The sequence below is a fragment of the Vigna unguiculata genome, chromosome 4, assembly GCF_004118075.2.
Source record: "Vigna unguiculata cultivar IT97K-499-35 chromosome 4, ASM411807v1, whole genome shotgun sequence".
In the NCBI taxonomy this organism is placed as follows: Eukaryota; Viridiplantae; Streptophyta; class Magnoliopsida; order Fabales; family Fabaceae; genus Vigna; species Vigna unguiculata.
Window position 1 is genome coordinate 38,595,265 of NC_040282.1, and position 72,089 is coordinate 38,667,353.

The window sequence follows — 72,089 nt, forward strand, 5'->3', positions numbered from 1 at the left end:
AATTGGGAAAACAATATTTAAACCTTAATAATATATTAACAATATCTAACAAGCTCAAATTTTTTGTTGCCAACATTTGTTTTTAATTATAATTACAATATTATTTTAAATATTTATAATCCTGCACATGATTCCAACTTACTGATAATATGCTAAATCCTAGAAAAACTTGTTGTTTTTCTCTCATTTTCTTTTATCATACCAATTCCTAAACGACACATTCTAAAAAAAATATCGTAATCCGAAGTTTTAACATTAATAAAAACCTTAATCATTACATATAAACATAATAATGAATGCGGCTAAGTTCAAATACAGAAAGTATGTGACTAGCTAATAGTGTAAGATACAGACGGACGTTTGAAGGAGCTATAGAAGGTCATGACTCCAATTTTTTTTTTTTTTTAAATTTTTGAAATTAATATTTGTATAATTTTTTAATTTTTATTTTTTAAATTATATAATATATATTTATTGAAAGTTTATGAAAATTAAATTTGACATATTTTTATTTCTTTTATAACATAACATTTAATGTTAATAAATAATAAATAACAAAATAAAGTATAATAAAGAATAAAATTATCTATGAAGATACTTTTTTATTTTCTTTTGTATTGTCTTTTTATTTATTACATGTTGTACTTATCTTTAAATCTCACATATTTTTCTTTCTATTTGTAAAGAAAAATATAAGTTAGACACAAACTTATTATTTTTATTTTTATTTTTTATTTGTTTTTTATTATCTTTGAAAAAAAAAGTAAATTTCATTTGTCTCACTTGATAGTGAATATTGATTCAATAGTTAGAATTATCTTTTTGATTTTATGAGTCTTTGTATATTCATTTTTGTGAATATAAAAAAATGTACTATATTTTTTTATAACCGATTTTTAATTGTGACTTAATTATTATAATTTTTATTTTACTAATTGGGTCTTTGAATTTTTATTTGATAATGATAAATTAGTTTTTAATATTAAACTTAAAAAATAGATAAATTGATGAAATATAAAAGGATAGATATTAGGAAGTATGATACTAATAATCTAATTGTTCATTTAGAAAAGTCTTTTCCTAACATTCAAAAATTAATTACAAGTAAGGAGTTTCGTATTTATTCTTCAAAACATGAATCTAGAGAACGTTTTCAAATATAAGAATATCAATGTATAATTTCTTTTATTTTGTTTGTAGTTACGATTGCTAATAATTAAATATATAAATTTTCCTATTATTTTTTCTTTTACTCTACCAACGACACATTTTATAATAAAAGTCCTAATTATTACACATAACACATAATAGTGAATGGGCTAAATCCGAATATACAAAACATTGTAACCAACTCAAAATATTGTAACTAAAATTGTAAATAAAAGTATTTAATGATATTTTAACAATATTATGAAGGTCAAATTCATTTTCTGTTGCTAAGATTTGTTTTTAATCACAATGATATTATTTAAATATTTATACGCGATTCCAAAATATTAAGACAAAAACTTTCCTCGTGGGAGTTGAACCCAATACTAATTGATTATTTTACTTACTCTTAAAATTATAATTTAAACTAAACTCATTTTCATTATTCTACCAAATTAATTTTGATGAATTGTGACGCATCTATTAGATTCTATTTACCGGTCATGTTTGTCCAAAAGCAGTGTCAACACATTTTCTATTGGTGCGGATAACAAAATAAAAAAAATTATCGTTCAAAGACATAATAAAATTTATGTATGAAATTTATAAAATAATTTTTTGACTACTGAATAATTTTTTATATTTTTATTTTTAATATTTTAAAATTATTTAGAAAATAATATATTAATTATAAAAAAAAATTATCAAAATTTAGTAAATCCATAAATTACAGGTCTAATATACGTGTAACAAAATACTAATAATTAAATTTGTCGATAATATATATATATATATATATATATATATATATATATATATATATATATATATAACAGATTTCAGAAGAGCTGATCTTCTGGAGAAGTGTAGTTTCCACATTGTGGCGGGTCATACTGAGGTCAATTCCGTAATTCTACATGTCTTCAGAACTCACTGCTTACGTGTAGTTCACAAAATCTCTTCCCGATTCACTACACCGCACCAAATTCACGTCTCTCTAACGAACCCTAATCTCATCAATTAGGGTTTCTCTTTCCCACGAGCTTCACTTCACTTCACTCCCGCTTGATGATCACGCTATACATTCCCCTACATCTCCCCCCCAATATTTCTGAATTTATCTCGCACATGCTCCAATCTTTTCCCCAATCACAACCCTGCATCCGTTTTTCTTCAAATTGCGCTGGAAGATAATCAAAAGCTCTTCTCCCTTTCAATCCTAATTAACTCGATCAGATAAACGCACTCTCAATCACAGACTCTAGCTCGCTCGATCATGGACGTGGATGGGGGCAGCAAGCGTGTGTACAACCGTCTCGGTGGGGACGCGAAGCACCAGAAAGTGTGTTTCCACTGGCAAGCGGGCAAGTGCAATCGCTACCCGTGCCCCTTCCTGCACAGCGAATTGCCCGCATCTTCCCACGCCAACGGGGCCTCCTCGAAGCGTGCGTACGACAATACGGGCTTATCGGGATTCTCGGGCCAGCGCGGACGCCCCAATTTCAACAACACGTGGGGCCGTGGCGGGGGGCGCGGCGGCGGCGGCGGTAGAGGGGCGGTGGTGAAGGCGGAAAAAGTTTGCAATTATTGGATTCAGGGGAATTGTAATTATGGAGAGAGGTGTAAGTTCCTTCACTCTTGGAAAGTGGGAGATGGGTTTTCTTTGCTGACACAGCTCGAAGGGCATCAGAAGGTACAAGATAGATTCTATTAGATATGGGATTGGCACCGCTAAAGGTAGCGGTAAAGAAAGTAATCTCAATTAATTTTAAACTAGAAAATGAATTTTGATGTTGATTTGTTGTGTATGTGCGCGTAATCTTCTGATTACTTTACTGATATCGATTTCTTATCCATGTTGACCGTTGATTTAGTTTTACTCTATAAAGTGAGTTGATCAGTTTGGAGGAACTGCGTCCAATACCATATATTATAAAGTATAGACTCTTCTTGATAGTGAAAAGTTTTAAATCACGGTTGTGATTGCAGTTTTGTTTGATCCTTGATGTTGTGAGAAATTGCATAGAAATGTGGCTTAGCTGTGGTGACTTTAGACCTCGATGCTGCGGCTGAAATTGTGGTCACTGGCCGTTTGTTAAAACCTTTCAAGCATGTGCTTGACATCATATTTATCGTTGGATTCTACGATGCCATGTGATTATAATTCTAATTGTGTTTTAAATGCTGGTTGTGTGGCTTCATATATAGGGTTAAGTGTGAACTGAGCCTGTGTTAATGTAGGCTTTGTGAAATGTTGATATTTGATAACATGTTTACTAGTGTGTGTTTCGGTTATTAGAGTTGATGGTATGGGTCTTGTTGGTTTTGTTGAATGAACAGGCTGTGAGTGCAATCGCTTTTCCCTCTGGTTCAGATAAGCTGTATACTGGAAGCACTGACGAGACGGCTAGGATTTGGGACTGCCAGTCTGGAAAGGTGATAACTATCAGTGTTTTGCTTTGTTTTGTAATGCCAATTGACTCAATTTTAAATGTACATACAACTTCTCTTTTCCCGCAGTTGTGAATAATAGATATAGAACATGGTGCCTGAGAGATGATATCTCAGAAGATCTATGTATTTATATAAATTAAGGGTCTGAACCCGATCCAGAAGTAGAAAAGTAGACTAAAACCCTACACATCGGACTCTATATGACTGACAGTTATAACAACATACAACTTTTATGAAGTTATGCAAAATACAATAATAAACTTTTCTAACTCTTCCTCTCAAGCTGGAGCATATAGGTTGTATGCACCAAGCTTGGAACACAAAGACCTCTCAAAGTCTTAGAGCATTCGCAAGTTGATCATTATTGGGAGTTGATAAATTCAATACTAATTTACTTGCACAACAATTTCTCTTGAACAAATGACAAGCAATTTCTGTGTCTGGTTCTTTATTCAAACGTGATTAGAGACAATATGAAGTTCTGCTTGATTATCACTTTTGAATCTCACAAGGCTTCAACTTGTGGATAATTTGTTTGATCTACCCAAGTTCACAAGTGATCGATGTCGTTGTTCTGTGTATTTCCTTTATCTTCATACAACGGTCCTTGCCCTTCTCCTCTTTTATGGTATATGTTATTGTGAATCACAACATTATAGTGGGCATCACGAGGAATTTGCATGAATAGACTAACAACTTCAACAACAAAAGATTTGTTAGGTCTAGTAGTGATTGTGAAAAAAAGGAGCTTCACAACAAGGCTTCTATATCTCTTGGATTTGAAAAAGGTTTTCCTTATTTTATCATTAACATGGATATTGATCCATATGATTATAAAAAGGAGCTTCATATCAAGGCTTCTATATCCTTGGAGTAGGAGAATTTCTTTATTACTTCCAAGTTTGATTTTGCTTGTTCGTACCATGTGAAGCATGCATTATTCTGTCTCTTTAAAATGATTACAATTGACTTAATGCTCCTCTTTTCTCTATTTTGTTTCCAAATTTCAAGGTCTGCAGTAAATATTGTATTTTTCTTTATTTTTTATTTCCTTGTTGAAAAGGTGAGATTGATCTTGGTTTTGTTTGTCCTTGCTCCTTTGCAGTGTGTAGGTGTGATCAATCTTGGTGGTGAAGTAGGTTGCATGATCAGTGAAGGCCCCTGGGTTTTTGTTGGGATACCCAATTTTGTCAAGGTAGGAAAGAGAAATAGGCATCACTTTTGTTTTTCTCTTATTTTGTACCCTGCAAATTTTCAAATAAAATACATCTCTATAATTTAGTGAAATGCTTTTGCTATGGTATGTTCTTTTCACTGCTCCTTACATCATAAGTGATGTTCTTTTGGTTGATGACATTGATGCTGCAGGCCTGGAACACTCAAAATTTAATGGAGCTAAGTCTAAATGGCCCCGTTGGACAAGTTTATGCTCTTGTTGTAAGCAATGATATGCTCTTTGCCGGTACACAGGTAAATATTTTCTTTCCCTTTGACAATGATTTGTTTTTTTCAACTCATGATTTATTTTTTTCACCCAGTAAGTGGTCCTGATTTTAATTCTGATTATCTTCATGGTGCTTGGGATCTGTTGGATGAGATGAAAAAGTGCATTCCCATCTGTTATGCTTGTATGGATTAAACATTTTAGAGTTGCATCTTACAATAATGTTAGGGGACTAAAGTTGTGGCATTACAGATGACAATGTTTAGGTTAATTTTAGGGCTGATGGGTGAGGCTGACATCGGGCAATGAAGGCATTAAAGGAGAAACATTTAATAAGACTATTTGCCTTTTACCTTGCTATTGATACAATTTTGTAAGTGCAATATATTTGGAGAAAAATAACTAGGAGAATCGGTGGGGTATGTCTGGTTTGGGGCCTTGTAGGGAAAGGGAAGGGAGAAGAAAATTTTATTTTTAGTTTAAGAGTTATATGTTACTTATTATTATTAAAAGAATCAGAAGATTTATCATTTAGTTTATGATAATCTATCATTTTATTTTTCTTTTTTTTTATTAAAATGAGAAAATATTAATTAAAAATGGAAAAATTCTCCTTTTTCTTTTCCCCAAAATCGTACTCCCATACATACCTTAACGGTCAGTTTGTTTGCCATGAAAAGAGAAGAAATGCGTTGAAGAGCACTGCCTTTGAAATTTGCAATTGGTTTGACAAAAAAGAAGAAATGAACCGAAAGTGTTTTACTGTTCATTTCTTCTTAAATAACAGAAGAATTGCGCTGAACTGGCAACGAGAGAGTTTTTTAGTTGCTTTCTTATTTTTCTATAAACAGTTTTATTTTATTTTATGAATAAATGTGTATATAATACTAACAATAATATGCATATTTTATTTATTTTTCTCTCTTTCTTTTCTTTTATACTCTATTTATTTTCAACCAAACAACTTCAATTTTTAGTCATTTCTTACCTCTTTCTCTTCCTTTCTTTTCTCTTTCACTCTCAATTTCTTTTCTCTCTAACCAACATAGCATAGACGAAATGAAAGGAAAATGACGGATGATAGGATTGTAAATAGTAAATAATTATGTCATAGCACAGGTCTTATGATGTAAAGGATTGGATTGGATGATGCTTTATAGCACTGACTACTCGCTAATAAAACAACCCATATTATTCTTTTAGGCCATCTAATTGGCCAAGAAGTTCTGTCTAATGCCTAGTTGCGCTTGCACATGAGGTGTGACAATTGTTTTTAAGCAATTGTCAGCTGGGAATGTGGGATATTTCTGATTGCTGGTGGATATCTTGGCTTGGACTATAGGCCATTGATTATGCCTAAGGAGGACTAATTCGTGATGCGGAGACTGTGATACCTTGAATCTCATATTATTTATGTGAAGGGTTGTGTGATGATCTCCAAGCATTAACTATTAAGGTAGTTGGGTACCTTTTAACTCCCAAACAATGAATCAATTTATGCTTCTGTGATCTTGGGAAATATTTTCAATAAAACTCAATCAAAACATCTTTCAAAGCCCATTGTATTTTGTTATTATTGAAAATGAGAACGGAATACCGAAGAAAAAGTTCTGACTTGTCTACACATTTGGAATACCATCTTAATTTTTAATATGTAATGAAATGACTTCTATTGCAGGATGGATCTATATTGGCATGGAAGTTTAATGTAGGTAATAACTGCTTCGAGCCAGCTGCATCACTTAAAGGTCATTCTCGTGGTGTTGTTTCATTAGTTGTTGGTGCTAATAGACTTTACTCTGGGTCAATGGACAATACAATAAGAGTAAGTTTTACGTGTGCTCCTTGTCATGTGTATTGTTCGTTTTCTTTGGTCTCTTTTTAAGCAATGTGATAATAGGGTTTGGTTTGTTAATTTGACACATTGCTTCCAATTGGTTGTTGTCCTTCAGGTATGGAACCTTGAAACCTTGCAATGTATACAGACACTAACAGAGCACACATCTGTTGTGATGTCTGTTCTCTGCTGGGAACAATTCCTTTTATCTTGTTCCTTGGACAAAACTGTGAAGGTTGGTTTTGCAAATTTTACTGGCTGTATATGTATTATTGACTATATGTAAGTTCTGCAATTAGTATTTGATTTCTGCAGGTATGGTATGCTACAGAAAGCGGAAACTTGGAAGTCACATATACTCACAATGAGGAACATGTATGTATTCTATTATTTACTTTTCCCTTGGATAATTGATTTATTATACTATGATGTTTGAAATGTTGATATCTCATAATTGTGTGGAATCAATCCTTAGTTCTGCTATCAATGATCCAGCTCTACTCCTCTTGAGCTGAACTCAAATTCTCCCAAGATGTATGTGGTTTAGAAAATATAAAAAATGTTGCCCAAGTTTCCGATCATGAAAAATACTCTGGGTAGTTTTGCTTTTGCATGCAACTGGATAGGGACTTGATCAGAAAGGAGCATATATATGTTGTAAGCTTTCCTTGGTGATAATACTATTCGAAATATTTCAATCCTCAAAAATAACGAGGTCACAAGACAAAAAAGTGACTTGAATATGGATATAGTAACACTTTCAAAGCATGCTTGTGTGGAGCATATCTAATAAGTGTTAAGCCATAGGGAAAGAAGTTTTGGAGCTGTATTGAAAAACCCCTCGATGACTAGAGATAGTGTAAAATACAATATACAAGTAGCTTAGGAACAATCCTCAGATTACAGATTGGCTTTGGAGGACTGAGTTAAGCATTAAATCATTTTGTACGACGATGTTAAAGCCCCTTTTAGATTTCATTAAAAGGGACACTTATCATACACGTACCAAGCCCAATAGTGCTAGACAGGGATGTGTATTGGAAAGAACTGTCCCACATTGACTAAAGATAATATTAAAATATAGCATATAAATAGGGGCAATTCTTACATTACTAATCAGTTTTGTAAAGTTAAGCTTAAACCAATTTCAAAGATGATATCGCAGTCTATCTTACATCCGTTGAAAGAAGCACGATTTATAAATATTACGCTCACCATATTTATACACGTACCAAGACTAAGTGTCGGAAAGAAGCACCATCTCTAATCCTCTAACCCAATATATTACTTATCAGAAAAAGGGTACCAAAGTAAATAGAGGGGGAGGGCAGTCCAATAGCTGTAAATATTTTATATATTGTAATTACAAAAATCTAGGAGGGTGAGAACATAGGCCATGCCTGCCTCCCCTGCATCTGTCACTGCTGCTATACTTCAGTCCACCTACTTTCTATTTTTTCGTGCACTCATTTGCTGCATTATTATTTTCAAGGTTTATTACTTTTTTGTTATAATATAACTGTTTCTTTCACTGAATAAAAATGAAAACGAAATGGAGTTATTGTTTTTACAAGGATGTATATTTATATATCCTTAACAGTAATTACTTGCACTTGAAATTTGGCTGGTGGGGTTTGTTGAGTGTGTGATGTGGTGGCTTTCATTATTCTGACGATTTTTTATTTGTGTGCAGGGTATACTTACCCTATGTGGGATGCATGACTCACAAGGCAAGCCCATTTTGTTGGGTGCTTGCAATGACAACACTGTGCGCCTCTATGATCTGCCATCGTAAGTAGTTGATCTCCTGTTCATGCTCTTATTTGGTTCTCTTATTTCCACTACAGAGTACAAACCACTAAATAATTGCCCCATATGGTTCTCTACAAAACTGAATTGTATGGTTTTTACTTCTATATGTTGCAAGTGGAATTAATGACTTGCATAATAAATTAAGCTTGTTTTTTTAATACAACCAAATGAAACCCAAGCCAGTTATCATTTCATATTAAAACTAGTAAGAGAGAAATACGCACAATGCTGAATAAATTTCAATTCTAGAGAAATAAGAACTTATATGGCTGTTTGTACTTGTGGTGGAAATAAAGTTTACATCGTATTCATTCATGCTCTCATTATTCAATGTTTGCCCCATTTCTTTTCAGATTTGCAGAGAGGGGTAAGATATTAACTAAACAAGAGGTACGAGCAATCCAGATAGGACCTAACGGCATATTCTTCACCGGAGATGGTACTGGTGAAGTAAGAGTGTGGAATTGGTCAGCGGAGGCAACCGCTACCGTCCAATAAAGTGACATTTACAATATGTTCCATTTAAATGTTTTACTAGTTTCTTCTGGTCTTCCTTTTTGTAATCGTTTTAGCTGCAAGAAGGGAATTAAGGCTGAGATTGGGAAGAGGCAGAAAAAGAGAGGTAAAGGGATTGTATGTAATTTAAGTTTGCGGAAGTAGTCTTGCGTTTAGAATGTGAGCTTTGGTTTTAGTGTTGAGTGGATATGCTTGGCGCAAAGCTGTGCTCAAGTAGGGCGTTCCTATTGATGCTTGTAACATTTTGTGAATTCACAACATTATTTAGCATTATTACTTAACACCTCCTACGCGTTTACACACACCAAATAAATGTTTGTTGCTTGTCATTTACAAGTAACTGGTCTTGTTTCATCTGTTGTATTATTTTTCTAGTGATCATGAGCTTGACGAAATATGAATACGATAACTCTTGTTTTCTTTTTTATTTGTATAATTAGGAGGTATAGTTCCTTCTTACTCGGTCGATGTATTTTTGGAGTAAAGTTGTCTTAGTTGTGATTTGATGTTCAGTTGCAGATTGGATTGTGAGAGAAATTGTGTCAAAGCTGATTGTGTTAATTTGTGTATCTTTAATTGTAGTTATTTTTATTTTGTTTCCTCTTAATAATAATCTTTCTTCCTGGTTTTGAAGCCATAATTGTTTCTGTAGGTGGAATACATCCTAATTAGTTACTGATATGTCCCTTATATATAGAGTTTAAATGTTTGTACATCACTTTTTCAATTTTTTAGATAAAATTATTGTCATCCAAATTTAAAAACGATTTATTGTACCGAACCTGATTATGTTTTCTGAGGGTGGGCAAAAAATTCAATTTTTATAATTCAATCCATTTTTTTTATGATTCAATCCATTTAATATCCATTCTATTAAAAGTTCAATCTATTTAAAATCTATTTTCTTAGATTTGGATATCAATTTAATCTACATTTTATATAATTTATGGATTGGATAATCATTCTCGAAATCTAGATTTTCAAAATAAATAATCCAAAATCCAAATTTTCACTTTATATATTTTGTTAGGTTAGGCTAAAGATTGAGACAGATTAGTTCAAATTTAGTCGTATTTGATTGAGTTGGCGTGATTCTATACAAAATTGGCCGAATTAGGTCAAATTTTGTCAAGTCAGTTCCGATCAAGATTTGACTTTGGACAAAATTTGGAAATATTTGGCCAAATCTGTCAAATTCTTTGGTGTCAGCCTTATGAACACAAATTTGGATCCACATCCATTATTTGGATCCAAAATGGATGTGGATTAGATTTTTGATAGGGTTGATACTATAGAATTTGGTAGATTTTTTGTCGAGGCCAACGAGGTCAAATTTTAGTATGGGATAAACTTGGATGACTTTCGAACGAATTTCGGTCGGGGACGATGTGACAAAATTTGGACCAAAGTTGACTTGACAAAATTTCAGTCGAGATTGACTTGACTGGATTCAACTGAATTTCGACCAGGGTCGATTTTGCCTCATACGACTACATTTTGGCCATAACCGACTTAGCCAAATATGGCCACATTTAGGTTAGGGCCTGATCAGTCAAATTTCGGTCATGGTTCATTCCACTAAATTCGTCGGCCGGGACCGACTTGACTGAATATGGTCAATTTTCGATCACGGCCGACTAAGTTAAATATAGTCAAATTTCGTTCTGGACTTAATCGACCGAATACGGTGCCGACTTGACCAAATTTTGGTCATGACTAACACGACTGAATTTGGCCAAATTTAGGTTAGGACCAACTCGCCTAAATATGACCAAATTCTGGTCACGATCGACTCTGCCAAATACGACCAAATTCAGGCTAGGACCAACTCGGTCAAATTTTGGTCGAGGCCAACACAATCGAATTTTGACCGGAGCCGACTCGACTGAATTTGGTCAAATTTCGATCGTGACAGACTTAGTTGAATACGGCCAAATTTCGATCGTGACCGACTCATTTGAATACGGCCAAATTTCACCCTAAGCCATCTCAGCCAAATACGAACAAATTTAGGTCAGGGCCGACTTGGCCAAATCTCAATCGGGGCCCTCGATTGACTTCGACCAAATTTTGAGTGGAGCCAACTAGGTTGAATACAGCCAAATTTTGGTCGCGGTTGTCTCGGTCGAATACGGTCAAATTTTATCTAGGTCGACTCAGCCCAATGTAGTCAAATTTGGGTCGGGGTGAACTCAACCAAATACTTCCAAATTTTGTCCAAGACCAGCTGGGCCAAATTTTGATCGAGACCGACTTGACAGAATTCAGCCAAATTTTGTACAGGGTCACGTCAACTCAATCAAATACGACTAAATTTGGACTAGTCGGTCTCAACTTTTAGCCTAACCTAACCAAAAATATAAACTAAAAATTTGGATTGAATATTTTGGATTATCCATTTTGAAAATCTAGATTTAGAGAATGAATATCCAATTCATAAAATATATAAAATATATATCAGATTGATATCCATATCTAATAAAATGAATTTTAAATGATTGAATTTTTAATAAAATAGATATATTAAATGGATTAGATCATAGAAAAAATAGATTGGATTATAAAAAATGGATTTTTTGCCCACCTTTGATTAGAATTTTGTGACACATCTCTTCGCATATTGAATGTAGAACAGAAAACTAATAAAAAAATATTACTTGCCAACATCTAAACACTTTTCTAAAATCATCCATGTAATGATAGCAAAAGCTTCAAATTATTGTTGTTGCATAAGGTTAGCTTTCATATTTCCGTTAAAATAATGTCCTTTCTCTTCCTTCTTTTGATCAATAAGAAACTATTATCTAAAGAAGGATAAACAACAAAGAAGAACCTTAGCTATACTGCAACCAGTAAACCAAAACACCATTATTTTATGAAAGAATCAAGTATTTCAGTACAATAATGTGAGACGTGCGACGTGGGACGTGGAAGGTGAGACGTGGACGTGATAAGTGGGACGTGGAACGTGCGACGTGAGACGTGGGATGTAGGATGTGAGACATGAGACATAGGACGTGGATCGTGGGACATAGGACGTGAGACGTGAGACGTAGGATGTGGGACGTGAGACGTGAAACGACGTGAGACGTGGGAGACGTGGAACGTAGGACATGAGACGTCGATGTGAGACGTGCGACGAGAGACGTTAGAGGAGAGACGTGAGACGTGAGATGTGGGACGTGAGACATGGACGTGGGACGTGGGGCGTGAGACGTGGAACGTGGGACGTGAGACGTGAGACGTGAGATGTGAGACGTAGGACGTGGAACGTGAGACGTGGAATGTGAGACGTAGAACATGAGACGTGAGATGTGAGACGTGGGAGGTGAGACGTGGGATGCGAGATGACGTGGAACGTAAGACGTGAGACAATGTGGGACGTAAGACATGAGATGTGAGACGTAAGACGTGAGACGTGGGACATGGGACGTGAGACGTTGAACGTGGGACGTGCAACATAAGACGTGCGACGAGAGACGTGATATGAGAGACGTGAGACATGAGACGTGAGACGTGGGACGTGGGACGTGGGACGTGAGACATGGGACGTGGGAAGTGGGACGTGAGACGTGGGACATAGGAAGTGGGACGTGAGACGTGGGATGCGGGACGTGGGACTTGGGACGTGAGACGTGAGAGACATGGAACGTGAGACGTCAGACGTGAGACATGGGACGTGGAACGTGAGACGTGAGACATGAGATGTGACACGTGAGACGTGGGACGTGGGACCTGGGACGTGAGACGTGAGACGTGAGACGTGAGAGACGTGAGACGTGAGACGTGAGAGACGTGAGACGTGAGAGACGTGCGACGTGAGACATACGACGTGCAACGTGCGACGTGAGACGTCCGTAAACACTAAACTTTAAAATTTATATTCATAAACTTTAAACCTTACAATTTAATTGAAAATTTTAGAAGTTTAATAAAGAAATTGTTAATGTATCCATAAGTTTTTACTAACAAATTTAAATTATACTCTTGTAAAAAAAATTATTAATAAAAAAAGATTAAATACACATAAAAGTGAAAGAATAAAAATATGAGGGTAAAAGTAATAATTAATGTTTATTTAACACATAAAAATTAAAATTATGAAGATAACAACAATAATTTATAATATTGAACTCTTAAATGAGCGAAAGGAAGTAGAGGATGATCTGAAAAGTTAAACTAAGGATAGGCAAAAAATCTAATTTTCATGATCTAATCCATTTTTGCTATGATTCAATCCATTTAATATTTATTTTATTAAAAATTCAATCCATTTTATTGGATTTGGATATCAATCTGATATACATTTTATATATTTTATGGATTGTATATTCATACTCTAAATCTAGATTTTCAAAATAGATAATCCTAAATATTCAATCCAAATTTTTAGTTTCTATTTTTGGTTAGGTTAGGCTAAAGGTTTAGACGAACTAGCCCAAATTTAGTCGTATTTGATTGAGTTGGCATGACCCTATACAAAATTTGGCTGAATTAGGCCAAATTCTGTCAAGTCGGTCTCGATCGAGATTTGGCCCAGCTGATCCTGCACAAAATTTGGAAGTATTCGGTTGAGTTCACCCCGACCCAAATTTGACTGCATTGGGCTGAGTCGACCTAGACAAAATTTGACCGTATTCGGCCGAGACAACCGCGACCAAAATTTGGCTGTATTTCGCCTAGTTGGCTCCAGTCAAAATTTGGTCGAATTCAATCGAGTTGGCCCCGATTGAGATTTGACCGAGTCGGCCCTGGCCCAAATTTAGTCGTATTCGACTGAGACGACCTAGGATGATATTTGGCCGTATTCAAATGAGTCGGTCACGATCAAAATTTGGCCGTATTCAACTGAGTCGGCCACGATCGAAATTCGGCCGAATTCAGTCGAGTCGGCTCTGGTCAAAATTCGGTGGTCGTGTTGGCCTCAACCAAAATTTGACTGAGTTGGTCTTGGCCTGAATTTGGTCGTATTTGGCAGAGTCGATCACGACCGAAATTTGGTCATATTTAGGCGAGTTGGTCCTGACATAAATTTGGCCAAATTTAATCGAGTTGGTCATGACCAAAATTTGGTCGACTCGGTACTAGCCCAAATTTAGTCGTATTTGGTCGAGTAAGTCCCGAATGAAATTTGACTATATTCAACTTAGTCGGCTGTGATCGAAATCTGGCCATGTTCAGTCAAGTCGGTCCCGACTGACAAATTTAGTGGAGTCAACCCTGACCGAAATTTTGACTAATTAGGCCCTGGCCCAAATGTGGTCATATTTGGCCAAGTTGACTATAGCCAAAATTTGGTCATATTATCCAAAATAGCCTTGGCCGAAATTCAGTAGAATCTAATCAAGTCGATCTCGACTGAAATTTTGTCAAGTCGACCTTGGCCCAAATTTGGTCACGTTGTCCTCGACCGAAATTCGTTCGAAAGTCATCCAAGTTTATCTCATGCTGAAATTTGGCCTCGTTGGCCCCAACAAAAAATCTGTCAAATTCTATGGTATCAGCTTATGTACACAAGTTTTAAAAAATTGAATTTAAATTTATTTTATGAAAAATGAATTTTGGATTATGAACTTGATCCAAATATTTGGATCTAGATTTAAACTTGATCTAAATATTTGGATCTGGATTTTAAAAAAATTCAATCTACTTTTTTTGAAAAAATGGATTTGGATCGAAAATCTAATCCAATTATTTGGATCCAAAATGGATGTGGATTGAATCATTAAAAATTCAATCCATGATGATGTTTTCCTTGAGTCTCTTGAATGGAAATGTTCAAATTAACATCTCTAATTCATAATTAGCATTGATTTTGTTTATTTTTTTTCTCTACAGAAAAAAAATATGGGATTGAAAAAAAGTCACCTACACTGTATGATTAACTATTTTTAGTCAGAGGAAAGTTTAAGTAATTTAATGGCATGTTTTCTTATAACTACAGAGATATCATTTTCACAATTTTAAACTTCCAAAATTCAAATGATGGATAATGTTGGAAGATAAATATATTCATAATTTCAAGCTTTCAAAATCTCGTGAATTAAAGAAATGTTACATTTAGTTATGCGTTAATTTTAACAATATTAAAAAAAATAAGGAAAAAAAAATATGAAGGAATGCCATTGCCGTTGTAGTACTTTTGCTATTATGGTGAGAGCGAGAATAGGAGAAAAATATTTCAAACACTCTTATAATCGTTTTTCTCAAATTAGTATGTGCTAATTAAGTCAACAAATGATTACTGTTAACTTTAAAAATTAAAATAAATTACTTTTTTAATTAGAAATCTTCAAAATTACTTTTAAATTAGATTAAATATGTTTTTTTTTATCTCAAAACTATGAGAAACTTGGAATTAGTTATTTTTTGAAATTTTTATCTAGTTTAGTCCTTCAATGCTAGAAATATGTAGATTTAATTTTTTTAATCAAATTTTATTAAGTTGATTTGATGTTTCAAACGTGTTTGATGATAGCATCTGAACTATTTACATTATTCAATACATTTTCATTTTAATATTAGTTATTATGAAAAACATTTAAATATAGAAAAACTTAATAAATTTGATTAAAACGACTAAATTAATGCAAGTTGAAGGACTCAATTGAATAAAAATTTTAAAGATAAACTAATCAAATTTTAATTTTTACTAAAAGTGAAATGATAAAATTATATTTAACTTTTTAAATAATTCTCAATTTGAAAAACCAGTCAAATTTATGAGACTTTAAATATCCTTTTTACATTTAGGGTTAAAAATATTAATTTCAAATTTGAAGGATTACCACAAAAATTTTATTTAAATTTTAGAAACTACAAAAATATCTTAATAAACGAAGTTAAATAAATAAGTTTTCCCATTATAACTTTAGTGACGCATGCGATTCTTAACATGAATGTTGGTAATGATGCCAACTTGTGGAGACAATTAATAATGTGATAAGAAATGAAAATATTCTCAAATAAATAATTTAAAAAATAAATTTAAAAGACTAAGACTGAGTTTGATTTTGGGAGAACTTTTTGGAAATAAAGCTTTTGTTTTGCATTTAGTGATTTGCAGATAAAGGAGAAGACGGATTTATAAGATTGTAATCTTTCGATTTAATCACATGAAATAAAATTGAATTTGTTTTTAATCTTTTAACAGTAAAATTTAAAATTAATTTTTCTTTAAAATTTTATATTAATTTAGTATTCCATTTTTAAAAATACGTAAATTTAATATTTTTAATTAAAATTTGTTAAATTTATTTAATATTTTTTAGCTAACATTAAAACGAAAATGTGTCAAAAATTCATTAAACATGTTTGAAACGTCAACTAAATTTAACAAAATTTGATTAAAATTATTAAATTTACATATTTCTAAAATCGAGAGACGGATGGAACTAATTACAATTTTTACTAAAAGTTAAGACATAAAAAAACATATTTAATCCATTAAAATATTATTTTATATATCATATTTATCATAACATTCACAATATTATTTTCTTTAATTTTCTCCATTTTCACTCTCTTTTCTACATTTTTCTCTCCTTTTTTTACTCCTTAATTAAATTTTTGGTATCTGATTTCTTTTGGTTATTTCCTCATTTCTCTTTGGGTTATTACTACTAAGTGGGTCAACAACCACTACCATTGACCATATTCGGAAACTTCGAAAGTACATTTATTCCAGTAGAGCTATACTTCTAAATCATAATATTATAATTAATATATTATTATAATATTATAATTCAGTATTGATGGCCCACAGGGTTTGGTGGTTCCATGCCATTGAGAATGATATTTAATAAAATAAATAAATACATAAATAAATAAGTAAATAAAAGAAATGTAAATGACCTAACTCTAACTTTTGATCATGGCAGCTTCATATGGACCACTCAAAAATGTTTGATTTCGTTTCGTGTATTATTGTATTTCACTTCTTCGATTCAATTCTTTTGGTCTTTTTGATTCGGGGTCTAACAGTTCTATAATTGCAACTGAGTCCTGTTTTCAGTAATTCTAAGCCACACGAAACTCCTAGCAATCCTAGATATTCCAAAAATGAAAAAAAAGTGTTGATGTCGACCCAAATTAACATATTATAATTAATTAATTTTAACTAATACAAGTTTTATTTAAATTATTTTCATAATTTTCAGATTTTAGGTTTAAAAAAAATCATCTCTAATTATTATTATTTTGTTTTCACGTAAGAAAATAGTTTCTACAACTGTTATTTTAACTATTTAACATCACTTTAAGACTTAAGGTATATTTAACCGGAATAAAAAATGTTATTTTTTTGTTACAGTTCTTAATCGAGACATATTTCATTGTTACTGTTTCGGTTCTAATGGTAACTGAAATGAAATGCGTAATAAACGTTAAAAGTTAAAAAAAAAAAATTCAGTTTGATTTATGTTGATTTATTTTTAATTTAATTTGTGTTGTTTATAGTTTTAAGTTAAATTATTCTTTTGGTTTTTGTATTTGTCAGTTAATGTCAATTTGGTTCTCAAATTTTTTCTGTTTCAATTTAGTCCTTATTTTAAAAAAATGATTCAATTTGGTTCTTACCGTTAGTTTAATCAAACAGTATTAAAGTCAATGTCACATGTCAATTTCTGATTATTTTGATTTTTTTTTTATTTTTTACATATGTCATTTCATAGTTGTGTAACATGTCAAAATGATTTTATTTGATCCCTATATTTATTTTTAGTTTCAATTTAATCCCAATTTTTTCAAAAATAAAGTAATATTGTTCCTCCTTAAATTGACACTCAATCTACTTTTGTATAAATCTTATAGTGATATTTTTACTAAAATTAAATTTTTATTAAATATTTCTAGAAATATTTTTAAATTAATGAACAACATTTTAATCTTTAAAATGATAAAATGATGAACTTACATAATTATAGTAAATAATTATATATAAAAAAATTATGAAAAAATAGTAAAATATAATAAAGAATTGTTAGTAAATTATAGTCAATCCATCTTCAACCTATTTCAAACTTACTTAATCCATGAATTAAGTAAATCTAATTCAGTTTAACCGACATTTAAAAAAATGATTTTTTTTCTATCTAACTCGATTAAAACCCAAGGTAAATCCAGTTAACTCACAAGTTTGTATCTATGTTAAAATTAAATAATTATTATTGAATTGCACTTTAGCTACCTTTGATCGATTTTCTGACTTTTTTCTCAGAAAAAACTGAGATGCTACTATGCTCAAAATTCAATAATTTATCAGTTCTCTGTGCTTTTTAAACGTTTTAATTGTATCATAATTGGGTCAGAAACATAACGGATTAAAAATTTTGACTTGAATCCACGAACTACGATGGCTTTTTCTTTTCAGTTGGATTTATTCAACCGACCAATCCAAATTGAGTTTTTAAGTAGTATCCAAATTAATAATGTGCAGCATTCATGATTCTTCTTAAGAACCAAAATGAAGATTTAATCTCTCAATGGCTTACTTATTAACAAATTTGAGGGTTTACTCATTCACATATTAAGAAAAGCAAAGGTTTCACCTCATAACTGAATCTGTAGATGCTGCAGTTACCATTCACATTTTCACAAGTGCTTCTTTGAGCCACTTTATTCATAAACCAAGTGATAAATACATTGGTATTTAGCATGAGCATGAGCATGAACATGTAAGTACATGATTTGTTCAAAATAAGACAATTTCTAAAGATTGAACATGACCTTGATGGCAGTACCACCACGAGCACTTGTTTCAAAGGCTTCTTCCACTTCCTTTTGAGAGAACCCAAACCTGTGAGTTATAAGTGGTTTCACATCGATTTTTCCACTCCTTAGAAACTCAAGACAAAGAGGCCATGTGTTCATATAGCGAAAAACTCCAATCACATCAACTTCCCTGAATAATGTATGATAAACCATCACTACCAAATGTCATACATCATAAACTTTTTAAGAGAATCAAATTGTTGCATCTGATATACGTAGTGTATGCATGAATCATAGTCTCTTAAACATGACATAAGTTCTTGTTATTTATTATTTTAATAAAGGTTAAATATGTTTTTAGTCCCTAAATTTTAATGCAAAATTGGAATTCGTCTTTGTTTTAAACTTTAATATAATTTGGTCCTTAAATTTTAAAAATGAATGGATATAGTCCTTTTAACCCATTTGCATTTTAGATTGACATTTGAATTATTTACACCATTTGACATATTCTAACTCAAATGTCAGTCTGAAACACCGTTTAACATGTAAATAAAATTAACATCGTTAGATTAAGAGGACTAAAGGATTTGGAACCAAAATATATCAAAGTTTCGGACAGAAACGGATTCCAATTTCATATCCAAATTTAGGGATTAAAAATATATTTAACCTTTTTAATAAAATCAACATATACCTTGCTGCAGCAGGGGTGAGTGGGACGGTCATTTCAGAATGTCCCATTCCCACTAGGCAAACTTTGCCACCGGGCTGAGTAGCACCCAGTGCTGTAGACATGGTTTTGTCAAAACCAGCACAATCAAAGGTAACATTTATAGCAGCTCCCATAACCTTTTGTATCAGCTCAATTTCTTCAGCCACATCCTACAAAGAAGTGTATTTAAAATATGGTTTCATTGCTATTCATGGATGCACACAGAAATGCACAGTAAATATATAAATGTGTTGTCACACAAACACATTTAAATGGCCTTCTTTCAAAACCATATTACAGAAACCAAGCACTAAAACCTGACAACTGAAGACAGAGAGTAATAAGTGGTGATCTAACAACAGTTCTTTCAAGGAGAAGAGCATATTAAGTGTCAACAGAATATATAGGAAATGATGAATGGAGACATAACGATTCTAAATACCTGAATGTTTGTTGAGACTTTAACAATGTCATCTGCACCAAGAGATTTTGCAACAGATAAACGATAGTCATCAACATCCACAATGACAGTCCTGGGTGCCCCAAAAGCACGAGCTGCAAGCAGTGTAACAAGTCCTATGGGTCCAGCTCCCATGACCAACACATTTGTTTCTGGTCCAATATTAGCTCTTCTACAAGCATGAAGACCAACACTTAAGGGTTCACACATGGCCCCCTCCTCTAGGCTCACATTGTCTGGAAGCTTAAAACATAGGTCTGCAGGATGCACTATCTATAAAAGAGAAAAAGGAAACTCAAACAAGGGTTTTCATTGGAGTTCACCCATGGCTATAATTATTATTTGTAATTTACTAGTCATGGTCATATCATATGTACATGATAGACTACAAGATAACCATTGTCTCATACTTAGGAATATTCAGTACAAGAGTTCAGTTTCAATTACATGCCTGGAATCAGAGTAAGAGCAGTTTTAAATAGAACACTTTCCAATGCAAAAATCATAATTCACACTGAAAAAAATCATATTAAACATTAAATATCAAAGTTGAATACTCAAACTGGACAGCACATTATTCTTATTATCCTTGCAAGTTGAGTAGATTCTTGCAGGTTTTGTTCATAACATTTTAAGTAGTATGTATGTTCAAAGCTGTGTGTTTACAAAATATTCTGTAAAGCAATCACTTACCTTGTTATAATGTTTCTGTGAACAAGTGTTGAAGATTATCATATGGAAAGCTGATGATACTAATACATACAGCATGGCAATTAAGATACTAAGATGGTATCCATGATTTTAATTCTCGATTGAATATATTAGTCAATTGAGATTTACTAATTATAATTTTTGAAACCTATTAGTCAATTGAGATTTTCCACCAGACTCTAGATTTCATCCCAGAATATCCAGATCTTCATCTAGAAAAACAATTCCTTGGCTTATATAGGCCCCAGATTGATTTCAAAAGGCATACCCTTCATTTACTTATGAAATGCTTCACAGCACAGTTATCAAGCATCCAAGAACACACTGTTTGCTACAATTTGGTTCATGTTAAAACTCAAAATAAAATAAATTTATATTTTCAGTTCCTTCTTCTAGATATTTGAAAAATCAAAGGTGGGGGAGAAAATTGACAAAGAAACTTCCCACTTGTAATTGAGAGTCATTGACATGAAAACAGTTGGTTTCATTTCAACATTTTACTTGTTTCTTCAGAAATTCCATGAATTTATTTATGCTTAATCTGGCAAATAAAAAGACTACTGTCACAACATTTGAGAGAGATTCTATACAAATCTCTCATGATGAGGCATATAAAGAATAGTCCCTTGGATATAATATACAGATGTCATTCCATAAGTACTTTTAGATGGTCTGAATTTACACATTTGTAAAATGAAAAACATTTGTGAAACTATAATGATGATCTGTGCAGACATTTATAGAAACAGAATACAACAGATCACATTACCTATTCATCGTATGGTTTTAAAATTTTAGTCTACTAGAATATTAGGCAGTTAGTCTCTTCACAGGATTTTAAAAGCAGTTTTGTTAACTGATTCTATACTTAATGGCATGGAATTTGTATCAAACCTGATTAGCCAGGGAACCATGAACTGGTGGAGTAGCAAAAAACTTCATTTCATCACACAAATTATATCGACCCTGTTTGCAGTGGCCGCATCGCCAGCAACTGATCCCAGGTTCAAGCGCCACACGGTCACCAGGCACCAAATTTGTTACCTGATTACCAACTTCTTCTATGATCCCAGCACACTCATGACCAATAACCATTGGTTCCTTAACTATAAAGTGTGCACACCTAAGTGTCTGAAAAGTAAATGAAACAACAAATTTGAAAATTTTCAACGGAGAAAACATAGATAAACGCAAGAAATAACCCCTACAACAAAAAATTTCAACCTAATAAAAAACTCACATCCTCTTGCCTGCTGTCTAACCAAAGAATGCAAAAAACAAATAAATAAAATAATTAATGTAATCAATCATAGATTGCTAATTTAACTGAGCAGATCTTGTAGCAAATTAATTAGACATAGATAATCAAACTCCTCCAACACAGCTTCATCACTTCTAATCTTACTATTGAAAGTAGATGCAACAAGATTATATGTACCTTAAGGTAGTGAACATCACTCCCACAGATACCAACAGCCTTCATTCTAACTCTGACATCATGGGGTCCTTCCAAAACACAAATTATTTGAAAATGGCAGTGAAAACATCATCAATAAAAGAATTTGAAAACAGAAAAAAACCAGAATGAAATGATTGAGTTAATTGTGGAAAAATGAATACCTAGAACAGGAAGCTTGAAAGGTTGAATCTTGAGATTGTTTATACCCAGAAGCCAAGCAGCCATATTCTCTTCTTTGTCTTCTCCATTATCACCAATTGACATTCCCCCCTTACCCATTTCCCTTCTCTTTCTAATCTTTGGAAGCTTTCTGAGATAGAAAGATTTATACTTTCTGCGATGAACAATGAGTTGTGCTTTCTTTCCTTGGTTGACTAGTATTTTTTTTTTTGTTAAGATTTTCTTTGTTCCTATATAATTAAAATTTATAACTAATAAAAAAAACTTAGTTTATAAAATATCATATATTAAAATTTACAATATACACATAGTTTTACTATACAGATTAAATATTTAATTGTGTAACCATGTGACCTTTGTTGAACTAAATAAATATTCATTTTTGTATAAGCATAATTTACAATACACAAATATGTTTATTTTAAGAATCATATTATACTTAAAATTAATAGATCTGACTTTAAGTTTACTGTAAATAATTATGATATAGTTTTCCATTACTGTAAATTTATTTTAAAATATTACTAACTTTATTGAATTTATTATAACTTGAATTCTGTTTACAATATCATATTTTCGTGATTTTAGGGTGTTAATATTTTAGATCTCAAATTTTAAACATTTACATATAATAATAATATTATATTTTACATATTTTGCGCCGGTTATATACATTAACAATAATAATGTCTAAAATAGTGAATAACACAATCTTCAAATCTCTAAGTATCCATGCACTTTTTTTAATTCTGATCTAATTTTACTTTTTGTTATTGACAATAATAGCTAAATTTTATTTAGAGATATAAATAAAAAGAACAAAGTGGAAAGAAATAGAATATTAAAAACAATGTCAAATACGCTTATTTAGATTTAGGTGTACTTTGAAATGATTGAGCAAAAACATTTTTTATAGCAATGAGGATGGATTGTAATATTGAAAAGAAGTAAACATAGAATATATATATATATATATATATATATATATATATATATATATATATATATATATATATATATATATATATATATGTATATATTATAAGAGCAATGTTGATGCTGCATGTACCTTATATAAGAAACATACTTTCCATTATCTATATTTTATACATAAACCTTATTATTGATTAAAAATTGAAAATGTAGCGAATTTCATGTATTATTTATTTAATTTCACTTATGACTTATAATTTCAATATACTTTAACTAATAGAGAATATTATATTAACAAAAGACAGAAAAGGAGTTTGTTATTTATCATGAAAAAAAAAATGAAGGGTGGATTTTGTGTTTAATATTGGATTGTTCTTATCCAAAAGCTTGGGTTGTGCATATCGTTCCCATCACTTTCGGCAGATAGCAATTTAATGGTAATTGGCTTATATTTTTGAAGCTGTCATATCAAACAATCATACAAAACCAAGCTACCTCTTTCTTTCTGCCTCTTCATACAATGTTAGTGTAATTTACATGAACCGTTGTTTTTATGGTAAACATTATTTTGGGGTAAATATTTTAATATTATTTTTAGGGGTTCAGTGTTTAATGAGTGAGAAAATGTACTGTATTTTTTTGTTATAGTCAGATTTATTAATATTGTTTATCTTTTTTTACCTATAAACATAACATATTTAAATGTACAATAAATACAACAATTTTGACTACATTTTTTTTTCTTCAGTTTTATATTAGTTTTTTAAATATTGAACTTATAAGGTTTGAAGATTGATGTTTATAAGGTTTATATAATAAATTGTTATATTTTGAAAAATTAATGCATGTTATTTTGTCTTTGTCTTATATAGTGAAGGTGTTTTTTCTTTAAGAAAAATAAGTCTTCTTAGAATAAAAAGTTTGATTTTAATACTATTCTCTTTTGCAACCATTTGTAGGTAGGATCTTTCTTTCTGCACGTCATCATTTTCTTTCTGCACCTCTTTAAAGAAAATGTTTTATATTTCATTTTTATATTTTGAATTAGATATTCTTGAAAGTATTTTTCGGATGTAAGATATCTTCCAAAATATTTAATTTAAAAAAATTAAAAATTAAAAATGAAAATTTTTTATTATATTTTTAATGAGGAAAAATTTGGAAAGTACCACACTTTTAAGGGAGTACATGAAAAAGAAAAAACAGGGAGGTGCGAGGTGCAGGAAGAAAGACCAGTTTGTAACTTATTTGTTTTGTAAGCATATTTGCATGTCGGCTTGTGCATCTCATTGAAATTGTGGTTCAGTTGTTCCACTTCATCCCTAGATCTCAAATTTTCCCAATTTGTGTGTGTGGGGATTTAAATTTTAATCTTAATCTCCTTCTTCTTCTTTTCATTTTACATTGATTAGATTGTGATAGATTTCTCAAAATCATGTTGTATTTTTTGTGAATTCATGAACTCAACTAATCACATTACAAATTAACCTAAAAATGGACTTTCTATATTGTTTGGATCCCTAAAAATTTTATAATCAATATAAAAAAAAACTAAAATAAGTATTGTAAAAAATCTTATCAGTTATAACTATTGATGTAATATTTCATATATAATTAATATGTCATCAAACTAATTATATAGTCTCGTTTGGATATTAAATTTCCAACCATTTTAAAAAATAGTTTAAAAATATATTTTTAAAATTATATTAAAATATTATAATTTTAAATATTAATTATTTAAAAACAAATTTACAGACACACATATATTGTAAACAATAACTATATAGAGAAATATGTATATAAAAAAAATTATTACAGAAATTAACACCTATAAATTTTAAAATAATTTTATTTGAAAATTTTTATAAAACAAAAAGGAAATAATTCTCTTAAAAATAATGAAATATGTTTTATACAATTTAAACTATTGATTTGTGAATCATAAATATGATAATTAAAATATTTATAAATATAATAATTATTTTTCAAATAGTACTAAAAGGAAAATAATAAATTACGAAAGTACATTTTTTTTTTATAAAGAAGCAATATTCATTATTTTTTATTCTCAATTGCTGTCATCATAATTATTTTAATAATTATGCTTATGATTAAAAATTATCGCAAAGTTATATAAATTAAAAATAAACAATTAAATACAAGAAAAATAACTCGTTAACAACCGATTTTTATTTATAACGCTGACTATTTTAGTAATTAATAAGTTTTTAGTTTTGTAAATCAGTATCTAAATTGATGACGATAATGACTAACAATTTCTTGTCACTAAAATGGGTTGTTAATAAAATATTTTCTTATAGTGATGGACTTAAAATACTATTTATTTATAAATAAATAACTATTAATATTATATTTTTTTGTTTAATTTAATACTAGATAATCACTTCTCTAAATATTTAGCTTTCTAACATTAAATTTTCATATTTTTAATTTTTCACTTAACTATTTGTTAAAATATTATTTTAAATTAAACTATTTTCTGAATAAATATTTATCAATATAAAAATTATTATTTTTTAATATATTTATTTTTCTAAAATATCATTCCTGAATAGAATACCTTTACAAACTTTTATTTTTTAAGATCTATATGTTTTTACAATTTTAACCAAAATATATTTTGTTAAGATAATATTTTTTATTTTAGGATTATCTTCTAACAATGAGTATGTTCCTAATGATATTAGATGTGAGTTTTATGATGCATCATTTATAAAGAGGTGCATTCATGGCCTTCTGATGAGAAGAATAATCATAACTTCAAGAGAGTTGTGTGGAGACTCTAATCGAAATGATAGAGAAAATAGGAGTAGTGTGGATGGTGAGGTATTATCACCATACAGAGTTGATGGGAATGATGTACTATGGTGGAAAAAAAAAAGCAAATATGGAAATAGAAATGGGAAGGGATGATAAACAAAATTTCATCGATAATGTATAAAGATTTTGTTACTCATGATTAGAAAAGTAAAGGCGTCTAAAAATTCACATGCTCAACGACATGTTTTAGGTAATCCTTATCCTACTACTCACTTTGTAAATAATGAACAATTTTGTGCTAGATATCAAAATTTTGTTCTAGTCGTGACAATAGGGAAAAAACCTAAAAATTTTAAGGAAACCATAAAGGAAACTTAATTTTTTTTTAAATATTTGATATCGAAGAAACAAGTCTCTTCCTAATATTCAATATTTGATAATATTATCTTTTCTTTACTAGAATTTTTATTATTTTATATAAATTAATTAATTAATATTGAACATAAGAAAGCATGTACAAATATGGGTACGAGTATATACTCGTTATCCGTCGGGATTGGGATGAAACAAAATTTTGATCCCCATTGGATTTGGGTATATAGATGAATTTTTTTAAGGGGATGGGTATGGGATAACAAAACCCGTCCCCGCCCCGCCTCGTTGTTATTCCTAATTGTACATGATAAAAATAAACAACAAATAAAAATATTAGAAAATTATCAAATCTGTATCATAGAAACAATTTGAGAGACTATTAAATGAAATCGCACAAAGGAAAACAAATGTATAATTAAAGGTATAATAAGAAGAAAAATACCTTAGAAATCTAAGAAAACTTTTCAAATATCAACGTAAGTTAAAAAAACAAAAATTGATTTAGCAAAACAAAAGAGCTCTTCAAAGAAACAAATAATAATAATAATAGAGCAAAGAAGATAAATTTTTTATATTACCTATTAATGAAAGGTTTATGCTATTAAACGAGGATGGAGATATGGTGGGGACGAATATTATGGCGGGTATGAAGACGGAGACGAGGCGGATATGTACTTCTCCATACCCATCCTCATACCCAATTGAAAAAGCCGGAGATTCTCCATATCCATACCCATACCCATACCCAATCAATGCGTAGATTTCCATCAAAATGAGAACGAATTCGGACAATACTCATGGGAATGAGTTTATTTATCATCCCTACAAAAGACCAACTTCATATAGCATAACCAAATGCATTTTTAAAACTCTTATTCAAAACTAATTTAACAAATACAACTCAAAATTATCAATACAACCATAATTTACTCCAACATTATCCTTAACTAGTTTAAATTCAACATTGATCATTCAAACTCAACCTATATTTCCATTTACATCGAACTTTTAAACTAATATATGAAAAACTAACTCTACTCGTCTTATCTATATTTAAGAAACTCTACCCTTTACCTGTGCATAAAATATCCATTATACTAACATCTTAATTAGGAATATTAAAAAAATCTGTACTCACGTGTATTCGCGGCTCATAACGAGTAGGAAATAGATATTGAAAATGGATACCCATGGGTAATGGATACGAGTATTTTTTATACCCGCATGTTAACGGCACGAGTACGGGTATCATGGTATCTGTACCCGTGAATATCTGCACCCGTTATACTCTAATTTAAATTAAAAATATTATTAAAACATTAACATATTGGTTTTGAATGAGTTATTTTTTATCAATTGGTTTTAAAAAAAAATCTTCATTTATTTGTAAATTGTCATTCAATACTCTTTAAATGGGTTATTTGCACTTTGTTTGAAATTTATAAATATTATGCATTATATTTTTATTTAAATTTATGATTAAAATTTGTTGTTAAATATTAAAATTTTCTTTTTGTAAATATTCGCGGGTACCTGTGGATATTCGTGTATATTAAAAAAATATGTGAGTACCCACACAACGGATATTCGAACAGATATAGGTACGAGGCGAATATTTATCCAACAGGTAGGGTACAGGCTGCCCCGTTAACATCTCTAATCTTAAGAAGAGTATAAAATTGAAAACTTTCTAAAACAATCCTTTATTAACCAAAAACTCCAATAAAATTCTTAGTCAATTTAAAGCATTCACATTATTTTCAAATATAATCTCTACATAAAAATCAAGATATTGTGACCAAGCCACATCCAAATTCAAATAATTTATCATTCTATAAAAAAAAACATAAATAATTTCTTTTATTTGTAATTCTTTGTTCTAAAGTAACTTCCAACTTAAACAAGAAAACTTTAAAGATCTAGAACAAAACATTCTAATGCAACGAAATTTTAGTATAATCTTAACTAAGTTGAGAGAATGACTTTTCTCACTAACTCCATCAACATTGATACCAAAATTTAAAGAAATAAAAATAAAAATGAACACAATAAAAAAATTAAGGTAAATAGGAATTTACCATATTGAAAAGTTGATTAATTAAGGGTTAAATATCTTGTTGGTCTCTCAAGTTTCAGTGAAATTTGGAATTAATTTCTCTTTGAAACTTTAGACCAATTTAGTTCTTCATATTTAGAAATGCGTGGATTTAGTCCTTTTAACTAAATTTTGTAAAGTTTATCTACATTTCAAACACATTTTATGTTAGTATTTGAAATGTTTACACTTTGACACATTTTCTTTTTAATATTAGCTCAAATATTATCGTAAATCGCGTTTGAAACGTCACATAAACTTAAACAAAATTTGGTTAAAATGACTAAATTCACGTATTTTTAAAGATGAAGGACTAAATTGGTCTAAAATTTCGAAGATGGACTAATTACAAATTTCACTTAATCTTGACATATTTAACACATTAATTAAAAATGATTCTTAGTTTTTCGACTAGTGCATTTAGATGATCATATTTTGAAAGAGACGAAGTTTAGAAGAATAAAATTAGAAATAAAGTAGAAAGGAAGTTTAGAGAGAAGATTTATTTTTTTTCTTTATCAAGATATGGAAGAGTGAGAGATTTTACAAAAATTAATATATATATATATATATATATATATATATATATTAATAAAAAATATTTACTTATTTATCATAATAACATGTATTAAAATTCGTTATTAAACCCTGAGTTAACATTTTATATGAACAAATAATTGACATTGTTATCATTTATGACTATTTAGCTTTTTCTAAGAGCAAACAACTGGAATAATAACGAATGGAATAAAACTATTTAATTTTGGAAAGCTTAAGAAACTACTTGCAACACTAAAAATTTAATAGAGAACAAGGTTATTCATTTTTGAAACTACAGATTCCAAAAATGCATTTTAAAAGAAAAATTGTGGTTAATTTCTTTCTTCTAAAATGGATTACCACAATAACACTCCAATCTTAATTAATGGCATGACCTTGCTTCCTACGTTAATGGTCCAACCCACCTAGACCATTTCTTGGAATGCCACATTCAGCCACCTTTTATTAATCCAACCAATATACTTCAAAACAAGCACTGCTAAAGTTGCAAAAACATTGAAGGTAGACCCCAAAAAACAACCTTCGAAACAGTGAAGTTTTTTCATTGAATGTGAATAGAAAACGACCCCTTTTTCACCGGCCATCGCTATGTGTCTAGCCTTCAATTGCATTTAAATTGTGTGCCAAATTTCTATTCATTACTTGTTCTTCTCGTGACTTTGTCAAACTTGCCCCACACTTCCACTCACTTCCCTAACCCATTTCCATTTCCAATACTCTATCAATCATTGACTTTCTCATCATCTCACTGTTTCCTCCACCCAAGTTTGGGCTTTACTTGCTTTCAGTTTATTTATTGTGCTTTGAATTTGCTTCAACATTTGTCTCCATATTTACAATCTCTAGACCACCTTCTAATTACTTTCAAACTCCAAAGTCTCATGTCGATTAATGATAAAATCAGTTTAAAATATAGGATTAAATATGTTTTTGATCTATTAAGTTTCAGTAAAATTTGGAATTGGTCCCTCTTCAAAATTTTTGACCATTTTAGTCATTCATCTTTAGAAATGTATGAATTTAGTCCTTTTAGCTAGATTTTGTTAAATTTATCTAATGTTTCAAGCGCATTTCATAATAATGTTTGAATTGTTTACATCATTTGACTCATTTTCGTTTAAATGTTAACTCAAATATTATTATAAAACGTATTTGAAACTTCAAATAAACTTAACAAGATTTGATTAAAAAGATTAAATCCACATATTTCTAAAGATGAATGACTAAATTAGTCAAAATTTTTGATGAGAGACTAATTCCAAATTTCACTGAAACTTGAGGGACCAAAAACATATTTAACCCTAAAATATATAAGTTGTTCTGGTACACCCAATAAGTCTTATATTGTTTAGTAGTCGAGGTCAAGCGTAATTTAAATATTCCTACCTCCCTCTACCTTCTGAGGAACCTTTTAAGAACAAAACCGTGATGGAACTCTACATTGCTCCAAAGTTGATAATACCTCGAAAACGCGCTGATAGCTACCAGACGAAGAAGTCAAAGTCCAAAGTGGACAATACCTCGGGAACGACCGCCGATCGTTCTTAACAATGGTTTACATAAAGTCACAATTAAAACTCACTTTAGTAAAATTTGTTTTTTGTTAATTTAAATCGATAATTACCTAAAAGGTGAAATAACCTTAATTAGAAGCTTTTTTGTCAATGGTGCCATTTGAAGTTAGGTATTTGTAGTACTATCTTTAATTAAGAGTTGCTACAGATGTTGCGTATTGTTTAATACAAAATCAAAGTAGAATAAATGAGGAGTTCAATTTAATGCATTAATAGAAGAAACTCTAAAGTTATGGTCTAGGTTTTGTGATTTTCTGGCTTCTACTTAAAGTTCATCTTCCCTATTTCCTACATGTCTTTGTTTTTGTTGGCATATTCTTTTGTTTGGATCAAGATTCTGTGTTTCTAATTTCTGTTTTTATAAAATTGAATTCTAGTGAAGGCTCCCTTGTTTGGATTAATGGGATTTTATAATATATTATTATTATTATTATTAATTTTGACCCGTTCAAATGTTCTTAAAATTTGTGTTTGATAGAATAAATGTTTAAAGATAAATAAATGAAAAGCTTTAGAGAATGTCTTTCTTCTTGACAATTACCTACCAACTCTTTTCCCCTTTGATGAATATATGCATGTTTTCTTTTATACATGAAAACCAAATTTAAAATTTGAAACATCCATAAAAACTAAAATACACGTTTAACCTTTCTTGTATTGAGTGTTGTAAGTAAGTACAATAATTATAATCCCATTTCGGCACTCAAACTAAAATACACGTTTACCTTCAATTGCATTTAAATTCTGTGCCAAGTTTTTTTATGTATATTAAACCGGTAATTTTATCTTAATAATTTGTGTAATAGAATATTTGATATCAAATTTTTGCATGAGTTTTCAAACTGAAGTTATATTTTTAATTAAAAACTTGACTAATAAAATAGAACTAATCTCATGAGTGGTTTCACTACATGAATTAGCCTCTAAATATTATGCGTTGACTATCGAGTATGAAATGGGTAGATTTTATTACTTTTTTTTACTCAATAAAAATATGGTTAACCATCAAACATAGCTTCTACTAATTTTTGACTAACATTTTTTATATAAAATTCTTCAAATTTAACTCAATCTCTTAACTTATTAATTTCTGTCACTATTTTTTTTATAAAACGACATTTAAATTCAACAATCATAATATATTATATATTTATCATATCTTTAATCGATATAAATGTTTTTATTACATTTTCTCATATCGCTAGTCATTTCAAACTGACATTATAAGTTTACTGATCTTTGGGACATAATCTGATATTATCTTATAAAATATACTTTTAAATTAAATTTCATGTAATTATCTTATAAAATATACTTTTGTAATATAAATTTGATTATATTTTTAATTGATGTGAGAGTTCTAACATATCTTTTCATGTCGATGTCAATAAAAAATTAAACATCTTGAGTGTGAGACCTCACTTAAATATGTTACGATGAGTTTTAATAATTTTAGAAAAAAATAAATTTAATTCACTTAAATAAGATTTATATTTATTTATATATTATAATTTCATGGTACTCTTAAATAATGTAAATGGTAAGAAGTGAATTTCTAAGTCTTACTCAATCCTATAAAATTGACTTAAGGTAGGTAAGGTTTGCATTTACTTATATATTATAAATTGTTTTTATGTCTAGTTGATGTGAGACTACCAATAAATCTCTTCAGGTAAAGACATATACATCTCGTGAGTGAGACTAGATATCAAAGAATAGTTCGATAACAGATGAAACAATAGATCCAACAAACAACAAATTTCACCAAGATAAGTTATAACTCATAATTCTGATACCGTATTAAGAAGTGAACTTTAAATCTAAATTAATCCTACAAAATTTGCTTATAAAATAAACTTTACACCCACTTTTATTTATTTATTTATATATATATATATATATATAAATCAACCTTATCTCTAATTAAAATAAGACTTCCGATGATCAAATTTATAATACACTCTTTTATATTAAAAACTGAGTATCTCAAATATAAGAACTGAAAAATCTAATAATAATTTTTTTTTATCAGAAAAAATCTAATAATAAATGATATAATAAATCAACAAATTTTATTAAAATATCTTTATATATGATCATAAAAATAAACTTTAAAGTCTAACTTTATGAGCTTTGTTGAAAAGTGTAGAAAAATAGAAGAAAACTGAACTAAGAAACAAAGTACTTAATAAGCTTCGTTGAAAAGTAAGAAAAAAAAGTACTTATTTATCTTAGTAATTCCTTAATCTAAATCTAATTCTTCTTTGGTGGAACAACTCCTTCACCTACCGGATAACAAAGGGAGTGGAAACTCAGAATTGTCACGAGTCAAAAATCCACTTTCTTCTATCTATGCAAAGACATTCTCTCATTTTTCCTTAATTATTTCTATCTTCGCACAAAAATTCAACCAACCAACAATTACGTATCTCTTATATGCTCCACACATATATTATTGTACCCATAACAATAATAATATTATGAAACTAAACCAACCGATGAAAATCAAAGTTCCTTCGAAGTGTCTTCACATCACTAATTTGAAGACTAAGACAATTAATTATGATAACGACGAATGACCATTTGGGTTATGCTAAAGTGAAGCTCAAATCAAATGCTTAATGTCAAAAACGATGGCGTTTATGCCTTTGTTTATTCGTGAAATGTATTATGTTGCGTTTTTTCTAAAAGGTTATTTTTCTTTTATATTCACGTTTGACTACGATGTTAGTATTATCGTATTAAATTTCAAAAGAGTGGCATTTTTTTTTTATATTAAAAGGAGATATTCAACCATTATAAGAGTATTTATCTAAATAAATTAAACAGTAGAAAATTAGGAGAAGAGGTTGTATTTTGTAGTGTCGTGTCGTCATATCTCAACCGAAAGAAAGATCGTTATCGTTTAACAGAAATTATATATATATAGAAAAAACTTATTAATCAAACTAATTAACCTAATCATCGTCATCATGACGTGATAAGGGTTGTTCTCGAGTTCAATAATCCCCTTCCCCTACGTTTAGGTAACAGATTTATTTATTTTTTAAATATTAAGCTTAATATATTATCGATACACTGTCCTTTTCATAAATAAAGGATTTAGATTTTATTTTATTCATCTTAATATCTTTTTCTCTTATTTTTGTTTCTATGACTTTTATTTTTGTCATCAAAATATATCTTCTAACGGTCAACAAATCATCACTAAGTTTTACTTACAATTAGTTTGAGAATAAAAAATAAATTATTTATAAATTAGAGAAAAAGTAAGAGATATTTTTTTAAAAATTGAAACATAATTTTGAAATTTTTAAAGAAACAAAAAACATATTTTACACCTTTTCTATAAATTTAATAAAGATTATTTTTTAAGCACAGTCACTGTGAAAGGAAAAAACTTTGTTAACAAATAAAAAAGGTTAAAATATATTCTAGGCTCTTTATATATTTTTTACTAAATTCGTTTTGCAATTTATTTTCATATTTTTTTATTTTTTTATTTAACTTTGGTCAATGCTGTAAAAATAATTGTTCTAAATTTTGGATATAATATTAAACATTTTTTTTTACTAATTCAAGACTTGAAATAGTTTTCTTAGGATTCATTTATATGAAAACTATAAATCTCTATTAATGTTATAAAAAGTTATAAAACAGGGTACAATTACTTTAAAAGTGAGTCTCACAATCAATAGCAAAATACTTCAATCATCCTCCAGTTTTTCAATTGTTTGTGAAATTCTTCATAAAATTTTATTAATGTTTTTTTATTTAAATATTAGTTGAGTTTCATAATTTTCATACAAGTGAATCTAATAGCTAGAACAAATTCGTAAAGGATCATTGTAGTTTGTAAAGTGAGTTTCAAATAAAGGGTCACTCTATCATTATCCTTTGAATTAAAAGTAAGTCAAACTTGTGTCATTGAAACAAAAAAGGATCATTATAGTTTGTAAAAGAAAAAAAAAATGACCCAATTCGTAAAATTACCAAAATAAATATATTAAAGAATATAAAAGATATAAATACAGTTTAGTCAATTCAAAATTAAAAGCTAATTCAGATTTGACTTTCAATATTATATATATATTTTAAAAAAAGCCAGACAAATTGATTATGTGGAACCCCCAGTCAAATATTGATATTTAGTAGTATTTAATAAATGACATTAATTAAGCCTATAAGTTTGCCAATAAAAATTAGGTGCAATTATACACAATATACATGAAAGCTTAAATTACAAAAAGAAAATAATAACATAAATACCCAAGAATAATTTCGTTTTGACAGCTTCTTCGTTCTTTCTGCCTCGGTCGTTGAATCCAAACTTCCCCCAACAAAATACACCAAACTTTACTTAAAACCCTTCCTTCTCCCTCTTCTTTCACATCCTCTCTGTCCCACACAACAATAAATACTCCATAGTTTCTATACACTACGAAAAATCCACACATTCGAAAATCACTCTCTCTCTATATATACTCCAACTTAGTTTTCTTCCAACAACACATCTTCTTCTCAATTCTCATTCCATAGCTACATACACACACACACACACGTTCATGGCTTCCTCAACAAAGAACCTAGCAGATTCAGCGTCATGGTGTTGTGCCTTGGCGCTTTTGTGTCTGATTCTACTGGGGTCTATAAGGGAGAGCCGTGTGCCGGAGGAGGAGGAGGAGGGCGCGGCGGTGAAAGGGCGGAGCAACCTCTTTGAACGGCCGTGTGATGAGATATATGTGGTGGGAGAAGGAGAGACCCTACACACCATTAGTGACAAGTGTGGTGACCCTTTTATTGTTGAAAGCAACCCTCATATTCATGACCCTGATGATGTTTTCCCTGGCCTTGTCATCAAAATCACCCCCACTAATAACAAATTGCTCAAGAGGTAGATATAGTTTTCTTGTGTATTTCATCATGTATATTGTATAGTATATCATACAGGAGGGAAATATATATATACATGAAGCTTTTTTTTTTTTTTTTACAATTTTATAGAAGTTGAAAGCAACAGTGATAAGCACTTTCTGTTTGGTTTTCTGAACAAAACAATATAGTCATGATCGTCATCTTTTCTCGTTCTTCGGTTCTTTCTTTGTTGATGTTTGTTTGGTTTCTTTCTCGATGAATAATAGAGAGTGTTTTTTCGGTTATACTAGGTAAGGTTTATCTCTCTTTCGTCTGCTATTAAAGTTGTTTTAATATGTTGTCAGCATAAGAAAACTAATTAAATTAGGTTTTTTTTTTTGCTTGCCACGACATATGAGTGTGGTATTATTTATTATATAAATTATTTTGTCTGGTGATGCGTAGTTGTAACTATTGCAACTGCTTCATCATCATTTATGTTATTCTAAAAGTGGGCGGTTATAAGTTGAACTGGGAAGATAGCTATTGTGTGAGGACTAAGGGACAAAGTACAATAGTTTCTTCTCCTATTACGCAATCTTAATCCATGTTTATCACTATTTTAACACCTTAATTAACGTACGTTTAATAATTAACTAGTTTTAGTTAATTTGGGAAGATGAAAAAAAAAGGCTTATTCGTGCATGATAATATTTTCTGTTGGAAATATGTGCTTAATAATTAAGTATTCGGAATGTTTGATTGTTTTAAAAAAAGGTAAAAATAAAGGTTTTGGAGAGAAGTGAAGAAAGAGGAGAAGAAAAAGGAAGATTGAAGAAGGTAGAGGCGGCAATGAGAAGAAACTTGAGTTTGATTGTTTGTTTGAATGACCATAATGTTGATAGGTGTGACTTTCTGGTTGGAGCTCGTGTACTACAATAAAATAAAGAAAGATTAAATAAAGAATTACAGAGGCATTCGGTGAAAAATACTACTAGACATTTAGAATATGTTTAATTATGTTTTTATTTTTTTTAAAATTTAATATGAATTTAATATTTATATCTCAAGTTTAAAAGGAACTCATTAGTCTTTCAAATTTGAAAAAGTTTCGTCTTTCAAATTTACGATTTAATGAGTGAAAATAATATTTAAATTTAATTTGTAAGAGTTAAAAATAATATTTTTAAATTTGAAAAATTAAAACGTGTTTTTGAAATAGTGATTTGCTTCTTTTATTTTTTGTTTGATTAGTAATTTTACCGATATATTTGTTGCTTTTATACCGTTTCAATCGATTCAATTTAGTTATTTCCGTTTATTTTGTATAAGTGATGTTAACAGAGTCTTTGTAGATTTCACATGTTAGTTTGTAGATTTTTGTTTTATTTTTAATTTTTTGTTGATGTTTTCTTTTTGGTTAAATATATTTTTGTCATTCAGTAAAAATTGGAATTAGTCTTCATTTAAAATTTGAACCAATTTAGTTACTTATATTTAGAAACGTGTGAATTTAGTCCTTTAAACCAATTTTTTTTAAGTTTATTTGACATTTCAAATGCGTTTTTCAACCAACATTTGAAGCGAACACGTGTCAAACGGTGTAAACAAACTAAAATATTATAATAAAATGTGTTTGGAACATCAAATAGACTTAATAAAATTTGATTAAAAGGACAAATTCGTACATTTACAAGATTGAGGGACCAAATTGGTTCAAAGTTTCCAAGAAGGACCAATTCTAATTTTCATTCAAAGTTGAATGACCAAAAACATATTTAATCTTTTTTTTGTTATGTGTTAGGGCCTGTGTCATGCCATGTGGCAGTGTCAACGTCATCAATCATTGTCAGCATCACATGGTAGTATCTTGTTTTTAATTCGGTCCCTATATTTACTTCTTAACTCAATTAAGTTCTATGTTCTTAAAAAATAGAACAATGTTGTCTTCGATATATGGTTGAACTTAGTTTACTTACAAATAAAAATTAATAAATAAATTAAAAACTTGTTATATTTTATGAAAAAAATGTAAAAAATATTATTTTATAAAATTGATTTAAGTAGAGAAATCAAATTAAAAGATATAAAATATACTAATAATTAGCTAATAAAAAAATACATTTTATTTTTCAATTATTATAATTTAAAATTACAATACGAACTTTACATTTACATTTTTCAATATTTTATTTTTTGTTTATCTCTAAATGGTGAGTTGGTTTTGTCACTCTATATTCAACTTGATTATCCGACAAGATGGATAAGGAACACTTTGATCAAAGTTTAAAAAAAGTTTAAAATATTTTTTTTTTAATTTAAATTAACAAATAAAATTAATTTTAGTATTTAGGTGGAGTGATTTAATGTATAAATTCTAAAAAACATTTTAGTATGTATATAAAGTTATAATTAGGCTTAAGTGCATAATGGGTCCCATTTTGAATAGCGACAACATTGTCCAATTAAAAAATAAATATAGGCACTGAATTTAATAATTGAATACAAGACACTGACACTTGCACTAATACTGTCACATGGCTTAACACTAACCTTCAGGCAGAAAAAAAAAAACTTAAAAAGTAAACAAATTATTTTAAAATATTACTAACTAACACATGACATTTATAAAGACGATGTTAACGTTGTTTATTCGAATCTAATTAGAGATGACAAGGGATCGAGTCGGGCACATATAATGTCTATCCACTATCCGAATCACAAAAAAAAAAAATTCATCTGATACCTCCTCATTTACTTCCCAGGTACTCGTTAAGAAAATATCCAAAATTTTTTTTAAAACTCGTGAGTACCGGTGGATAACCACATACTCGCAAATATTTAAAAAGAATATAAATTTTATTAATTTTTTAAATCAAATTTAAATAAAATTAAAATAATTTGTAAAATACAATATATATTAAATTAAATATAAATTAAATTTTAATTATAATTAATGTAATAAAATATAATTTTAATTTTAATTTTATTATTAAATTTAACTTAATAAAATATAAATTAAATTTTAATTTTAATTTTTATAGGGAATGGATATATGTGGATACGAGTAGTAAGATATCCGCACCCGATTCATTTATATATGGGTATTAAAATATCAACTACTCTCTATCTACTATCCGTCGCAGATTTTATCCGTGGATATCCGTGAGCACAAATATTTTTGTCATCTCTAAATCTAACAGAAATGACTAAATTGAATCGATTTGATACAAAATGAGACTTAATTGAACAAAGAAAAAAGAAACCAAATTGAATAAAAAAAATAAATATATATAGCAACTAAATTACTAATTGAGTCTTATTTTTTTGGTTTAATTACTCGGATGATACCCACTTTAGTACAAGTGTATCAATCTAATACCCGCATTTAAAAAATGTCAATTGCATCCCAACTTTTTAAAAAATACTTCAATTAGGTTCCTTTAAGATGGAGTTGACTAACGTCGTTAGTCAATTTGAAGCATTTTTTTTCAAATGTTAGGATGCAATTGATACTTTTTTAAAAGCGAGTACCAGATTGACACACCTGTACCAAAGTGGATATCATCCAAGTAATTAAATCTATTTTTTTTATAAATATTCATGTCATGGAAAATAATAGATATACTTTGAGGTGTCACCTAAGCTCAAATATTACAATACATAATGATACCTAGCATGAACTTTATATAAAAAATCATTCTTCTTACAAAAAAAAATAAACATTTATTGTGGTTTCTTAAACTTCTTTTAAAATACCACTAACAACAAATAAGATGGTGTGGAGGCTATTTTGACAAACATGTAAGAACATGTTTAATGAAAGGATAATATTTTATATTTAAATACGTTTTGGTCTCCATTTTCGTAAGAGAATTTTGAATTGGTCTCTCAATTTTTTTTTCTCAATTAAGTTTTGATTTTTGAAAAAATGATGTAATTTTGTTCTTTTTGTCAATACTATACAAACAATATTGTTAGTTTGTGTTTTTTTTTGTCTTATTTTATTTTTTAATAAATTTTTTTGTCGCATGTCAAGTCAGTGTCGTATCACGTGGCAGTGGAACTGTCACATGACAATGACAATGTCACCTGTCAAGTTCAGTGTCACGTATTATTGTCTTATATTCGATCTGGTTTTTGTATTTGTTATCTTCATTCATTTTAGTCACTGTATTTACTATTTTGATTCATAACAAATTTATAACAAATTTGTTATGAATTTGTTCACGGATTTATAACAAATTTTTAAAAAAGATTAATTACTCAGAAAATTCGCTAATATATTTCATTACGAACTGGTCAAAATCCAAAGACGAAAGACGAAAGCTTTGGTGTCAATTTTACCAACGAATTATTAAAACATCCCATTTTCGACAAATTCATTATTGGTGAAAGTCAATGATAAAAATGCTAAATTTTTGACATTAAAAATCTAATTTACCGACCCACTACTAACAAAAAATATCCATCGGTAATAAAAATTTTAAAATTTATTTTATCGGTAGATTCTTTTTTATAAATAAACTTTTATCAGTAATTAACTACGAATTTTGAACATATTATGTTACTTACAAAATTTTCTTCCTATGAAGGTTTTTTTAGATAGATATTTTCAAAAAAAGTACTTTGTCTTAAAAAGATATGTATACAGAACTTCGCCTTGCCGATGATATAAATTTAAGTTTATCTGAAATCATAATCATATGTATAAGATAGATATGTGCATTATTGTAGAGATGTGTCTCAAATCATTAAGATAAGATCTGAATAAGACTTGAAATGAAGAGTTTTACACGTGTAGAGAAGCATAGTTTGGTGAAGTAGAAGAGAAAGTGTTAACGTGGTTGTACCCTAACATACTAACACACACATATATTAATATGTATACTACAAACTAAAGTATAGCGTCATGCAATCATATGATTAAGGAGAAGAAAAACAAAAAATGATTAAGGAGTTGTTGTGTTTGTATTGGCTGGAATTAATGGTATGGAACAATCATTTAACTAGGTTCATCACAACTAGTGAAGTCTGTATCTGAATGAGACATTGTTAATTGTGTTTTGTTCTAATATGGAATTTTCTGTTTAAACTATTTTCTTAAAACGTGTTTTTGACCTAATGAACATCATTTGGATATTAACCTTTTGCAAAAGCTCATTTTAAGAATGTATCAAAAAAATGTTTTTTTTTTTAACCTTTATCCTCCCCACAGTGAATAAGAAGCTTGAGCTTCCATTTTTCTTTTCATAATTCAATGAATCTCGCAATATATAATTGGTTTGACTTCATGAATGTTCAATCAGTTTCACAAGATTTTCAGAATAATATCTCAATCAATGATAATATATTTTAATTGAAAAATAAATTATATATATATATATATATATATATATATATATATATATATTGTTATTATTTCTTTGTCTACATGTATTATAATTGAATAACTAAAAGAAAGCATCCTTAAGGATTTGTTTCAAGTGAGATTTTCGAGGAAATGGGAGGGGAGATTTTTTTTTTAATAATTCATTAAAATTGAGAGTGCTATATAATAAACTAAATATGGATAATGATAAGAAGTTTAGAAGTGGTTTTTATAAGGAACTATATATAGGCTATATTTTCACCCCATATATTCGTTAGTATTTATATGTAATTTAATTATTTTTAAGTACATAACTATTTCTACTAAATCTAAAAATAAATTTAGTCCAAAACTCAACTCAATGTGTATATGTCTTTTATTGAAAGTGTATTGGATATTTCTAGACACAAATACAATTATTTTTCATTTTATAACTTAGGATTCACGGAGGAGTGGTACTATTATCAGGTTTATTGTTCCACATGAACTCCAAACCCAATATCTAAATTCAAATATTATTAACATCTTATACTTGTCTAAATATTGAAATTCACATTATTTTGAACTAACCAATAACTATCTATGATTATATAAGATTTAGGTTAAATACGTCCCTAGATTTTTATTAGTCTCAATTGGATCCATATTGTTGAAGTTGTATAACAATTAGGTCATTTTCGTTAATATAACACTAACATCGTTAAGTATGTTAAGTATATATCATGTGTCAACTCCTCCTTTTTTTAATTATTTTTTAATTTTTTAATTTTTAAAATTTTTAACTTTTAATTTTTTATTTATAAATTATTTGTGTCACGTATCACGTTAGTATCATGCCATGTGTCAATTAAGTATGGTGTACATGTATAATATTAACACATTTTTATTTATAAATTAATGTAGAAGAAGATGGTGAAGGTTTAGAAAAGAATAGAAGGGAACATGTGAAAACAAACTGAAGGAAAGAAAAAAAATGTAAAGATGAAAAAACCTCCGCAAAACCTTTGGGAAATCTGACTATTATTATCATTTTAAAGAACCCATCAAATCATTTTAAATCAAGTTAATTTGTGAAGGTTTTTATACCATCCACAAAATAATTTCAATACTGATTTGACACGTGACACGTGACAAAAGTAATTTTTTTTTAAAAAAATAAAAAAATGAAAAGCTGACACATAACACATATTTAACACTAATGAAATGACCTAATTATTACACATTTTAAACAATATGGACCCAATTGAGATTAATAAAAATATGGAGACCTATTTAAAATTTTGGTCAAAAAATAAGACCAAAAAAGTATTTTAACCTAAGATTTTTAAAAAATTATTTCATAGTTATTATGTATTCTAATTAAACTAAGTTTATCTTACTTTATGAATTTATTCTAAAATGATTAAATTACAAAATAAAGAAAATTCTCTTTTTTCTTTCTTCTTAAAATCCACTTCCAGCTAGAAGATCTTTTATATTCTTCTTTAATCAAATTCTTTTTTTTTTTAAAGTCTAATTCTATTTATACTAATGACATGTTGGTTTTGCTATCAATAGCATAAATTTGTAAATAAATTTTAAACCAATAACATTTAATATATATATATATATATATATATATATAAACATTACACTTATCATGCTTTAATTGATCATATTTTATAAGTAAACAACTTATTTTAGCTTATAATTACAGAATGAAGCACTAAAAAGAAAAAAAATAAGAAATTGATAAATTTTTAATGATTTTGCAGCAATTTCTCAAAGAATTAAAAATAATACAATTAAGCCCCAAAATTCACGATTGAGCTCCAGTAAGGCGGTTAAGGAAAAATCCAAAATATGACTTTTGGAGTTGAGCCACGACAAAATGGTGCTCAACACTTAAGGCGATGCATGACTGAGCCACGAAAGAATTGGCTCAGCATTTAAGGCGATGCATGGTTGAGTCACAAAAGAATGTGCTCAACACTTAAGGCGGTGCATGGCTGAGCGTCAAAAGTTGGGTTGAGCACCGTCCAAAAATTTCTATAAATAAAGACCTTGGGTCATCATTCTAAGCATTGAGAGGTTCCACAATGTAGCAATAGGGTAGAATAGGGTCTGTGAGGCACGAGAGAGGTGCTCTTAGTGTAGATCTTATGTGTTGATGTTGCTTGAATTGCATTGTAATATTCTATGAGTAGCTGAACTCCCTCGTGTCCAGGTTTGATGTAATCAATTCTGATTCTATTCACTTCTACTTCTTGTGTATTTATCTTTGTTTTCATTCAATTGTTTGTGGTTTGATTTATGCTTAATGATGACTTGATCACTCATTTATTTAACTGGTTTGGATTTTGAGTTGAGAAATTAGTCTCAAACTGTGGTCCAATCAAATCATCATACATGTATTGAATGCTTCATGGAATACCAAAGTGGATGCTGGAGGAGAGAGTCTTTCACATTAAAGCAAAGACTCATTCTACCAAGAGTTGAGAGATCACACTAGGGTTTGGAGTCCTTAGGTTCTACTGTATCAGAGATGAACCTAGATCTACATAGAAAGACTACTCCCAAGATACTGAATGATTTGCAAAGTAAGTAAACAAGATGGTAGTTGTGTGGTAGAAGAAGGTGAGATGAAATCAATTCACAACCCCTACTCCACTTAATCTATTAGAGCTGTCAAAATGGATTGGAAACCGCGAGCCAACCCGGCTCACCACAGATTCGGGCCGGGTTGGGTTAAAATTTTTTTACAAATTTCAATACGAGTTGATTTTTGACCCGGCTCATCCGAGTTGAACCCGTGGTGAGCCGGGTTGGCTCACCAACCCGCAAATAAAAGGGTCACACAAGTGTTTTTATTTATTTTTATTAAGTTGGACTTTACATTTGGGTCATGTTAGGTTGTTTTTTTATCCAACACATAAATAATTTGTATTTTTTTTTATTTTGGTTTGTATTTGGATTGTATTAAAATTTATTTAGATTTTAATTAGAATTACAATTTATTTTTGACTAAAAAAATAAATAAATAAATAATATTTTTTTTAATTAAGTTAACTCGTGAGCCAACCCGTTTAACCTGCCAACCCGTGGTGGGCCGGGCCAGGTTTTGTTTTTTTGGCTCGCTAAAATGTGAGTCGGGTTTGGTTGGCTCACTAAATCATAAATCCGTGGTGGGTCGAGCCGAGTCGGGCCGGGTTACCCGTTTTTACAGCTCTACAATCTATCTAATAACTGCTATCTAATTTTACTTGCACTTTTTATCACAAACCAAAAACACAAATATCAAACTACCAATATACTTGTTGAATCCTTGTGGATACGACACTTATTGATACTACTACATACTAGTACACTTGCTGGGAAATGGTTGTTGTGAAACAGTCATCAAAAACATATGATTAAAACACATTATTGGTATGTAACAGCATAATACATCATTGACAACATAAATTTCAGCTATACATATCTATTTATGGTATCATTATATCGTTAGTTGAGCAAATGATGTCCTCGATAGTAGAAGAATATTAAAAGGATATTATCTCGTTAGTTTATCGTTATTATTATTATTATTATTACTTTTTGCATGTTAGTTTATTAGTTTAATTGAAGAATATAAAATGATACAAAAAAAATTAATATTAAACACAAAAAGAAATTATATGATATTGAACAAATAATGACATTTGTTAAGAAGTGGATTTTAAGTCTAATTCAGTCTAACAAAACTGGTTTATCAAGTAAGGTTTGCAACCACTAGATACTGTAAATTGATATACATCAAGCCGAGAAAACATTTTCTTGTAAATCATTGTGCTTCATTGCAAACTCCATGTTTATTTTGTCTTCAGACAACAGATTCAAACGTGCCTTTGTTAGTGGCCTTCTGGTTAAGATTATATCCAAAAACCATTCCTCCATATCCATATTGTTGAACAACTAGCACAGACGAACGTGAACCAAAATTGTTTGACACCAAAATGTCTCCTATAACTCCAAGTTCTAAGCATTCACACCACTCTAGCAAATTTGAGAAGACCTTAGAGTTCCTACAATTCCCTTGTCCAACTATGTAAATATCACAACCAATTTTTTCTATCTCATTGAGGACTGTAGTAATATCTTCACCACTATGAACATCAATCTCTGAGTAGGATATTGAATCGTTATTGTTAACTGCAGTAAGTCTAAATGTGCTTACATACTCTTCATCTAACTCTTTTTGTTTGTCTGTATCTATTACTGCAGATAATATCCCCTGTGCTTCATCGGGAACTGAAGCATCTACTTTTGCCGCTTCGCCTAATAAAAGAATTCGAACCACTGAGAGTTGTGTTCCTGGACGTCCTGCCATCCTCCATGCAATGGCTAAGGCTTCACGATCATCAGGGCCCCCAACAAAGACCACACGAATATGAAGGTTCATTTTGGAAACTAACCCAAAATCACGATCAACAAATATTCCCACGGAGCAGGGTGCACCTTGCATTACATTTTGGTTTATATCTTTGTGTACAACATTGGTTACTTCTAGAGTACCTTCTAAAGTTAGTTGTTTGTGAAATGGAAGAAGAATTAAGCTTGTGTGTTTCTCATCCGCTGAGTGGTATATGTCCTCATGAATAATTTTATATGCTGACACCACATTTAATGTTTCAACTCTAATAGCATCATATGCCTCTCCAAGTGCATCAAATGTGTTATGAATGCTTTCTAACTCTTCTTGTGACCTGGTTAGGTTTTGTTCTCCAAGTTGGCTCCTAGGCTTTCCTATATGTGCAACAACTAGGGCAGCAACACGTCCAGTAAGTTCGACAAGGTACAAGGCAAAAACATGCACAGGGGAAACTCTCATGGCATTAAAACATTCAATTATGTTAACCATGCTTGCAGCTTGCCGAGTATTGTGAACACATGCTATAAATCGGAGCTCTACATCAACTCTTAGTTTTTGTATGGTCTTTAGCTTGTTTTGTTCAAATCTTTGTCTTGGTTTGTAGACAACATTGATGACCGGAGACACAATTATGGTCATCAAAAGAACTGCAGAAGTTATAACGGCATAGGTAGGCACAAAAAATATCTGTAATAACAAATCACAATAACTTATGGATTAAACTACAATTGTATATCTTAAAAACTAAAGTAATTGAATACAACGTTTTAAATAGATCAATACCTTGCTATCCCAAGCAATGTTCAACATTATTAATGCCATGACCCCTTTATTATTCAAAATCAAACCCAAGGTTAAACCATCTCGAATACGCATACCAAAGAAACATGTGACAAATAAAGTGCTTAAAATCTTTAAGGCACATAACAAGAGTATAATCACAATTGTAAAGGGCCAACTTTCTTGGGAAAAAATTGCGGTCAACATAAGTCTCATCCCAGTTCCAGTAAAGAAGAGGGGTACTAAAAAGCCGCCAACAAAATCATCTGAAATTGACATGACCATTTCAGCAAATTTCCCATGAGGTAAAATTAATCCAAAAACAAAAGCCCCAACAATGGCATGTGCACCAAGAAAATCTGAAATACATGAACAAGCTAAAACTCCCATGATTATAAAGAGCAATTGGTTATCATTCCATTCATCTTTATCTGCCTTGCGATCAATAAACCATTGAATGAGTGGACGTACCACAAAGATGCAGACAACAACAAATATTATCGTGCATAACACAGTGTAGATAGCTCCTTTACCATTAATTGAAAATGGAATAAATAAAGTGAAAAGAATCCAACCATAGGTGTCACTAATCATGGCTGTTGTTAAAGCTGTTTTGCCAAGACCAGTATAAAGGAGTTTAAGCTCAGAAAGTGTGTGTGCTACCACTGGAAAACCTGTAACAGTGAGAATTAAAGTCCAAAGTATATAAGCATTATATGTACTTTCCTCAAGGGGAAACATCATAATATGTCCATAAACTTTTCGAAATAATGCATATAAGCATGGTGCAACGAGTACGGGAAAGACGATCCCAGCAATTGCGATGCTTGCAGCTTTCTTTTTAACGTTTAGAATGGTATTTAAGTCCATCTCCAATCCACTTAGGAATGCATAATAAATGAGACCAATGTGAGAAAGGACCTCGACATTAACGACTCCATTTACCGGAAAAATGAACTCAAAAATTTCTGTGAATCTTCCTAGTAATGGCTGTGTCAGTAGGAAACCAACCTACGTAATTATAATTTAGAATTTCCACACATTACATTGTTAGAATGCCACATATGGGAAATTTTTTAGATAATTTTCATAAACAAAAACAACTTCGAGATTTATTTACTTACCGAGATTTGTGAAATGAGATGAGTTTGATGCAGAGGTTTGTAGATTATGGAAAACAGACAAGATAATACAGCAACAAAAGCAATTTGAATGGCCAAAATAGGGAGCTCTGTTTTCAAGACTTTATCGGTTTTCCAAAATTGATTAGGATTAACTTTAAATATGTTGTAACATGCTGGTATTGTGTCCGTCATTGTTCCTTCGATTTTGTATTGTATTTGGTACACTTACTCTCAATGTTTCTTCTACTATGGTTCTTTCAACCTTTATATCTTTTTTCTTTTACTCAGAAAACCTAAGATTAAAACGCATTACCGGTATGTAACAACTTAAAACATCATCGACAACATAAATTTCACCTATACATATCTATTAATGGTGTCACTTATCGTATCTTATCTTATGGTTAATGTCATTTTTTGTTGGGCATAACAAATGGTCAAGATGTTATACAGTTACGTAACTGCATTATTATTTTATACAACCACTTTATTAATGACTTAAAAAATATTTAAATTTCAAATATCTCAATTTAATATTTTGTTATTAAAAATCACTTATCATTGTTTATAGAAAATGTGTTATCATTTTAATTTCTAATTGATAGCTTATATGGTTAATATTTTGTTATTAAAAATCACTTATCATTGTTTATAGAAAATGAATTATCATTTTAATTTCCTATTAATAACTTATGTGGTTATTTATCTTACTTAATATAAAAGAACATAAAAGAATTAGTTTTTTGTGGGCTAGAAAAAAATCAAGTAAATCATTTTAAAAACAAACATACAATCTCTCATCTATACAAAGATAACAACATATATTTTTCATGTCGAAAAATAAAACTCAAATATACAAACTTATTGTCATGAAAATGTTTCACATAGAACTAACAATGTCGCTATTTTAATTCAACTATTACCTTAGACTTGCCCCGTCTCATGTAATGATTAGAATATTTTAAAATATGATATTTTCACTTAGTTAAATCTATGATCAAATATCAACATTAAATTTGAATATAATGTATTGATTTTAACTATTTTTCAAACACACATACTAAATACATTATATTTTAAAAAGAGTATAAATATGAGAATAAATAAAATATTATGATTAAATTTGAAATGTATGTACAGAATCAATGTACAATGAATTCTTACCCTACCATTTGTTAATCGAGAAAAATGAAATATAATAAAAGTGTGCTTGGGAAGGTGTTGAAAAAATAATTTTAAAAGAATTAGATGCAGAAACTGATAATATTAGCTTCTCTTAATATGTGAATTTTTTGTTTCAAAATCAATTTTAAAACCAAACAAAACATGATTTTACGTTTGAAAAAATAATTACATAGTCCGATTGACATGAAACCAAATACAGTGTAAACCTATGAATGTACATACTTTCATTTAATGTAAACCCTACTTCGGTGCTCATATACGTAATATCCATATCTCTTTCTCAATATCTTGTCGTTTTGGTAGTTGCATCTATCATCTTCGTATCTCATTAATACAAAGATTTTTCAACAAAATTATTGAAGGCAACAATTTTAGTGGTATATATTCATTACATTTTCATCTAATCAAATATATATATATATATATATATATATATATATATATTGATTCTTATAATTATTATCTTACAGAAATGATTAAAAAATGACTAATGATTAATTGACTGATAGTGTGAAGATACATGGCGATAACTTTTTGTAATATGCATGAAACATATCTTTATTTGATAACAAATAAAACTAATAACTTTTACAACATAATAAAAATGAAATATATTTCACCTCTTTAGAGTGCTGTTGTTTTTAATCTCACATAAGATAATAATTGTATACAATTGAAATTAATAATGAATAAAAAAATTATATATAGGTTATATTATGAATAAAAAAGCAAAGTAAATAGTTTGTATAATATTTCATAATTTAAATTTATAATGAATAATTTAAATTCTAATATAAGTTATTGTAACTATTTAAAAAATATTTATAAAAGCTATTGAAATTTGAGTTAGAACCCAAGATAAAAGGATCTTTATAATCATAAAGAAAAGTTTTTAAGTTTATAAAATAAAATATTAGATAATAGAGTTTAAATTAAATGAACACTAATTATGCCATTTTAAAAAAAAAAAGATATTCATGTGCTATAATTTTATTTTTATTTTTTGTAAATTTCTAAATTTGTGATATTTTCTCGCAATATTTTTGAATTGATCACCTATCCTTTTCATAATAATTTTACCTCTTGAGGACACAATAATCAAAATCTTGATTCAGATAAGTTCTCATTTCTTATGGTTTGTTTTGAGTTATTTTTCTCTTTTTGTACATATAAATAAGTCGAGATATTAATTTCACATGTTGAAGTTTTGAAAGTTGTACACAAGTATTTGGAAATTTCTCTACTGAGATGTAAGTCTTTAAATTTTTAAGTTTTTTTTTTTTCTTTTAAAACAAACTACTTTGGATCAAGGAATGTTAACAATAGTTATTATTCGAAATCGTAAAATTGACGGACAAGAAAGAGAAGATAATCGTAAAAAATAAAAAATCTAAAATGAATGAATAGAAAAGTAAGAGGATTTATGTTTTTAAGAGATCATAGTTTTAAAAAATGAGAAATGAAATTGTTTAGATCTATCTTTTATTTCTTTCAAATCTATCATTTTTTAATTTCAAATCATTTTTTCTTATTCTTATGTTAGAAGTAGTTTTTAAATCTAATTCAATCTCACAAAATCAACTTATAAGGTGAGGTTTACGCCTCACTTTTATACTATAAAATTGTCTGATCTCTAGTTGATGTGAGACTTCTAACAGCTTAAAAGAATCCTTACAACTGAGATATAAGATAAAAGAGAGATTTTTTTTTAGGAGATTAAGAAGAGAAAAGTGTTAACCACGTGAAATGTTTATACAAAAGAAGATGAGAAAGAATACTAAAAATGCTTAATTAATAGCAACCAACATTTTATTAAGGATGAAGTTATTTGCTGACTGGCCAATATGTTTTCAGCCTCTTGAATACAAGCCTTTAATATAATCAAATTATTTGACATCTTTGTATATTTAAAAGTAAATCTTATTATTCTTCTGGTTCATGTCTTCGTTTAAAAATGTTAAATGAACATTAGGATTATATTAATTACATCAACAAAACAAATCATTCTAATTAATAACTTCAATTTTGATAAAAGAAATGATATGTTTCAAAAATTTTATAAAAAAGATCAAATTATATTAATTTTTCAAACATCGTGACCAAATTGAAACTATAAAATACAGGAAATTCAATTTGACATTTTTGAACGAAAACAATGATTAAAAGAATAATTAAACCTTAAAAGTATATATAAATATTAATGTTCATGTGTATCAATAATTTGTTGAATAACTTTAGATCGATCTGAAACTACATATTTACAACTTTTAATTAAATAATAAAATTTATAACAAAAAGATCTAAAGTCTCAAGTTGATATTCTTTGTATTCTATGTCAAACTTTATGTTAGAGGCTAAAAAATCGGAATGGAAAATAATGATATTACAAAAAAATGCACTAAAGAGTTGAAAAGAAAGAGACCTAAAGATATGTAGTGTCTCTTGTTAGTGTTCGACGTATGCTTGGTCGTGCTTTCTCAACATGCAACTTCATGAAATGAACAATATAGGTTTTTTTTTTCTTTTTCAAAATCAATTAGTTTAGCTTTAAGATGAGAGATAGAATCTCAAGTCTATTGGAAAAGTTATTCAAGTGCATGACATCTTAGGAACTTCAAGTATATGCCATTCAAAAAATAAAATTTAAAGGAAAGTTAAAAGTTGTTGGCAAGAGGAGTATATCCAAAGCATAACCCTTAAGTAGATGTCATTCTGTTTATGGTTTGCTCCAAATGTTTTATCTATATAACTTGTAGAGGGTGTCGATCACTACTTGTCAAAGAAGAAAATATGAAGCAAGGGAGTGAGTGAGAGGTACTTGTCTTCGTTAGTAAACAAATTCACTCTTAGGACATATCTCTTTTGGCAGGTAATGACACTTACTTTGGATTCATTTTTATCTTATAGTAATCAACTTGCCAAAGGAGAGCTGTCCTACGAGTATTTGACTTACACATTTGTCTCATTTTCATGCATGCAACGCAACTAAAGGTAATGCATATGTGAGCTTGCAAAAATTAATCATTAGCTTAAAAGAAATTTAAATAGAATAAAATAATAATTTTATGATGTAGTGTTCCATTAGTATTTTTTTTATCTAAAATTAACTTATTTGCTTATAATTATTTTTCAAGTCTAGATTTGTATAGAGAACTTATGGATTAAAAAATTATGATTTAATCTTCGCATATATTATAGAATGTATTTTGTCACTTTAAGGATGTTGTTTTATTTTAATAAAAAACAAATCTATAGATAAAAATGAAAAAAAATATTTTTTATTCTACAAGGTATATATATACCTCTTTCAAGACTTTGTTCTTTGGAACTTTTTTATCATAAGATTGTAATGATCACTTGTTATTTGATGTGATAATGTTAATAGGTTTTAGCACTTAGATTTTTGAGGTTTTTCCTTCCTTTACTTGATAGTCAATTGATGATATAATTTCTTTATTTATGCTCGTGATAGTTCTATCGTTAATTATATTAGACTTTATATTTTTACTCACACTCTTTGATTATTTGGAAGCTTAGGAATCGTGGCATATATTCAAGGAATTTATTTCTTTTCATTATTCTACTTTACATTTGATTAAATGACATATTTAGTTTTTTTTTTAAGTATGTAATAATTGTACGAAATACATAATGATATTGTTGTCTTATTTATCTTAAAAGTTTGGGAAGGTTAATTTAAAAAATATGATAGTAATGATAGTTCAAGTTTTGGAGTGTCAATCTAGACAGAGTGTTAAAATTTCATAACATTGTCTAGAGTGGTTTAATAAAACAAAATGTGTTTCTATCACTATTTTAATAAAAATAAATTCAATAAAATCAGTGTGAACTTAGCATCGGAAGGGGGTGAGAATAGCAGTCGAACCTAGTTTGGTCGGCCTCATAAAACATAAGCTGCACAAATAATTTGGAAACAATGATTCCAAGAAGAGCAAAACAAATTACTCTCTCACGTATATTATAATAATGCTTAAACTAAATTGTGGTTTATAATAAATTTCCTTAATGATAATGTATTTTAAAAAAACACATTAAAAAATGCCTTACTAACATTACTCAACTAAAATTGAGGAAAATATTGGGTGATTATATATATCATTAACGAAGGCATTTATCTTTAATATTCAAATTCTCCCTGTAAACTTTGATACAACATATGACTGTCTATGATCTTAATGTGGAAACATCCTTAAGAACTCAGATAATGATGATTATGTTATGCACTCGATCCAAAATCCTATTAAATTCGACTATTTTTTTTAATTAAATCATTAAATAAAAATAATAACAAATGTCGACATGATAATTAGTAACTTTTTCCTAAATCATTTATCATAAGTAACAAACTCTAAATATTCAGATTTAAATTCAAAATGGGTTGTTGAGTTAGAATAATTCATGAGCAATTTGGTAATATGATAATGGGTGATATTACTGTATATGTATCCTAATATTGTTCAAAAGTTTTCCTTTTAGACTTTGGCGTTGTTTATTCATATTATTTTTCTTGCACTTTTAGTTTTCGTTCTGATTTTGCTGTTTTGTTTTATTAATGTTGGTAAAGTGACCCTATCAAACTTTTTTTGTTGTTATTGACTCATCATGTTTAAAGCGAACAGAGAAAATATTATAAACATATATTTTTAAGCATCAATGAAGCTTCTGGGTGACTTGGTCTCTGTGGCTTTTCTCTCACCAAATCTGAAGATTGAAAAAGGAATTCCATATAGAAGGAATTAAAGAACATTGAATAAATACTCATTAATGGATTCCCCTTATACAACTCAGAGGAAAAGGAAATATGAGGAGACAGTGATGAAGCAAAAGGAATAAACTCGTAGGATATCCATGGCATAACTCAAGCATATGCTATAGCTTCATTGACCCTTTTCATATCATTCATTATTATAATTATAAAGTTTCGAGGTTTACATGCAAAAAACTTGTTCAAAACTAAAATTTAAGAAAGCAAATTAGTCATGTGGAATGTGGAATGTATTAGGAATTCAAGTGAGTCTAAGTTTCACATTGATTATAAATGAGAAAGTAGAGTACTATATAAGGATAAAGACCCATAAACTCATTAAAAAGTTTTGTGTTAAGAATGGTGTCGATACATTATTTAGTTGGGTCAGATCTCAAAACTAATATTTAAAAAAGCAAATTAGTCATGTGAAATGACACAGTGTAAAGTTACTTGTGAAAGTGTGAAATATAATGAGAAGAATATAACTTCTGGTGTTACAAACATTACAATAGTTGCATTCCCGACATCTTATAAAACTAAATTGCCCTTCTCTCAGACAATTACCATGCAAGTATCAAAGTTTAAAGTTGTGGTCACATTTTTTATCGGTTCATTACAAATAAATGTACTTGATAAAGTTGGAGTCTTCAAAACTCTAAAAATAAATTGTAATCGAAATCATGATCACAGAATTATGATTTGTTTTATTGGCATAAATTGAGGAGATTTATCATTTCTAAGGTATGAATTTTTCATATAAGATAAAATACCTTGTATTTATATATATCACATGTACATCCTAAAATCTAATGAGATAAAACTAAGTACAATTACAATATGATAGTTTCCCCGTAAATAATAATTAAAGGGTAAATATATGTTTTTAGTATCTTAACTTTCACCGAAGATTAGAATTAGTCTCTCTTCAAAACTTTGGTCCAATTTAGTTCTCAAACTTTAGAAATACTTGGATTTAATCATTTTAATCAAATTTTGTTAATCTTATTAGACGTTTCAAACGTTTTTCATGATAACATTTGAGTTCTTTACTCCGTAGAAATGTGTTAAATAGTGCAAACAACTTAAATGATATCATGAAAAACGTCGTCGAACAAACTTAACAAAATTTAGTTAAAAAAACTAAATTAATGCATTTCTAAAGTTGAAAGACATATGCCAAAGTTTCAAAGAGGCATTAATTCTAATTTTCACTAACAAATGATTAAGGAACCAAAAACATATTTAATCCTTAATTAAATTATAAGCTATCAAAAATAAAAATAATAGTATATATTAAATTATCAAAATACAATTATAAATAATGTAATTCTCTCAATCTTTCATCAATTACATATTAGTACATGAATTTATATCGCCAGAGGAATATCTACTTGTCTTTCAAAATATTTGTATTTTATCATACTAATGTTGTGTTTGGATTGAAGTGTGGATTTGAAAGAGTGAATTTGCGTTGATTTGAGTTGATTTGTAGGTAAAATGGGGTTGTTTGGATTAAGGGAAAGATGGTATGATTTCAGTGGAAAGTTTATGAAAATTTGTGTATGATGTGATTGATAAAATTTAATAAATTATAATTTTTAATAGAGTAGATTGTATGATCACTATTTTACCCTTCAATGTAAATAAAAGAAATGAAATTAAAACAAAATTAAAAATATTATTTAAAATTAGAAAAATATAATTTATTGATATTATCATTCATAACTTAAAAAAATTTATTATTATTCTCATTGATAACTTGAAATGATTTATAATATAGACCATTTAATTGATTTCTCTATATTTATTTAAATTTATTTTATTTTATACTAGGATAAACACTGTGTGTACGCATTTTTTGAATTATATTTATAATTGATGATATTGTAATGTTATAATGAACATAATAAAAGTATATTTATAAAAATTAAAGTGAAAATGTATGGAGAAAATATGAGAAAAATAATTGTTGATGAATAGTAGGAGAAATAAGAAGAAGGAGATAAGTAAATAGTTTTATAAAAACTTGTAAAATTAACCGTTAATTTTTAAAAATTTAATAAATAATTAAATTGTAAAGGGTAAAGTTGGAATTATGAAATGTGGACACAAAAGAGGGAATCCCATTTATATATAGTTATAGATAATTAATTCATTTACAAAAAATATTTATTTGAATAATAATATTAACAATATAATAATAATTTTATTATTATATAATACTAATTATTATAATATTATAATAATAATTATTATTAATATTTAAAAAAATAGTAATTAAATATATATATATATATATATATATGTGTATGTATAATTATTATAATATATAAATATATATATATATATATATATATAATAATATTATATATAATTTATTATATAATAGTAATTATTATAATTATTATAATTATTATTAATATATATGTATAATTATTATAATATATATATATATATATATATATATATATATATATATATGTATATATATATATAATTAATACTATATATATAACCATTATATATAAAGCGAATCATTTTTTATACACAAGGACAATGAAGTAATTTTAACGTGATGAATTGTCTTTCCCTACATTTCTTTTTATCTTAGAGAGTGCCAAAATCTGCAACTTATACGCAAATTCATCATCTCAAATCAGTGCAAATCAGTAGAACCAAACACGTCCGCAACTCACTTTCCATTCGTATGAGCAGTACTCATACGGATCCAAACACAACATAAAGGTTAACATCTAACCCATTCTAAACATAACCTTAATTTCACAGTTTAGGATAAGTTAAAGGCATCCAATATTTTGACACATGTTTCACATATGTTGAGGTCTCAATTTAACCAGTGGTCCATGGATCAGTCGTACACCTTTCAGTAACTCCCTGTTTTAGGAGGCTTCCAAATTAGGGCAAAAAAAAAGATCTATCTGCAAAGCCCCTCTCAAGTGAGTTAGGGCCGTGGCTAAGATGGGTTTAGCTCCACTAAAATACTTTAAGTCTGAGTCAAAGATCGAACCGAGCCATCTCAAGCCAACGCCTGAGACAGGTTGGCCCGGGTCGACGACAGAGGCGGGTTATCTTGGGCCAACGACCAAGACGAGCTAGTTCGAGCCAACGATAGAGGAAGTTCGGCTCGGGTCAACGGTAGAGGTAGGTCGGCCCGAGCTGACAACCGAGATGAAGGTCGAGTGGGTGGGCTAGGGTCGATTATTGAGAGACTAAATAAACCGAATTTCAATTAAGGCAAACTCGAGCGAATTTGGTCAAATTTTATTTAGGGCCAAAATTTGGCCGAATTCGGCCGAGTCCATCTTGTTTGATATTCGGCCAAGTTGCCCTAGTTGGTTGTGATCGAATTTCGGCAAAGTTGACCCTGACCAAAATTTGGTCGAATTTGGCCAAGTCTTCACCCACCAAAATTTGGCTGAATATGGCTGAGTCGACCCGACTCAAGCCAAAGGTTGTCTCGGTCAACATGTGCCAAAGTTTGAGAGCAGTCAACCTAGGTTAAAGGTTGAGATGGGCCTGCTTAAGCTGAAGGTTAATCCTGAGCGATTTGGCTAAAAGTCGAGACAAGCTAACCTAAACTGAAAGTTTAATGACATTTTAAAAAAAATAATATATTTTTCATATTTAATAAGAAAGCCCATGGGCTGACCCTAATCCACAAGTCTTTTGTGAGCTTTTTGGCCTTGTGGACTTTTTCAATTGGATGGGGGACTTTCCCTGTGGGTTATTTTGCCCCAGCTCATGTGGGTCAAGACCAAGTCCTATAAGTTTGGCCAAGTTGACAGTTATACACATATGTAATAAACTCTCTGTTAGCTACTTTCGCTATGAGGTGCTGATTTATATGAATTAAACACTTACTGAAATCAAAATATATTGGTAAAACATAAAAGTGTGTACTTAATACATACATTAAAACAAAGATTCATATATACTATATCAGTAGGTTATCTCAACTAAATTCACATCATGTGTGTATAATTCATAAACATTTCAATAATCATCTCAATTAATGCAATATTGAGATAACATCACACATTACATCAAACCATTGAACTAAACATTAGATATAAATGTCACTGGAACAACATAGCCTTCACTCGATGGAGACACATATAGAGAAGAAAGATTGCTTTTTGATCTTGTTTCAGTTCAGTGAAAAACACAACAAAAGCAAGCAAATTCTCATGCTCTTTTTTGGTTGAAGAAGAGATGTCTTGCTTGGATGAAAATCTTCGACAAGTAAAAAGAAATTTATTGCTTAAGAAAAAGAAAAAGAAAAAAAAATTGCAATAACTCAACATTTTCAAACTCACCAAAAATTTATTTTATCAATTTTACTTAACAAGTTTAAAATGCCCAATTTACACTATTGCACAAATTTGATATTTAAACCATTTTAACTTAATTTGGCCATGCAAATCTAAAAATACAATTCAATAAAGTTCAAAAATCACTCTAAGCACCATTCAATTCAATAAACTAGATCTTATTGTTATACCAAGTTCCAAACTACAATATATAATGATTTTCTATTTCAGAGACTATTTAATACTAAATATCCTACACAAAATATTCCCCAAATTCTAAATTATCTTAGACATAAACCTGGACGTTCAAATTTTAGATTTGATCCAACTCTAAACATAAATCCATATACAATATTTGACCAGAGTCAAATTTCCTTATTTGAAATTAATTTACATCCCCAAGCAAAAAATGCTAAAAGGAACTAAAAGAACATCAAAATTTTATTAAAGATGTATTGTCAAGTTATTGTTTGATTGGACCAACTTGTTTTCAGGCCTCTTGAATGCAAGCCCAAAATGCATTCAAATTGTTTTTATCTTCATATATTTTAAAAGTATATACAATGTCAATGTTCATTCATATCAATAACTTTTTGAATAAATTTAGATTGATTTGAAATTCCAATAACTTTCAATTAAATAGTAAATTTTGTAACAAAATGTATAAATTCTTAAGTTGATGTCCCTTGTATTCTAAATCAATCTTTATGTCAAGGGGCTAAGAAATCATTAATCAAATAAGAAGGAAAGCAATAATTTCATAAACAAACACAGAAGAATTAAAAAGAAAGAGACCAAGGACATGTAATGTCTCTTGTTAGAGTCCGACATATGACCTTGGCCATGGTCCCTCAACATGTAACTTCATGAGATGGAGCATAGAGAGATTTTTTTAGAAGAAAAAAAAAAGTTGAACTTTAAGATGAAAGGGAGAATCTCAAGTCTAACAGAAAAACAATTCAAGGACAAGATATCTTAGGAACTTCAAGCATATGCCATTCAAAAAATAAAAATAAAAGGAAAGTTAAAAGTGTTTTTGCATGAGAAGTATATCCAAAGCATAACCTCGAGTATATGCCAATGTGTATATGGTTTGTCCTAAGTTTTTTGCCTATATAACTTGTAGAGGGTGTCAATCACTACTTGTCAAAGAAGAAAATAGGAACCATGGGAGTGAGTGAGAGGGACTTGTTCTCGTTAGTAAGCAAATTCACTCTTAGGGCATATCTCTTTTGGCAGGTAGTGGTGATTACTTTGAATTCATGTATGTCTTATAATAATCAACTTGCCAAAGGAGAGCTGCCCTATGAGTGTTTGACTTACACATTTATCTCATTTTCATGCATGCAATGCAATTAAAGGTAATGTGTATGCAAACTTGCAAAAATTAATCAACTGCTTGAAAGTATACTACACCATTTTGGGAGGTAATCCAAGATCATCCTATTCTCTGTTGACAGGACTTAATTACAACTGGAGGTATTGATACAAATGCTTTCATTTTTTACCGACCTTCAGGACATATATTATCTACACTAAGTGGTCACTCCAAGAAGCTTTTATTACGATTGGAATTGCTGGAGTTATCTTTTGTTAATTTTTTGATGATTGTGGGTGCTTTTTGTAGGTGGCCAGTGTAAAGTTTGTAGCTCATTGTGAATTAGTCTTAACTGGTTCAACAGATAAGGTAAAGGGCAATCCTCTACTATTAATTGTTTGAAAGTTTGAAATATTTTATTTTGGATCGTTTTGGATGAATATGTTCAAATATTAGTAATCACTTGCATATAAGTTTTTTTTTTCATAAAAAAGGGAAATAGGGTTACACTGTTTTTATATAAAGCTTGGTTGTTCTCATATCTATTTTGGCTAGCTAGTTGAAATAATAAATGAAAAAAATAATTTACTTGCCTTTTGTTCTCATAATGAATATTCTCCTTTCATGGCCAATAGATAATGGTTTATTTGTAAATGTGAAATCCAAAGCACTTAGAAATTTAAAGTGTGTAGTATGTTGCTAAGATTGATTCTTGCAAGGATAACTTTTTACTAAGTTGATTGGAAGTTTCACACTAGGTTTCTGGTAATAAAGTGTTTATTCAGTATGTGATTATTTCAACTTAGTGTTATCAAATTACAAATGGTACTTAGTTAAGTGAAGTTTTCTCTAATCTGTTAGGTGTTTCTACTTTGCATTTTTCAGTGAAGAATTTTTTTAATGTGATATTAAGCATAAATTATTGATGGCAATAAACACCTAGGACATTAGTCCAAGGCATAAATTACTGATGACGTATTGAACTTTTCTTTTTTTGTTACAGGATGTTATATGAAGATCAAGATGAAGAGAAATAAAAGTGTAGTCAAGATAAATTGTACTTTTTATTTTTTATTTTGAAGAATATAATACTTTTTAATTTTGGAACCGTAGACAATATTACAATATAATGTTGCTATGACAATTTTCAATTCCATTATATATTAGAAGTGTCTTAATGTAATTTATTTTATTTTATTTCTACTATTTTAGTAGAATAAATCTATTTTAAGTATTACTTTTCAAATAAAGTTATTAATCTCACTTAAAATAGCATTGTTTAAATGTATAAATAAAATTAAAATTATTTTTCATCATTCCACTTTTATAAGTCTTGTTTAAAAAAAATTATTTTGTACCACACTTTCATAAATGTGTCTTATAGAAATAAGCAACATGAAAAAACCTGTTTGATTATACTGGCTCAGAAATTGTTGGGTATTGAAACATCTTAGACAACATTTTTTAATTGTTGCATAGTAGGCAATGGTTTTTAAATTGTTGCATAATAGGCAACGGTTTTTGGATTTCCTGGCCTAAACAAAAAAAAAAATTTATTGCCTCTAGTATAGACCATGATCACCTATGCAACGACTACAAATTCGTTACCAATTCATTGTCTAATATTAAAGCCATGGTTTTTTTTGCTTTAGGCCATGTTTTTTTGTGCATTGCCTAAAGTATTTTTGCTGTAGTGGTAATTTATGTAAAAAGAAAAAATAATTTTATGATGTAATTTTTCATTAGCAATTCTTTTTATTTGAAAGTTAATTAATTAGTCTATAATTACTTTTAAGACTTCATTTGATTTTACATAGAAAAAATAACTTGAAATATCTACTCAAGTTACTTTTAAGACTTTATTTGATTTTATGTAGAAAAAAATATCTACTTTAAGTTAGCATTGTTCCTTTTTGTAAAAAAGAATACTTGTTTTTAGTGTTGTACCAGGTAGACACTAATTCATATTTTAATGAAAAATCTAAACTTATTAATGAAAATGTGATTTGGAGTAATTTAGGGAAAACTAATTACTTTGGAAATAAATCATTGATAGGAGGTTAGATTCCTTTAACCTAAAAATGTGTGCTTAGAAAAGTATATAAGTTTTAAAGTTATTAATTTTTCAAGACAAATTTCATTTATTGAGAAAAGTTGATGTTACTATATATATATATATATATATATATATATATATATATATATATATATATACTAGCGTTGTTTATTCATATTATTTTTCTTGCACTCTTAGTTTTCTTTCTGATTTTGCTCTTTTGTTTTATTAATGTTGGTAAGGTGACCCAATCAATCTTTTTTTTTTTTACTCATCATGTTTAAAGTGAACAGAGAAAATATTATAAACATTTTTAAGGATCAATGAAGCTTCTGGGTGACTTAGTCTTTGTGGCTTTTCTCTCACCAAATCTGAATATTGAAAAAGGAATTCCATATAGAAGGAAATTAAATAACATTGAATAAATGCTCATCGATGGATTCCCCTTACACAACTCAAAGGAAAAAGGAAATATGAGGAGACAATGATGAACCAAAGGAATAAACTCGTAGGATATCCATGGCATAGCTCAAGCATATGCTATTGCTTGACTAACCTTTTTCATTTCATTGATGATATTTATAAACTTGCAAATTTTACATGCAAAAATCTTGTTCAAAACTAAAATGCACTAATATGCAAAGTATCTTTCTCACAACCCATGTAAAGTTACTTGTGAAAGTGTGAATCACAATTAGAAGAATAACTTTCGGTGTTAAACAGGAAAAGTCACTTCTCTTAAAACTAAAATGTCCTTCTATCTAAATATTGTGATGTAAGTATATTAAAGTTTAAAGTTATGCTCATGTTAAAATGTATTTTAATCCGTTAATTAATATGGTTCACCACAGTTCAAGTAGAATTGGATTAAAAAAAATTAATATTTTTGGAAGTGGTTCGAACTGATACTGATTCAATTAATTCATGGATTAAATGGATTTGGGTTAAGTTGAAAGTGAGTTAATTCCTAATTTACTAACAAAATCCTTTATCAGTATTTTTATCTCTTTTTTATTAATTTTTTATAATAATTATTTACTATTCTAATCATATAGATTGACAATTTAATATTTTAAAATGTTAGAATTAATAACATTTAAATATTTTGAATATTTAATTTATTTATTTGTTAAGTTCTTTACGTTAACACTTCAATTACTATCTTTATATTTATAATAATTTTTAAGTGGAAATATTTTATAATAAAAATGGCTGAACATTTAGATTGTATTCCTATACAAAATAAATCAATTCAATTTATTTTAATTACATTATAAATTAATGGGTTAAATATGTTTTTGTCCCTTAACTTTTAGTGAATTTTGAAATTAGTCTATTTCGAAACTTTAAGCAATTTAGTCTTTCATCTCTCGAAATACTTGGATTTAGTCATTTTAATCAAATTTGTTAGGTTTATTTGATGTTTCATACCATTTTAGGATTGTATTTGAGTTGTTTATACTATTTGACACATTTTTGCTTTAATGTTAAGTCAAATACTACTATGAAACTCGCTTGAAATGTCAAATAAACTTAATAAAATTTGATTAAAAGGCGTAAATCCATGTATGTCGAGAGATGAAGGACTAATTTGATTCAAAGTTTTAAAATAGACTAATTTCAAAATTCACTGCGAATTAAGGGAAAAAAACATATTTAACCTTAAATTAATTATAAATTGAGAGGACAAGTATTATTAAACTAGTCAACCCACTTATTACCATAGTAGGTTGAGCTGGCCAATGGTTCACCCGTACATTTTTTTCATCAGTTCATTACAAATAAAAATAAATCACAAACGAAATCATGATCACGAAAATAATTTTGTAAAACTATAGTATCTACACAAGCATTTAATTAAGTTAGTATTGTTTGGATCTCATAAATTGTGATTTGAGCAAATTTATGTATATCTTGCATCTATACTTACATTCCATTAGTGTAAGTAAATTTATGTTATTCATTTTTTTTTCTTAAAAAAGCTATAATTACTTGTTCTTATACATAATTCACTTCTCATAAAAAAATCTTGAGAAAAAACACTAAGAACATTTCATGGATATTTTTATTTGTATATTGCTTATCATGTTTATTTTAAATGTCAGAATTTCAAATCACACAAATCCCTATCATAGAAGATACGTGAGAAGCCAGTTTTTACACAAATATTGTAAATGAAAAGTTCTATATTACGAGCACACAAACTTCTTTCGTTGTGTTTGTCTTTGTTAAAAAGTAGTAATCTGGTAGTACAATATTAAATTGCAAGAATTATGACAGATTTTCTCTTCATTTGTCCTATTCAATGTCTACATTCAATGTGCCAGGGGTTACACTGTATGAGTTCAGGGCAAAAACAGCCTGGTGCAATTATTTTGAAAAATTATCCCAATAGTTAAATTTTAAAAAATTATGAAAATAGATAAGTCATATTAAGGTGGTACGACTTCCCAGTAAATAAGTCATGATAAAGTAACATGATTTTAGTTCAAAATATTTTTGAAGTTGATGTCATGTCAAACACGATTTTAGTTCAAAGTATTTTTAACTGAAATCGTGTTATCCCGATGACTTCAACCAAAACTGAATTAAAGTCGTATTATTTAAGTAAGTTTTAATTTAAAATGTACGGAAATAAAATCATGTAATCATGATATGACTTCATTTCAAAAATCTTACGCATTTTATGGTAAAGTTGTGTCACTTTAACATGACTTTTTGTCAATAAAAGTCATGTTAAAGTTATATCACTTATCCATCTCTGTAATTTTTTTCAAATCTAACCATTTCTATAATTTTTCAAAAGAATTACACCAAAATGGAGCTTTTGTTGTGAATCCAGCTTCATTCTTAGTCATATTTGTGTCATATGATGTGAGGATACATTACAAAATAATATAGATGATGAATTACTGAATAAGATGGTCTAAAAGACAAGCATCATGGATGATAATGCAGAAAAAGTTGCATTAGCAAGCTGTATTGCAAAATGGCCTAAAGTCTTGGCCACATCAACTCTACCAACAAAATCTCGCAATGACTAATGAGTCATAAAAATCACTAACAGCGGAAAATGTTTGATATCAAAAGGCATAAAAGCCCCAAAAAAACAGGCTAAACCAGAACACATTTAAAGCAAAACACAAAGCAAAAAAAGTTGAAAATTATGGTATGAAAGTGAGAGTGAGAATGAGTGAGAGTGAGGGGCAGCCACTGAGCAACACTGATGATATAAAAGATTAAAAGATACCCTGATTTTGGTACAACTTCTTTTCTCCACTTCTCTTCTTTAAAGTACAGAAGAATCTGAATATGTTGGGAAGGACCAATAAAGGTTTGTGACCTTTGGCTATGAGGAATCAGCAATTTATGAGCATAAAAACTGTACAATTGTCAGCCAAAGTAAAACATTTTTTGGTGAATGGATATCCTCAGCATAACCCAAGCATATGCCAATGTTTCATTGGTTTATTCCATCTTCTTTTCTATAAAGACTACTCAAGTGTCACACACACAAACCACATACAATTCAAGACACAACACAAGCACCAATTGAAGGTGAAAACTTAAGCAACTCAGCAATAGGGCAACTCTCCCATGGCAGGTGAAGGGTCAACCTTTTTGGAGCTTCCAAAACTCGGTGTCAATAACTTGCCAAAGGAGAGTTGCCCTGTGGCTACTTTAGCTTAATCTCATACAATGGTGGCATATTAGAGGTAATTAAAAGTTAATGGAAATGCATCTCTTTGGTTTTAGTCTCTTGCATGTTAATTAGTTTAAGCCAAGTTTTGCTTTTCTTCTTCATTACATTTTCTTGTGAGAATGACAGTTTTCCATCAATGTGGTTGAGACATTTTTAATTTATCACCAAAGAAGTAAAATGTAACTCACCTATGAAAAATATTAATGTGATTTACGATGAAAGTCTCACATCAATTATAGATAAAATCAATTTATAATATATAAGTTGTTGCAAACCTGACCTTAAAATCTGATTTTACAATGTTACATTAAATTTAAAATTTATTTTTTAACATGATATCGAATTGCATCAAAGTCTATCTTAACAAAGTTTATTTTTTGTTGGTTCCGGTGATTTTGGTGATTTTTACTTTTGGATAAATTATGTTTGTCTGTCTTATGTTTGCCTTTCCTATGTTCTGCTGCATGCATGCTCTTTGCCTGGTTATTATTGGAGAAACCAATCTTTCTACTCTTACCTAAAGTAATGATGAACAGTGCACAATCTTAGGCAAATTATACATTATACATTAGTCCTTAAAACAATACATAGTGGTAAGAAAATGTGTTCACCAACTCTCATGTGGTAGCGCCTCGCAGTGCACACAGAATCTGAAATGCTGAATACAAAACTTTAATGGAGACAGAGATCAAAGTTCTGGAATCACTCATGAAGTAGTTTTATTCATGAATGGATTAAGTAAAATTTTATTTGGATTTTTGAAGGGAAATAAAATGGAATTTAAAAGAATTTCTTTCCTTTTATAATATGAGATGGATATCTCGTTTGGATAAACTTTCTCTTAATACGAGAAAAGAAATATGAGTAGATTTTTTAGAGCCGTCAAAATGGGTTATAACCCGCGAGTCAACCCGGTTCATCACGGATTCGGATCGGGTTGGATCGAAAAAAAATTACAAATTTCAGTACAGGTTAAAAATGAACCCAATCCACTATGAACCTAGCTCATTCGGGTTGAACCCGTGAAGAGCCGTATTGGCTCACCAACCCGCTAATAAATTTTAAATATTTAATATATATATATATATTATATATATAATATATAATATAATATATTATATATATATATAATATATAATATATTATATATATATATATTATATGTATATTATATATATATATATAGATATATAATATTATATATATATATATATTATATATGTATATTATATATATATACATATAATATATATATATATTATATATGTATATATATAATATACATATATAATATATATATATATATATATATATATATATATTTATTGTAGATGGGATAAAGAAGATGTTTTAAGAGATGAAAATATTGTAGATTTATTCATTTAAGATTCTAATACTATAGTTTGATAAGTGACAATAATGATTTGATGTTAGATAGTAATTTATATTTTTGTGATTTTGGTTTGTATTTAGAGTTTAACATAATTTGGGATTTTATTTTGATTGTATTGAAGTTTATTTAGATTTTAATTGAAATTATAATTTAGTTTTCTTGAGATTGAAAAAAAAATTGTGTGTTTTTTTTAATTAAATAAGTCAGTGAGCCAACCTGTTTAACCCGTCAACCCGTGGTAGGTCGGGTCGGGTTCTAATTTTGTTGATTTGCTAATAAGTGAGCCGGATTAGGTTGACCCACTAAGTGGTCAACCCATCATGAGCCAAACTGAGTTGGGTCGGATGACCCGTTTTGACAGCTCTATTTTTTAATACAAGTTAAAATAATGTATTTTAGATAAGTTAAGTCTGAACAAAAATAAAGCTTACAATTTAGCTTCTGATAAAAGTTTTATTTATTTTTCTATAAGTACTTGTGAATGAGTTTATTCAAAATGAACAGTAATACTTATTTCGTTTCAAGAAAACTACATAATGAAATAAAAATATTATTTTGTTATTTTTATCTGATTCAAATTTTATTAGAAAAAATCTCTTCATTATTTTTTTCAAATTCCCATATACAAAATAGCTCAACTAGCTAGAAACTTTACATAATTAGATTCCAAACATTGCTTCTTTGGTTAATCTGCTGCCATTTTTCTTCTAAATAAAAAAATAAACACATCCTTTTAATTTGAAATCTTGTTAATACATCTTTCAAAAATATTTTTTAATGTACCTAAAAATGTCATGAGATATAGGTCGCGTATACTATATAATAACAGTTGCAAAACAATCATTTTAAGACTATTAATCATTAACATGAATTTAGTTTTTCATGAAAATTTCTCGGATTAGCAACATTGATTTTGTACCACGAATAGATTAATCTCTCGCCAATAAATTGGAAGAAATTCAACTGATAAAAAATTGAGTTACAAAGAAGAATACTTCTTATCTTAACTCAATTTTTAACAAAGGAAAAGCTAACTTAATATTTTATTTGGAAAATAATTGATAATGGTGAGAAAAGATAATTGTTACTCTCTTAGTACATTAATGATTTATTTGTATAAATGGAAGCATGGTGGAGGATATGTATAAGGCTTTTGTAATTTTTGAACTTCGTGGTTGAGTTTTGTATGCTATTGAATTGATTTGTTTGTGGAATAAATTAAGATTTTTGCTTACTAAATTGAATTAACGGTGACTCTTCTAAATTAATATTGAACTTTGTAAATGATTTCAAGTTGATTTTTTTTTTTTTACATGTTATGCTATTGATATAGTACATTTTAGTTTAGTGTTAAACTGGGTTTTATTTTATATCATTTATTTCTTCACAGGTTTTCATTAAGGCCAGAGGTTTGGCCCATAGAGATATGATTACATCATGTGTCCGCCGTGTCATGTAGGCTGGGGTTGGCCTTTCTTGTGTTAAATATGGGCCCAAAAGTTTGGTCTATTTTGTATAAATTTGGTACGTGGATCTGCTCTTTTTTTATGATAAATTTTTTAATATTTAATAAATTAGGAAATTTTAACCAGTTCATTAAAGTAAACAAAGATTTTAAAAAATAGAATGATAAATTGATAATTCAATATTTTTATAATATTTATATTCGTATTTTGACATATACGATATATTTTTCAAATTTTAGAATACATAACACTTATCTTTTTTACTCATACAATAATTTAAAACGTTTATATAAAACTCTAGAAAAATGTAATCAACATACAAGTGCAATGTTTTTTTATGCAAGTCATGAGTCAATCCACACAGCTTAAGGCGGGACAAAATATATCGAACTGCACTGCACTATCAATAACTGCACTAAACTAAAAAATAATTCGTTTTAACTGCACTAAACTGAAGAAACAGTTCAGACGAACTGAACTGCACTATTTTTTTCTTCTAATAAACTGAACTGCATCTGAATTGAACTGTTATAATCTGCATTGCTGAATGATAGATTTTTTGAACATCTAACCCCATCCCACCTACCATATTCATTCTTAAGAGAAGTTAACAAGATAGTTGAACATCACATCATGAAACTTGCAAATAAAATCATCTATGGAACTTGAATTTGACGATAATGATTAAAAGAATAAACTATAATGGAGACGAAGAAAGGTTGAAATGGCTTTCCTAAATACGTTTTATCTTTCATGCCTGTTTACTTTTCTCAAGCCTTTATTTTCATTACCTAAGAAAGACTTTCTTTTCCTTTTCATTAGAAGTATAGTGCTGCTACTGTCACAAATTTTCCACCTTCATTAACAGTCTTCGATGCTGTATGATAGTGTTTATTTGATTCTAATTTTGATTAAATCTTCTTAAACTTGACTAACTTGAATTTTAGTTGTGATTTTTCAGAATTTTGAGATAAAAATTTAAAGATTTGATGAAGTCTACAGGTTGACCAAAACCATAACGTAAGCTGCCAAGTTAAAAGCTATCAAGTCTACATGACCAAAAGTATGTCACTGCTTGTATTACAGTTCAGTGTACTAACAGTTAACTGTTTATAATTTTTCAAAATTTAATTTAAAAAATAGTACAATTTAATTTTATTATTAACAATTAATTTAAAATAGTTAAATTAACTTAAATACAGTACAATTAAATTATTTTTGTGCAGCACTATAACTTATAGCTTATGGACTATGCGAACCCAACTTTTGCATACCACTTAATTCAATTTCTAAGTCATTTCACTTTTTTAAAGAGATCATCCATCAAATCAAACCTGCATTGTCAACTTTTAGAACAAATTTGAGCAGTGTTTATCAAATATATATATATATATATATATATATATATGATACTACAAATATTTTTATATTTTATTTTTTAATTTTGAATAAAATAATCTTTTAGATAAAACAAATTTGAATAAGTAATATCAAAATATAAATTTTAAGAAATTATTTCTTTAAAAAATAATATCATTTTCATATATTTATTGAATAATTATTTAACTTTTAAACACTCAAATAACAATGATTAAATACTTATATTCATTATTAAAAATATCTTTTTTAGAGATTTTAGCGGCGTAAGTGCTTTTTTTTTTTACCCCAAAATAATTGTGATTTATTGAATTTAAGTGGGCATACATTTGGGTGTTGATTTGACAACTGACGTGGTAAGTTCTTGTTAAACCATCCAAAAAACCCATTTAGAGAATGAAATACACAAGTTTTATTTTGAAAAATAATAGTTTGAATGATATAACTTTAGTAAATACATACAGGTAATATGTTTTATGTTTCCATAATATTTTTATATTGGAACTTAAGTATATATGAGACCTCGTAACATAAAGAGAAACTGCGTTGGTCCTGTTTTTAGAAAGAAAAAAATGAGCAGTTTCAAAATATATTCCTTTCTGAAAAAATTGATTTTATGTGTTTACAGTTTTTCATGGATTAAAGATTCACACAACAAAAATCAGTCTCAGAATGATACACATGAAGAGTCTTCATGCGTTTAAAAGAAAAATTCTCGAAACCCGATTAAGATTTTTTTTTTCTTAACTTTTGTTCTTTTAGTATCTAGTATGTATGTTTTAGTAAAAAATATATCATTTTTTCTTCGCTGAACATATTATGAATTTATAATCTTCGTTTTAGCGTATTATTTTATTAAAATGAAATGTTAAAAAAAAAAACATGATTTCAATAATCAAGCATTATTTTTAGGATTAAATGTATTTTGTTCCTTAACTTTATAATTAGTCAATTTTAAAATTTTAAATTAATTAAGTCCTTTATCTTTTGAATTACGGATATTTAATCATTTTGATAAAATTTTGTTAGATTTATTTGATGTTTCGTTCGCATTTCAAGATTGTATATGAGTTGTTTATTCTGATTGATACATTTTATTTTAATGTTAGGTCAAATACTATTAATGTTAAATAAACTTAATAAAATTTGATTAAAATGACTAAATTTACGTATTTTGAAAGCTTAAATACCTTTTTGGTCATCATTTTCGTAGTGTTTGTTGCGGATGGTCCTCATTTTGATAGAATGTTTAAAATGATCCTCATGTTCGTAATTCGTGTTTTATTTGGTCTTTTTCTGTAATGTCGTTTAATTCACAATGCTTCTTTAATGAATTAAACGGCATTACAGAAAAAGACCAAATAAAACACGAATTGCGGAAATGATGATCATTTTAAACATTCGGTCAAAATGATGATCATTTTAAACATTCTGTCAAAATGAGGATCATTCACAATAAACACTACGAAAATGAGTACCAAAAAGATGTTTAAGCCTATTTCGAAAGACGAAAAACTAAATTGGTCCAAAATTTTAAAATTAACTAATTATAAATATAATACTTTTAAGTTGCAGAAATCAATACAATATTTTGGTTTGTCCCCACATCCAATAATTATTTGTTGTATAGCATGCAACATTTTTTTTCTTTTCCAATAATTGCACACACTTTATACAAGAACATTTAAATTTATCCTCTTGTCTTCACTTCTTCTCCATGAATATGCCTTACTATATAATTGTACTAATGAGTCCTTTATCTCTCCCTGTCTAATCATGCTACACCATACCATACCTTAATCATTCAATAACGCAAGTTTTATCCAGACAAATTAATAATAATTCAACCCTTAGTGTTGAAAATATCACTTAATATTAAAGATCAAAACTTTATGGAAAAATTATGAAAATTCTTAACTATATGAAAAAAAAAATTATAATTTTTTTATTATAGTTCTATTTGGTTCCTATAAACAAACAATTCATATATAAAATATATCTATAGGTTTAATAAATTTTAAATTCCTAAAACAAATTGTTTAATGTTTTTGGTCTGATATTTTTCAAAATAATTTTAAAACTGATGTATAATAAGAATGTTAACAGTGTCATGATTTGTTCCATCAACAAAAAGTCCAATGGAATGTTTACATTTTTGTTTTTGAAAGGTATGGTTTAAATCTCTTTTCCAGTGGTCCAATATAATCATGAATAAGTGATGAATAAAAATTGTAATTTATAAAAAAAAAATACATATGATTATTTTTTGAAACTTCTTGATACAGTGACCTATTGGAATTCCAAGACTGAAATCGTTAACAAATAAAAACAACAGGATAAAAACATAAATAAAAATTGTTTAAGAGCTAACAACAAAAATGAAAAAAAAAAATCAGGAAACAAAATAATGTTGAACTTCACAGAAAGAAATAAAATAAAGAGTACTTTATTTAATAGGACAATATCTCACTTCTCTTTCTCTGAAATTGAACCTCTCGTCCTTACATAATGGCAAATTAAATAAAGACCACTTTTTGCTTCCCCTCCACACAACACTAACAAACAAACCCTGATCAAATCTCATTCTTCAACACCACCAATAATCTCTCACCCATTACTTCTTATCAGAAAACCAAAAACTATGTATGATTTTTTTTTTTTCTGGTTACTATCTTAGTTAATTTTATGTCTTTTGATGACCGAATCATGATGTCATTTCTAATATTACTCTCTCAAAAACTCGACTTATTTTAAATTATAAAAAGTAAATTTTAAATATAATTCAACCATACAAAACTAATTTATAAGTCAAATTCTACGTTGATTTATTCATAATATAAATTTGTCTTATTTTTAATTAATATAAAATCTTTGATCGTTATCAGATTATATAAGGATTAATTATATTTTTGGTTCCTTAGTTCTAAATGAAAATTAAAATTAGTGACTCTTTGAAACTTTAGACCAATTTAGTCCATCATTTTTAAAATTGTGTGAATTTAGTCTTTTTAAACAAATTTTGTTAAATTTAGTTGATGTTTCAAATATTTCTTAAAGTTAACATCGAAGCGAAAATACAAAAATGTGTCAAACGGTATAAAAAAACTCAAAAATTATCATGAAATACATATGAAATATCAGATAAAGTTAACAAAATTAAATTTAAAAGACTAAATTTATACATTTCTAAAGTTGAGAAACTA

The 72,089-nt window shown here is 28.8% G+C and overlaps 4 protein-coding genes across 4 annotated transcripts; 2 read left to right on the forward strand and 2 right to left on the reverse strand.

Moving 5' to 3' along the window:
• The first annotated feature begins 2,042 nt into the window (after positions 1-2,042).
• On the forward strand, positions 2,043-9,759 carry LOC114182137 (zinc finger CCCH domain-containing protein 48-like). The gene is made up of 9 exons (XM_028068913.1): positions 2,043-2,842; positions 3,490-3,585; positions 4,709-4,798; positions 4,972-5,073; positions 6,726-6,872; positions 7,000-7,119; positions 7,200-7,259; positions 8,578-8,675; positions 9,050-9,759. The coding sequence occupies exons 1-9, from the start codon at positions 2,426-2,428 to the stop codon at positions 9,192-9,194; spliced, it is 1,275 nt and encodes a 424-aa protein (XP_027924714.1). The 5' UTR covers positions 2,043-2,425; the 3' UTR covers positions 9,195-9,759.
• An 8,979-nt stretch (positions 9,760-18,738) lies between these two features.
• Positions 18,739-22,648, reverse strand: LOC114182450 (sorbitol dehydrogenase). The gene is made up of 6 exons (XM_028069319.1): positions 22,430-22,648; positions 22,248-22,315; positions 21,704-21,940; positions 20,081-20,371; positions 19,621-19,808; positions 18,739-19,113 (listed from the first exon to the last, which is right to left on the reverse strand). The coding sequence occupies exons 1-6, from the start codon at positions 22,545-22,547 to the stop codon at positions 18,921-18,923; spliced, it is 1,095 nt and encodes a 364-aa protein (XP_027925120.1). The 5' UTR covers positions 22,548-22,648; the 3' UTR covers positions 18,739-18,920.
• Positions 22,649-35,071: 12,423 nt separating this feature from the next.
• On the forward strand, positions 35,072-35,929 carry LOC114181300. Its single transcript, XM_028067719.1, has one exon. The coding sequence runs from the start codon at positions 35,336-35,338 to the stop codon at positions 35,666-35,668; it is 333 nt and encodes a 110-aa protein (XP_027923520.1). The 5' UTR covers positions 35,072-35,335; the 3' UTR covers positions 35,669-35,929.
• An 8,907-nt stretch (positions 35,930-44,836) lies between these two features.
• Positions 44,837-47,481, reverse strand: LOC114180891 (cation/H(+) antiporter 15-like). The gene is made up of 3 exons (XM_028067185.1): positions 47,290-47,481; positions 46,169-47,176; positions 44,837-46,072 (listed from the first exon to the last, which is right to left on the reverse strand). The coding sequence occupies exons 1-3, from the start codon at positions 47,479-47,481 to the stop codon at positions 44,837-44,839; spliced, it is 2,436 nt and encodes an 811-aa protein (XP_027922986.1).
• Positions 47,482-72,089: the final 24,608 nt, after the last annotated feature.

Coding starts and splice junctions, on each gene's coding strand:
- LOC114182137 (XM_028068913.1), top strand. CDS start 2,426: ATGGACGTGGATGGGGGCAGCAAGCGTGTGTACAACCGTCTCGGTGGG. Junction 3,586..4,708: donor GGGACTGCCAGTCTGGAAAG/GTGATAACTATC, acceptor GCTCCTTTGCAG/TGTGTAGGTGTGATCAATCT. Junction 7,260..8,577: donor ATACTCACAATGAGGAACAT/GTATGTATTCTA, acceptor ATTTGTGTGCAG/GGTATACTTACCCTATGTGG.
- LOC114182450 (XM_028069319.1), bottom strand. CDS start 22,547: ATGGGTAAGGGGGGAATGTCAATTGGTGATAATGGAGAAGACAAAGAA. Junction 22,316..22,429: donor TTTCAAGCTTCCTGTTCTAG/GTATTCATTTTT, acceptor GTGTTTTGGAAG/GACCCCATGATGTCAGAGTT. Junction 21,941..22,247: donor GTGATGTTCACTACCTTAAG/GTACATATAATC, acceptor TTTACTTTTCAG/ACACTTAGGTGTGCACACTT.
- LOC114181300 (XM_028067719.1), top strand. CDS start 35,336: ATGGCTTCCTCAACAAAGAACCTAGCAGATTCAGCGTCATGGTGTTGT.
- LOC114180891 (XM_028067185.1), bottom strand. CDS start 47,481: ATGACGGACACAATACCAGCATGTTACAACATATTTAAAGTTAATCCT. Junction 47,177..47,289: donor ATCTCATTTCACAAATCTCG/GTAAGTAAATAA, acceptor ATAATTACGTAG/GTTGGTTTCCTACTGACACA. Junction 46,073..46,168: donor ACATTGCTTGGGATAGCAAG/GTATTGATCTAT, acceptor TTGTTATTACAG/ATATTTTTTGTGCCTACCTA.